The 69882-nt window shown below is 51.6% G+C and overlaps 2 protein-coding genes and 1 pseudogene across 6 annotated transcripts in view; 1 reads left to right on the top strand and 2 right to left on the bottom strand.

Annotated features, from left to right (window-relative positions):
• Positions 1–15791, bottom strand: part of Raver1 (ribonucleoprotein, PTB binding 1) — a 17330-nt gene extending 1539 nt beyond the window's left edge. Inside the window, exons 1-12 of the mRNA XM_028872434.2 lie at positions 15536–15791; positions 13924–13990; positions 9790–10259; positions 5362–5553; positions 5152–5281; positions 4851–4945; positions 4286–4373; positions 3790–4001; positions 3395–3703; positions 1150–1224; positions 371–514; positions 1–16 (exon numbers count right to left, since the gene is read on the bottom strand). The exon at positions 1–16 is cut by the window's left edge and continues 68 nt beyond it. Coding sequence (XP_028728267.1) covers positions 1–16; positions 371–514; positions 1150–1224; positions 3395–3703; positions 3790–4001; positions 4286–4373; positions 4851–4945; positions 5152–5281; positions 5362–5553; positions 9790–10259; positions 13924–13990; positions 15536–15754 — 2017 coding nt within the window. The 5' untranslated portion in view covers positions 15755–15791. The remainder of the gene's footprint in view (positions 17–370; positions 515–1149; positions 1225–3394; positions 3704–3789; positions 4002–4285; positions 4374–4850; positions 4946–5151; positions 5282–5361; positions 5554–9789; positions 10260–13923; positions 13991–15535) is intronic.
• Positions 15792–20718: 4927 nt separating this feature from the next.
• On the top strand, positions 20719–22096 carry LOC114695288 (annotated as a pseudogene).
• A 9884-nt stretch (positions 22097–31980) lies between these two features.
• Tyk2 (tyrosine kinase 2) lies at positions 31981–64576 on the bottom strand. Of its 5 annotated transcripts, none has more exons than XM_028872438.2 (26): positions 64471–64576; positions 64027–64191; positions 61970–62127; positions 59672–59885; positions 57183–57306; positions 56429–56576; positions 55762–55925; positions 48066–48432; positions 46881–47081; positions 46641–46798; positions 43548–43656; positions 43245–43440; positions 43052–43155; positions 42672–42848; positions 42492–42579; positions 41421–41548; positions 39130–39265; positions 38890–39044; positions 38298–38448; positions 37992–38089; positions 37391–37583; positions 36964–37082; positions 36209–36381; positions 35862–35979; positions 33204–33314; positions 31981–33121 (listed from the first exon to the last, which is right to left on the bottom strand). In XM_028872438.2, the coding sequence occupies exons 4-26, from the start codon at positions 59877–59879 to the stop codon at positions 32987–32989; spliced, it is 3561 nt and encodes a 1186-aa protein (XP_028728271.1). In that variant the 5' UTR covers positions 59880–59885; positions 61970–62127; positions 64027–64191; positions 64471–64576; the 3' UTR covers positions 31981–32986. The 5 variants fall into 5 exon arrangements, with proteins under 5 accessions (XP_028728271.1, XP_028728270.1, XP_028728272.1 ...); XM_028872437.2 differs by having other exon boundaries at positions 59672–59882; XM_028872439.2 differs by lacking the exon at positions 64027–64191 and having other exon boundaries at positions 59672–59882; positions 64471–64573.
• Between the last annotated feature and the right edge of the window lie 5306 nt (positions 64577–69882).

Genomic DNA, 69882 nt, shown 5'->3' with positions numbered 1-69882 from the left:
GGGAGGAACCAACGGCCTGTGGAAACGAGAGAGTTGGGCAAGTCACCCCTGGAGGGAATCTTGAGAGTCCAATTCTAGCCTTGTGCCTGTCACCCGGAGCTATGAGGCCCGGTGGTAACTGAACTGTCTCTCCTGTGTCTGTCCTCTGGGAATAAGACCACCTCCATTTAGGGAACTTGAGATGAAGGCAAGCTCAACAGTGTTGATGCTCCAACACACGGCAGGAAACCAGAGTGGGCCAGGCCACTCTAGCATGAGCAAGACGAGCCCTGCCACCAAGGGAGCCATATCTGAGGCACCCTGGATGACAAAGCCCTCCAGACAGACATGGATACACAGGGCCCAGTCCTGGGTGGGGCAGGCTCCTCACCTTGTTGAGGTGGCTCTGCTTGAGGCCAGCCTGTAGGCCACTGGTGAAGTAGGAGGTGGGTGAACCGGAATAAAAATGAGAGAGGGGTCCCCCACTGCCTCCACCACTCCGAGGCTCACTGAAGTTGCTAGGTGGGGGGGACATCTGCAGAGAAAAGTTCAGCCCAGTGAGGAAGATAATGGTACAAACCTTCCCCAACCATGACTCAGCTTGGTCATGGTGATCTTCTGGGGACCTCTGGGACCCACAGTCATTTCATCAAACTCAGGATGGACCATAGGATGAGCCGTGCGGCTCAGGCAGAGAGCCTGAGCCCAGTGACCTTCACTTCAAGAGACCTGTGTGTGTGGCCATGGGGTAAGCTCCCAGGGGACCACCCACGGCCTCCAGGGGGAGAAATAAATGCTTGAGCCTAGAAATTTGAATTGGGTAACACAAGAAGATTGCCTCACAAGTTTGTGGAAGCCGGGCAGTGGTGGCACACACCTTTAATCCCAGCACTCTGGAGGCAGAGACGGGTGGATCTCTGAGTTTGCGGCTAACCTGGTCTACAGAGCAGATCCAGGACAGCCACAGCTACACAGAGAGACTCTGACTCAAAAACAAAACAAAACAAAAACAAAAATAAAAACAAAAACCAAACAAAGAAAACCGTTTGTGGAGTTCAGTTCTGAAGAGATGGCACTTCTTGTTACCCAGCTGGTGCTGACTGCCATATCCACTTTGGCACACAGCCAGTCCGATATTTAGGCAGCAGAACATGGTGTCCTGGCTCTTACCTTGTGTCGGCTGGGTCCATGAGGCCCTAGGGCTGGCTCCCGAGGGTGGGAGAAGAGCCGTCGAGGTCCCACATCCTAAATTAAAGGGGCAAAAAGCATGGGGGGGTTGGTGTTTGCCAAGCTTGCCCTGGGTTAGTTCACAGTCAACACCAGGGCCTCATGAGCACATGTGACCCTGCAGGGCTGCAGTGAGCGGGCACAGCTGAGGCCAGAGCAGGGGAAGGAAGGCCCTGTCCCAGACAGAGGCAGCTGGGCCTGCCTGGGCTCCAGGGATGGGTGCTGGGAAATACTAGGTGTCATGCTCAAAATGGGAAAGACACAGACAGACAAGATGCTGAGAGCCCTTTCTCCAGGGAGAAAGCATGCCTTGGGACTTAGGCTAAGCTAAGTACCTGCCCAGCGAGCAGGTATGAAAGGCTGGCTTCCATCCCCAGTACCATAGACTGGGAGTGATGGTAAAGCCCGCGAGTCCAGCTGAGTCATTCTCAGTTACACAGTGAACTGAGGCCAGCCTGGGCTACAAGAGGCCTTGTCTCAAAAGTCAACATGGACTAAAGTCTGAAAGAGACAGGCATGGACAGGAGACTTAAGGAAAGGGAGCATGTTGGCCACAAGCTCCTGACTGCCCGCCCCGCCTGATGCTAGAGAAAAGACAGGTGGCTGAGCCGCCTTTGACAGAAGTGCCTGGAACCGGGAGTGTTTCTGACTGAGCTGCCTTGGATTTTGGAATGCCACATAAAGAAGGAGAAATTGAGGGGGGGCGGGGGGGGGTTCCTAAGTCCAATGAGAAAGTCATCAGCGTCTCAGGTACAATTCACACACATTTTTTTTTTTTTTTTTTTGGTTTTTCGAGACAGGGTTTCTTTGTGTAGCTTTGCGCCTTTCCTTGAACTCACTTGGTAGTCAGGCTGGCTCGAACTCACAGAGATCCGCCTGCCTCTGCCTTCCGAGTGCTGGGATTAAAGGCGTGCGCCACCACCGCCCGGCCCAATTCACACACATTTTATACTATTAAAAATTTTTTTGTTGTTTTTGTTTTTTTGAGACAGGGTTTCTGTGTGTCCCAGCAAGTTCTAGCTGTCCCAGAACTTGCTCTGTAGACCAGGCTGGCCTCAAATTCAGAGATCTACCTGCCTCTGCCTCCCAAGTGCTGCATTAAAGGTGTGAGCCACCATTAGCTGGCAGGAAGTTTTAATTACACTTTTTGTGCCTGTGTGTACCCAAGTGTAGGTGAGGGGACAACTCGAGGGAGTAGGTCCTCCCCCTCTGCCACGTGGGACCGACCAGCAACAGAACTCAGGCCTTCAGGATTGAGATAAGCATCTTCGACAGCTGAGAATCTCACCAGCCCACACCTTTCATTTTCTGTTTTGGAGGGTCTCGTGTAACCAGGGCCAGCTTTGAACTCCGGCTCATCCTGCCTCCACCTCCCAGCACTGGCACAGCACCCAGGTCACAGTGTGTGCCTGCTTTGTCCTGTGCCCACCACACAAGTTCCCCACCTGCACGAGGATGACCCTGGGTGCTGTTTCTCAGGTGCCGTCCACCTTATTTATTCTCTGTAGTTTTGGGCCTGTCTGCTCGTGTGTTTGCGTGCGTGTGCGTGTGCGTGTGTGTGTGTGTGTGTGTGTGTAGGACAAAGGATGGCATCCAGGGTCTTTCTCCACCTTGTTCACCGAAGTGAGGTTTCTCACAGTGTCCAAGAGCTTGCCAATTCCATTTATCTACCTAGTCAGCTCCCTCCAGAAATAAATCGTCTCCAGCTCATACTTCCTGGGATTACAGGTACACTGCCATACCTGCCCAGCTTTTACCCTGGTTCTGAGGACCCAAACCCCAGTCCTTCACACTTCACATACTGAACCATTGACCGGCCCAGCCCTGTCCACCTTTTTGGAGACAAAGCATCACTATGCAGCTATGGTTCACATGGAATTTGCTATGTAGACCAGGCTGGCCTCGAACTCAGAGCCATCTTCCCACCTCACAGCAAACCCAGTAGACAGGATCTCTTCATTGGCCTGGAGTTTACCTATTAGACTACATCTCCTGCCTGTCTCTGCCTCTTCAGAATAGGGCCACAAGCACGCCAGCCCTCCTGGCTTGATCTATGGATTCTGAGAAAGACTCAGATCCTCCTGCCTCTGACCGAGCTATCTCCATTGGATGTTTGGAGCAGGGGAGCTCAGCCGGCATGGTTTGTAGATGGACAGGCAGAATACAGGGCAGCCCGGTCGGTACTCACCGAGGGGTAATCAAAGCCATAGCTGTCAGGCAGCCCTGGCTCAGGGGGCAGGCGGTTGCTGGCAATGGGGCTGAGCAGGCGGGACTTCATCTGGAAGGCTTTGCTGCCACTGCTGCCACCACTGCTTCCCCCAGGAACTGCAGGACTGGGCAAAGGGGGCTCCGCCGGGCGGCGGCCTCTCCCAGAGCCTCCTCCCCAGCCCCGGGTCTCCTTGCCTGCCAGGTTGCTGGATGGAAGCAGGCTGTGTAGGTTCAGGTAGGGGTTCAGGGGGATGCGGTAGTCCTTCGGAGGCTCCCCCAACAGTGAGACCTGTAACAGGAGGGTTGGTTTTGCTAAGGCCCTGGGCAGAGGGAACCTCAAAGGGAGGGGAGGCTGGAAACAGGGTGGCACCTTACCCCAGGGGGCGTTGGCAGGGGCCCACTGTCCTTCGGGAGGCCTCTAAGACTGGAGCCTCGGAGCCCCACAGGGGCTGGGGGTGGAGTGAGCTGGGATGCTGGGGGACCCAGACCCATGGGCTCCCGGTCACCCCCAGAAGGGCCCAGCAGTGGTGGTAATAAGGGTTGTGGCTTCCCTCGGCGGGGCGGCAGTTCCGGGGCCAGGCCCCCCCCTAAAGAGAGAAGGAAGGTGTCAGCTAAGGGCCCAGAGCTGAAGAGCCACTCTACCCATGGTCCTGGGACAAGGGACAATAACCCTGTGCCCTAGAGGCAGTTAGTGACCCAAGGTCTCTTTGAGCATCAGCATTCTAAGATACTCCCAGCTGCCCCATGAGGTGGGCACCAAAGCAACAGGAGAATGACCCAAATGACCCAGAGAATGACCCAAGGCTAAACAGAATTCACTGGGGAAGGAAGGGCAGCAGGACAGAGGTGGGGTGGCAGGGTCCAACTTTACCTGCAGACAGCTCCCCAAGGAGGGAGTTGGCAGGCTGGGCGCCGGCCTGGAGGGTACCCAGAGGTGAATCTCCCAGGATCCCAGGCTTCTAGAACAGAGTACAGTCAGCTGGAGGTGGGAACTGTGTGGTCTGGGCAGCAGACATAGGTGGGCCACCCACAGTCCCGGCAGTCACAATGCCCAGCACCAACCCCCAAGTTAATCACAGGCAGACACACACATGGAGCCTCCCAGCACCTTTGACCCCCACCCATGACCTACTCATGTGGCCTATGGGTTCCTGAACGCCAAGCCCTGTCCTGTACATTGGGGATCCTATGGGCAATACTTTCCACCACTGTCACACATACACAGTGACAGTCCTTGGCACCCAGGCCCTTGCCCGTCACAGAACAATGCTGACCAAGGGTAACTACATCCCAACTGCACAAGGTCGGGCTTTCTTAGCCATATTCACTTTGGGAATCGCTATGGATGCCCTGGTCACCAGAGCAGAGAAATCTAATTCTGACACAAGGGTCAGAACAGGTGCCTGTTGGGGCGGCCCCCATTGTGAGGCTCTTACCTTTTGGCTCTGGCTCTGCAGGGCTAACTGCAGCAGTGCAGTGGAGAGGGCAGGCCCACTGAGCAGAGGCATGGCAGGAGGCGCACCCAGGAGGCCTGGAAGAGACATGGATATGTGTGCGTTGTGACAAACCACCACCCACACAACCCCCAGTTCTCGGAAGAACTGAGATGGGTGGGTCTGAAGGGTCCAGAAAGGAAGGGTGGGTCTCTTTAGGGAGCTCCATCCTCATGCCACAGCCACCAACGTGGGAGGCGTGGCTTTTGAACGACACCCTACAATCCCGTGTGGCCCACCTTACCCTGCTTGCCACTGGCGCCTCCGTGCAGCAGAGGGTTGAGGAGCAGCTGGAGGGAGGCGGATGGGCCCAGGTTGTTCAACAGCTGCAGGATGTTTGGCTCAGGCAGGAGTCCCTTGCCTCTGTTGAGAGCCTGAGGAGAGGAGCAGAGGAAGGCTCAGGGCAGAGGTCACAAAGGGGAGACACTGGTGTCTAGGGCGCACCCCTACTCACCGTGGCCTGGGCAGCAATGAGTGCGGCCAGCATGCTCCGGCCAGGGGGACCTGGAGCACAGAAGGACACGCGGAGGTGACTGCCACCCAGGGCCAGGCCATCTGCCCGCTGCTGCGCAGCCTCTGCCATCTCCGCTGTCTCGTACTCCAGCACCGCGAAGCCCTTCAGCTGCCCATCCTGGCCACATGCCAGCTGTGGGAGAGGAACCTGTCAGCACCAGGCCAGCAACCGCAAAGACCCCAACCACCGCAGTGAGCCGCCGCTGGAGAGGACGACTACTTGCTACGCACTGTTCCCGGCCCTGTGCCCATCATCTGGTCACTAAATCTGTGTAGAGGCTATAGAAGGCCCGAGAAGGTCAGTGTGCAAAGGCCACGTGGTGAGCCAGAGGGCAGACAGGACCCACCTCAACTGAAGCCACTGCTTTGGTAATCCTGCTGCCATGCTGGGAACAAATTCTGACAGGAACATCAGGAGGTAAGGGATGGTTTGCAGTGTGTCCTGAACTCATACACTGGGCTATAGATACTGTGGTAGGTGACTGACTTGGGAGGAGGCACCTAGGCCTGCCAGGCAGCCAGGGCCCCCAGGATGGCTAGTCAGAGCTGCTACTGCCGGGTGGATGTGGAGGTCATGGTGCCAGTACAGAGAGGCACAAGTCACAGGCAGGGCTGGCTCATTTGACCAGCTTCCTCAGCAGCAGCCCCTCCCTATCTGAAAGCTCAACTAGGTGTGTTCCAGCAGCGAGACTGGATGGCAGCCACATGGTCCAATGCTGCCCATACTCTATTACTGTATTCTAAAATTTTTACTAGACAGGGCCTCACTGTCTTGCTCTGGCTAGTCTGGAACTCATACACCAACACAGCCTCGAACTCACAGGTACCTGCCTACCTCTGCCTCTTGAGTGCTAGATATATGCCACCACACCCAGCCCTCCAAGAAAATAGGTTTTTGGCTGTGTGTGTGTGTGTGTGTGTGTGTGTGTGTGTGTTTTGCACATACAGAGGAAGACAAGTGTTCTCTAGTCAGTCTCCACTCCTTTGAGGCAGGCTCTCTCCCTGAGCCTGGGGCTCACATTTTCTCCGCTAAGCTAGAAGTCAGCAAGTAATCTTCCTGTCTCCATCTTCAGTGCTGGGTTTATACAGTGAGACACTATTCTGAAAGACACTGTCTTAAAGAACGAGAAAAGGAGTAAGGGAGGAAAAAAAGACGGGAGGGCGAAGGCTAGGTATGCTGGTAACCACAGCACTCTGTAACACAGAGGCAAGAAGGCCTGGACAACATAGCAGATTTCCTTTTCTTTTTCTTCTTTTCTTTCTTTTTTTTTTTTTGTTTTTTGTTTTTTGAGACAGGATTTCTCTGTGTAGCTTTGCGCCTTTCCTGGAACTCACTTGGTAGCCCAGGCTGGCCTCGAACTCACAGAGATCCACCTGGCTCTGCCTCCCGAGTGCTGGGATTAAAGGCGTGCGCCACCACCGCCTAGCTGACATAGCAGATTTCAAAATAGCCTTGGCTACATCATGAAAACTTGTCTCAAAAGAAGTAAAATATCAGCCCTTGCTCTGCCAAAAAGAAAATAGAAGTTACCAGGCGGTAGTGGTGCACACCTTTAATCCCAGCACTCAGGAGGCAGAGGCAGGTAGATCTCTAAGTTTGAGGCCAGCCTGGTCTACAGCGCTAGTTCTAGGACAGCCATGGCTGTCACACAGTGAAACCCTGTCTTGGGGAAAAAAAAAAAGTTCCCAGGCCCACGGAGAATGCAGGCAGGGAAAGCAATGAGGATCTAGCACAGAATCAGGCACAACAAACATGGGATGTGTCCTCAAGCTGCGCTCTCAGCCCAGGAAGACTGTTGCTGAGTCTATTTCCATAGCAACTCACCTGCCTGTGAGCCCAGGCAGGTGGGGCCCTCACCTTGTTTTCTTACTTTTGTTAAAGACAGGGGTCTCACTATCTAGCCCAAGCTGCCCTTGAACTCCCACAGATCTTTCTGCCTCTACTTTTGCAGTGCTAGGATTTAAAGGTGTGTATCACAAGCCTGACTCCAGCACTCACTCAGGTGGTCAGGTGGATCTCTGTGAGTTCATGGCTAGTCTGGTCTACATCATGAGTTCCTGGACAGTCAGAGCTATGTACAGACCCTGTTTTTTAAAAAAAGACAAAGAAAGAAAAGAAAGGTGTGTATCATTATGCTCAGTGCTTTATTACTTGAAAAAAATTAAATTATATTTGATTTATTTTGTGTGTGTGAGTTCACGTATGTCATGGGACATGTGAAAGTCAACGGACAACTTGAGAGAAATGGTTCTCTTTCTACCATGTAGGGCTCAGGAATCAAACTCATGTCATCAGGCTTGTCCTTACCTACTGAGCTGGGATGAATCCAGGACCTTGCACAGGATGGGCAGCTAAGCCATGCCCCCAGCCCCTCACATTCTAGGTAGGCTCTCTACCCGTGAACCACACCCACGGCTCCTAACTGTGCTTATCTTATAAACCAACAGAGACAGAGGCAAAGGAGTCACAATGTGAACAGGACCACATGAGTTCTGAACAGGGAGATGGAGACCCAGACCATGAACTGTCTCTGACCCTCAAGGCCATGTTCTTTCTATTCAGGGCACCAGAACACAACTGCAGACTCAACCCTGCTCAGTAAGCATCTAATGAGGAACTGCCACGTAGCTCTGTGGTAAAGTACTTGCTGGGCAAGGTCCTGAGTTCCATTCAGCACTGGCTAAATAAATAAATAAATACATGGGACCATAAGAATGAAGGAGCACCAGGCAGCGGTGGTGCACGCCTTTAGAAGATCTCTGTGAGTTCGAGGCCTGCCTGGTCTCCAGAGCAAGATCCAGGACAGGCATTGAAACCAGAGAAACCCTGTCTCGAAACACCCCCCCCTCCAATAGAATGAAGGCACAAGCTTTTATAATCATCACTCTAATGGCCGGTGAGAGGCTCAGTAGGCAAAGGCTCTTGCTGTTAGCCTCACAAACTGAGTTTGACCCCAGTGCCCACATGGTTGAAGGAGAAATGATGCCTGCAAGCTGTCCTCTGAACACTGTACTGGTTCAGAGGTACTGGACTACTGTACAGGTACTGCAGTATGCACACTTACATGCACACATATACAGAGGCATACAAATAAGTAAGCACATACGTTTTGGGTTTTTTTTTTTTTTAAAGATGCTGTGGTGGCTTGAAAGAAAATGGCCCCCATAGGGAGTGGCACTGTTAGGAGGTGCAGCCTTGTTGGAGTGGTGTGGCCTTGTTGGAGGAAGTGTGTCACTGTAGGAGCAGGTTCTGAGTTCTCCTCTGCTCAAGCTACTCCCAGTGTCACAGTTAACTTCCTGTTGCCTTCTATCAAGATGTAACCAGCACCATGTCTCACTATTATGATGATGGATTAAAACCTCTGAATTCAATGTTGTCCTTTTTAGGAGGTGCTGTGGTCATGCTGGCTCTTCACAGCAACAGACACCTTAAGCGAGACAGACACTTTTTGTTTGTTTTTGTTTTTTGAGACAGGGTTTCTGTGTAGCTTTGTGCCTTTCCTGGAACTCACTCTGTAGACCAGGCTGGCCTCGAACTCACAGAGATCCGCCTGCCTCTGCCTCCCGAGTGCTGGTATTTAAAGGCGTGCGCCACCACTGTCTGTCGAGACAGACACTTTTAATACTTGGCTTCTCTAGGCTAAGCACTTGGTGCACGCCTTTAATCCCAGCACTCAGGAGGCAAAGGCAGGCAGATCTGAGTTCCAGGCCATCCAGGGTTATGAAATGAGATCCTGTCTAGAAAATGGGTCAGGGAGGACAGGAGAGAGAGCAAGGTACAGACAAAGGGATTTGCTGAGGATATAGAGGCTGGAATCCATCTAAGCCCTAGCTTGGTGCTGGGAGCCCACAGAGGCTCAAGAAGCCTTTGATGAGGGCTGGGGCTGAGCAAGTAGAGAGAGTACTTACCTAGAATGCAGGAAGCCCTAGGGAATTCAAACCCCTACACCCCATAATTTTAGCGTGCTAGAGCATGCCCTACTTGAGAAATAGAACCAGGAGGATCTGGAATTCAAGCTCATCCTCATGTATATACCAAGTTCAGGGTTAGTCTGTGCTACATGAGACGCTATCTCAAAAAACAAAATAATGAACAAACACACTTGAGTCAGGTGGAGTGTCTCCCTACCCATAATTCTAGCAATTATGAGGTTTAGGCAAGAGAAGGCTAGCCTGGGCTACATGGTGTAAGTAATGAGCATATGAATGATGAGGATATGAGGACCCCCTGCCTACTTACAATGGATGAGCTGAGGATTGGCATTCAGGCCTTTGGAATACATCTGAGCTCTCAAACACCATACCCCAGAACCTCTCCCAAGAGTCTCATTCAAAACAGTGGCGCTGCTTCAAAGGGCCCAGGACCTACCTGACAGAAGGTGGGGGTGTAGACGGCTGACAGTGCCCGGCGCAAGGCATCCACATCGCTGAAGCCGGGTGGCAGGTGGTCCACACAGAGACACCGGGAGTGCAACAAGGCAGGGGTCAGCTGCCCAGCATCTGTCCAGTGCACGTACAGTGTGCGTGGGCCCAGCGGCTTCCCCAGCAAATCAGACTTGGCCCTGGCAGCCGAGTCTTTCTTCATGTACTCTGCAAAGCCATAGCCCTTAGAGTGGCCTGTTCGCTCACTGTACACTAGGAAGCAGCGCTCCAGGCTGCCAAATGGCCGCACCAGCTCCTCAAACTGTGCCTGTGTCAGGCTGGGTGGCAGGTTGGCCACACACAACAGAGCATCGGTAGGCTGCAACTGAACTGACAGCTCGCGCTCTCGAAGGTGGCTCTGGTGGAAGGCGTTGATGGCAGCTTCAGCCTGCTCCCCATTCAGCAGGGTCACAAAAGCTGTAAGGTACAAGAGGACGGGGGTCAGAGTGGACTTGTGATCCTATCCTGGGCCCTCTAAACCAAGTGTGATGGCCAAACCAGAACACGAACTGCCACTGGCAAGCAAACGAGCCACCGGGAGCTTGGATTTCCAGTCCCTTCCCTGACGTCTCCCCACAGCAGTTCATAATCCTGAGCCGTCACTCACTGTACACATGGCTCTGCCCAGTGTGTCACTCGGGCGACACTGAAGTTAATGGTTAAGCAGGTGGTCACTAGAGCTCACGCTTAAGCCCCAAGCTTTTGGTTTGTTTGTTTTCAAGACATGGTTTCTGGCAGCCCTGGAATTCTTTTTGTAGAGACCACAGAGATTTCTGCCTCTGCCTCTGAGTGCTAGGATTAAAGGTGTGGGCCACCACTGCCAGCCTTTTTTTTTTTTAATTGTATTTTATGTGCATGCTTGCCTGCATGTATGTCTGTGTACTGCCTATGTGCCTGCTGCCTGTGGAGGTCAGAAGAGGGTACCAGATCCCCTGGAACTAGAGTTACAGATGTTTGTGAACCATCATGTGGGTGCTGGGCATTGAACCTAGGTCCTCTGGAAGAGCAATCAGTGCTCTTAACCACTGAGCCATCTCTCCAGCCCCAAGCCCAAAGTTCTTAAAGGTTCTGGCACCTCAACTTTCTCATCTGTCAAATGGAACAGATTAACCCTCACATCTACCATTTTTGGTGGAGAATAAACAAGCCCAGATCAGCAGCCCAAGAGCCAGCCTGTGGGTAGGAAGGGAATGGTAGCACATGTCTGTGATCCCAGCATTTGTAAGACTGGGGACAGAGTTCAAAGTCATCCTGGGCTATCTAGTGAGATTCTGTCCTAAAAAACCAAGGGCTGGGACCAGTAGCATAGCTTAGCTGGCAGAGGGCTTGCCTAGCATGTATGATGCCTTAGGGTCCGTCTATAGGTCAGGTGTGGTAGAACATACCAGTGACCTCACCACATCCAAGACTGAAGCAGGACGATCAGAAAGTCAAGGTCACCTTGGCTACATAGTGAGTTGAGGCCACCTTGGCTACATAACACACTATCTCAAAAACACCAATCGAAGGCTGGCCATGTAGTTCAGCATTAAGAGTATTCATCTTTGGCACGACAAAATAACAATGATAAAGAAAGAAATACCAGGACTAAGAATGTACCTCGACATTAGAGCACTTTTCTAGCATGTGCGAGGCTCGAATTTTAAGCTCCAGTATCACACACATACAGAGCACTCATAAAATCAAGTAAAAATTAAAAATACAAAAGGGTGGAGGACCAGATGGCTCAGCACGTAGAGGCCTTGCTACCAAACCTGATAACCTAAGTTCAATCCTCAGGGACATGGTGGAATATGAGAAAAAGACTCCTGCAAGTTGTCCTCAGACCTAAATGCATGCCAACACGCACGCACGCACGCACGCACGCACGCGCACTAAAAAGATACAACAAAATCATCCGAGACAGTTGGTTTTCAGAGGCGCGGTCCGCCCGCCAGCTTCCTCACTCAGAACCCATCTTAGGGCCTCAGGAAACTTTGTTCAGAGATCCTAAGCAGGTGGCCCAGCCTGTGTCCTCTTCAACTCCCATCACAGCAATTGGTGTGGCCTCCCCGACCCTGCCAGATACGCCCTGCCTGCCTGAACCCTGCCCCTTGACCTGAACCTGACCTCCACTCAGTCCCCCATGGCTTTTGATTCCATAACCCCACTTTGCCTCTTCAGTTTTGAAGGTCTCATGTATCCCAGGCTGTCCTCAAAGGCATTCTGTAGCCAAGGAGCCTGAACCTCTGATCCTCTCCCTCCAGAGTCAGAGAACAACTCTCAAGTGTCAGCTCTCTGCTTTACCACATAGGGGCCCACCCAGCACGAGATGTTCAGAGAAGGTTCTAGCTGCTCTTCACACCTGGTACAATACTGGAAAGCACAGACATTCATTGACGGCCTCACACAAGAAGCCAACGTCTTATCCATGGGCACAGACTTGACCATTCCATGTGTGGGCAAATGTGCCAGCCTCAGCCTACAATGACAGAGGAGGGTGGCCCATGGGCTTGGGTTATGAGGGGACAGGTAAGAACAGTGGTGGAGCTGAGCACAGTGACAACATGCCTTGTATGGCCAGTGCTTTGAAAGTGGAGGCAGGAGGATGTCTTGATGTTCAAGGTCATCCTCACTCAAATAGTAAGTTTGACTCTAGTCTGGTTTATGAGACCTGATTAAAATAAAGCCAAAAGTCAAAAACCAAAATGGGGCTGAAGAGATGACTCAGCTCTTAAGAGCAGTAGTTGCTCTTGCAAGGACCTGGGTTTGGTTCCTAGCACCCACATGGCAGCTCACACCTTCTATAACTCTGTCTCCCCAGAATCTCGTGCTCTCTTCTGACCTCCGTAGGCACCAAGCTTGCAAATGGTACACAGACAAAACACCCATACACATTAAATAAAGATAACTAAAACTTACAAAAAAGGACAGGGTTTTTTTTGTTTTTTGTGTTTTTTTCTCCCCAGAGACAGGGTTTCTCCGTGTAGCTTTCCGCCTTTTCCTGGAACTCACTTGGTAGTCCAGGCTGGCCTCGAACTCACAGAGATCAGCCTGGCTCTGCCTCCCGAGTGCTGGTATTTAAAGGCGTGCACCACCACCGCCCAGCGACCTTTTTTAATTTGGTATTTGAGACAGGGTTTCTCTGTGTAGCTCTGCTGCCCTGGATCTCCCTCTGTAGACCAGGCTGGCCTTGAACTCACAGAGATCCATCTGCACCTGCCTCCCAAGTGCTGGGATTAAGGCATATGCCAGGCGGTGACTTTTAATCGTAGCATTCAGGAGGTAGAGGAATGTGGATCTCTGTTAGTTCAAGGTCAGCCTGGTCTGCAGAGTGAGATCCAGGACAGCCAGGGCTACACAGAGAAACCCTGTCTCGAAAAACCAAAGGAAAACAAAACAAAAACCCCAAAGCAGCAGTAGAAGCTAAAGAAGAATTGCTACCAGCTTCAGGATAGCTGGGGCTACATCAGGAACTCCAGGACCACCTGGGCAAAAAAGGACCACAGAGTCAAAAAAAAAAAAAGAAAGGAAAGAGGAGAGAAGGCCGGGTAAAGGAGCCTGCTGCCATGCCTAACAACCTGAGTTCTAGTCCCAGACTCCCATGTGTAGGTGCGTACTCTCATATGCACCTCTAATCCAATCCAGTCTTCCTAGTCTAAGATGGGAGAACTGCCTGTGACGGAGACAAGAGATGCTGTCTCAGTAAGGTGGACAGAGCTGACTTAGACAGCTGTCCTCTACCTTCCACACTTGTTGCTCATACTCACACTCAAGACACACAAAATAAACAAGCTAGCATGGTGGTACACGCCTCTAATCCCAGCACTCAAGAAACAAAGGCAGGAAGGTGGTGGATCTCTGTGATTTCAAGGCCAACCTGATCTACATAGTGAGTTACAGGCCAGGAAGAGCTATATTCACTATACAGCCCTATCTCAAAAAATGAAGAAATGAACAGCCAGAACGAGGATCAGATAACAGCTCCTGTTGAGTGCACCCTCTAGGACAATATAGGACCCACAGCTCAGGAGTACAAATGCTCAGCCAGGTCCCTCCTGTCACCATTGGGGACTGTCATCCTCGCCCATGGCCCACAAACCTGTCCCTTTGTATTTGTCCACGAAACAGTACTTGAGTTCGTAGTCGCTCAGGAGATCATGTACTTCCTGCAAAGACACAATCAGAAGCCAGGAGTCACTGGCCAGGCCCGCCATACAAGTAGATAAACCAACATCTCCATTTTACTGTAACAACTATCTTCTACCCAAGGCTGTGCAGGGCAAGGTTGTAGATTACATGCTAGGAACACCAATAACTCAAATCAAATGCCTTCAAGGAGGTTGCCCGACCTGTCTGATGCTCTATGTAAGGGTCCAACAATTTTACAGCTAATTACTTAGCTATTTTGTGCACAAGGAACTGAGGCTGTAAGAGGTGAACTACACAAATTGTTAGGCCAACTCAGGGCATGCTACCCAGGGCACCCAATCAGGGACTCCATGCACTTAAGGACTACACACCGTGTGGCTGATTGCACAGCCACCCCAAACTCCTCATAGTGACAGGGCTGCTGTTAATGAATGCCGGCTGCCAAGGCAAGTTGCCCGGCCTGTTTCCATCTGATGACCCACGTATGAGCCCACTGAGACAGGACTGGCAGTTCCAGATATGCACTAGACCATGCACACAGGTTTCTATTCCACGCCTGTCCCCATATCATGCTCCCCAACACCTCTGGGGCTTCAGTAGCCATGTGCACATGCCACATAGTAGTAGGTACTAGGGTGAGCCAGTAAGCAGAGACCCTTTTGTTTTGTTCGGATGAGACAGGGTTTCTCTGTGTAGCCCTGGCTGTCCTAGAGTTCACTCTGTAGACCATGCTGGCCTCGAACTCAAGATATCCGCCTGGCTCTGCCTCCCGAGTGCTGGGATTAAAGGCGTGCGCCACCAGCGCCCGGCTATATGAGCAGAGATTCTTAGCAGCGAGCAGAAAGGGCCTACCCCACCACCACCGGGCAGGGCAACATAGATACCACTTTCTTAGGTTCAAAGAGCACTGCACGCCCTGCTCCATGCAGGTCCCCAAGAGAAGGGCACTCCCAGCAGACAAGATTAGCCATAGGAAAGTGCCACAGAATACACAATCCCACCCTCAGCCCACCCCCGGCCCGTTCACGTCGAAGGGAGACTTCATTTTCTCAAGTCAATTCTAGTAGGCCTTTGGAGGGATGCAGCTCCAACTTCCGGGTCTACTTCTTAAAGGTGTTGATTCATCTTTGATAAGAAAGGCCATACTCGAATCCTGAAACTTGAAGATTTGAGCTCCCGCCACCCCACGGCAGAAGAGGGAAAGCACTCTCTGAGTATGCTTGGGCCAGTTGGAGTCTCTATTTCAATCAATCCATTCACAATCCCCCGGAACACCTCAACGGGGCCACAGCTGCACACCCCCTGAACTACCTGCCCCCTTCAACCACTTGGTCTCGCCCAAGCCCGTGGTCGCCCCTAGCAACGTTGGCCCGTAGTCCAGAGGTGGTTTTTTGGCCCTTCGTGACCATGCCGTTTCCACGTCTTTCTTAATGTCCCCCGAACCCGGGAGAGGATGCGGCACCGGGCAAAGTCCGCACACACAGCAGCGTTGGTATTGCCTGGTCTCCCCCCGCGCACGCGCACCGTGGTATTTCCCGCCACGCTCTCACCCCCCCCCATACCTGGTTGGTCACGTCCCCCGGGAGGCCTCGGATCAGTATCTTGCGGCGGTTACGGAACTGGCGCTCAGTATGTTCCAGGCGTTTCCGGATCTCTTCCGGATCGAGCGGCGGCAGCTCTTGTTCAGGCGCCCGGCGATCGGCGGTCTCGGGAGTCTCCGCTTCGGCCTCCGCCTCCGGGCTGAGCGGCGGCCGGTGAGTAACGGACACGTCGGCCGCCATCTTGGGAGACCCGGCGCCTTCTGGGACCAGCGAGCTCAGGGCGGAGCGACATAGAGCGGCAAGGAGGGCGCGCGTCCTGATTGGTTGGGGGAAGTCCCGCCTCTTTCCCGGCCCACTTCAGCCTATTGGCTGGAGCGAGCGCAGCCCCCTGGCCCTGACTCTCGGCCATTGAGTAGAAGGGCGGAGCTGCTGCGGGGAGCCCGTGCTCGGTAGTGACGAAAACCCAGTCTATCCGCAGCACACCTGGAATCTCAGCCTTTGGGAGGTCTGTTATTAGTTAGCAAGTGCTAACCAATAATAATTAGTATTATAATGTGCTTTCTCAAACATTTTCTGAATTCACTTACTGAAATAAACTGTTGGGTTTTTTGTTGTTTGTTTGTTTTTTGTTTTTCTGTTAGAAAAAGAAATCAAACCACAGGCCATGGAGTTTGAGGGTTTTATTGATGGGGAACTTGATACAGCCCAATCACCCATCAATCTTGCCCTAAGATTCCCCCAGCTCAGGGCAACTTCCAGGGCTGTGTCTTCAGACTGCAGTGGCTTGAGAGGCACAGAGGTCCTTGTGTTTCTCAAGTGGTAGCTGCCACTCTGGTTCTGCATCCTGAAGACAGACAGTAAGGCCACTGCAATGGTCACCACCCGTTGGGGCATGATCAGCCCTATGATGATGCTGACCAACTCAGAGCCCTGATCTGCACAGAGAAACCCAAGTAAATATGTGTGTCCTGGGCTCCTGTAAACCTGCCCCTGCAGACCTTGCAGGATCCCTTCTTACCCTGAATTCAATCGTTATGAGAAAGCTGTCCCTGCCCCTTGCCTTGGGCTGGCACTGATAGGTGCTGTTGTGGCGTAGGTTGACTCGGAATGGGGTCCTGATGGGTGGCACCTCAGGCCTAGGGCCCTCATGTTGGGGCTTTGGAGCTGCATTGCCCTGGGCCTGGCACTTGAAGAGGTGAATGTAAGTCTCTTGAGGTGCAAGTGGCCAGGCCTTCCCTGCCCCTAGACTACTCTAGTGGCCAAACCCAACCCCTTGTGGTGTGTGAATGGCCAGGCCCCACACCCAGTCAGCCAAGCTCTGCCCTACAAAGAAAGCTCAACATCAGGCCACAAAATCCCACTAATCATGGGGGGGGGGGGGGGGGACACGGACAAAAAAACCCTATATAAGCTAGTCTCCTATTCAGTTCTTTCCTGAGCAGAGGCAGCCACCCTCCTGTGCTTTTCCAGTAAATCTCTTGTGTGAGGTTTGTTATGCTGTGTGTGTGACTTTGTGGTATTCCTTGGGTCCTGACTGCCAGGATGCCTTTTCCCCTCAGAGCTGTAACACAGTAGGTAGTCCTGTCTTTCCACACAAAGCACTGGGGACAGACATTTAGCACAGTCAGTCCTGGAGCCATCTGTACAACCACCATGTGATCAGACAATCCAGAACTCCCCAGAAGGAGAGTGGGCAAGGGAAAAGTCAGGGCTCCCCAGCCAGGGCAGAGGGAGGAGGGCTAAAAGGTCTGAATAATCAGCTCACACAGGACATGCAGATAGACAGTGGTGCCCCTGTGCTAAGTCACCCATCCACCTCCAGAGTGGCATTTCAGAAGTCAAGCCCATCGTCCCTCTTGGTGGCCTTGCCAGCTTCCCAGAAGAAGGGACAGGATCACCTTCCACCATGACCAGGGCTTGGAGCCCATATTTGCAAGTCCCACTGACTGTGGACAGCTCTGTGGTACTGGTCCAGCCCAGCCTTAGAACAGGGAAGACATGGCCCAGGAACAGACTGACCCTATGACCTTCCCAGACTCAAGCCACACCTTCATTATGGCCTGGCCCACCTGCCCTTGGTGCAGCTCAGTCTCTGCCCTTGTGGGGCCCCACCTGTGGAGCCCTGTCCCATTCTTTTTTTTTTTTTTTTTAACATTAGTTGTATTGATTTATTAATTCATGATATTATGTCCTGATACTACTGTCCATTTGTGGGGCTTTTCCATCACACAAAACAGAGATTTTGTACTTAGGAAATTATTGCTCTATATTCCTTTCTTCTCTGTCTTGAGATAACGTCTAATCTTTCTGTCTCTGTGAATTTGTATATTCTATATATTTCACGTAATACAATTTTATAGTGTTTGTCCTTTTTCCGGATGTAAAAACATTTTATGTACAACTGCAGGAGAAATAATACTCAGCTAGCCTGAACATAAACTCCTGTCCCATTCTTACTGTCATGTTCTCCCAGGCTTCCACACTTCCACATCTACGGCTCACATTACAGACCATCTGTTTGACACCCTCTGGTTCTGGCCAGCTGGGGATGGCTCTGGCTGGAGCGTGTCCCGGTGGCTTTAGACTGTAGTATTGGCATCTTGACCCCCAACATCATTTGGACTGGCCTCAGAAGTCAGGAACAACCCATCCAGGAAGCAGTCCACCAGCCTCCACGCCCCTGCCTCTAAGACTGGGGGGCTTAGGAGGTATGGAGAGTTCACTGGCCAGACTAGGGATACGGAGTCAACTCAACCAGGGTCCTCCTCAGCATAGATTCTTTTATCCTGCACCATGCACACCTGCCTCACACCTGCATCACACCTGTAGTGCCTTGACAAGGACCTTCTCACTCGTGGCCACACTCATTCTCCACTCATCTCTAGAGTCCTGCCCAATGGCATGCATCTATCTTCTCAGCTCGGATACCCAGTGTGGTGGCTCAGTTCAAACCCCTTCCCTTCCTGGAAGTTTTCGGCTGTCTGAGGACTGAGGTCTTCTGGTACAGCCCAGCCCTGTGGCTGGAGGTCCTGCTCCGTACGGCAGGAGAAACTGGCCCCGTGGTCGCTTCTGCTCTAACACTGTGGCTGCGACCTCTGTAAGGTTCCCTCATCTCCCATGAGCTGTCAGGTCAACTCTTCCTCCCCACGGAGTACGGCCATGTTGAGGTGGTCCCAAGGCTCCACACCCACAACCTGGCAGTGTGGTGTAAGGTTTCTGCCCATGGGCTGTGAGAGGAATGGGGGGTGGGCAGCTCAACACGCTCAGGAACCCTGCCGAAAAGGGCAGGTACAGTCCGGGGACGCCTACCATAAGAACTGGGAGGAGACAGGATATACCAGCTGAAGAACTGTTAGAAGAGAAAAAGAACTAATTGGGCCTGTTTTTACACCCTATCACAGGCATGCCACCAAGCCATGGCCCAGCCTCTCACCGGGAGATTCGAGACAAGGACTCTAACATGGAGTCTAGCTCATAGCCCCTTCTTCCCTGGGGGATTCTAGGCAGGCCCTCTTACTGCTCGGCTGTATCCTCAGCCCCTTTCTGCTTATTCTAGAAACATTCAGTGGACAAAGGGGAATTTCCTTTGGTTCCTGCACCAGGCACTAAGATAAAAGATATTTAGGGCGGTGGTGGTGCACGCCTTTAATCCCAGCAGTTGGGAGACAGAGGCAGGTGGATCTCTGTGAGTTCGAGGCCAGCCTGGTCTACAAAGCGAGTTCCAGGAAAGGCGCAAAGCTACACAGAGCAACCTTGTCTAAAAAAAACAAAACAAAACAAAACAAAAGGTATTTAGTTTCCAAGGACATTACAGTGGGGGGAAAGTTGACCATTTATGGTCTCATCGTCCATTAAGAAACAAAAAACAGGCCAGCCTGGTCTAAAGAGTGAGTTCCAGAACAGCCAGGGCTACACAGTGAAACTCTGTGGTGATATTTTAATTATGCTGAAATGAGATTTTATTTGTATATTAATAAATAAAGTTTGCCTGGAGATCAGAGGCCATAGCAAGCCAGGAAGAGAAGTCAGGCATTAGTAGCTCACGCCCTTAAACCGATCACATGGCAGGCAGAGTCTCTGTGTGGTCAAGGACACAGCCAAGGGTGGTGACATGAGCCTTTAATCCCAGTACTAACCATAGAGACCTGGAGGTCTGTACAGACAGGCAGTGACAAGGAAGTCATGTGGCTGGGCTTAGAGCCAATGAGAAGGCAGAACAGGAAAGCAATAAAAACACAAGTCACACAGGAAGAAGCTCTCTCTGGGGAAGCAGTGGCTGTGAGGTGGTAAGATAAGGCAGTCGTGGCTCTCTGATCTCTTTGGCTATTACCTCTGTATTTGGCTCTGTGTTTCTTATTGGCTAAGACTGTTTAGAAATTCCCCAAAAAACACACAAAAAAGCAAGCATTTGTCTCTACATATGCTGTGCACCGCTCTACGCTGTTCGTGTGTCAACCATCTTCAGACAGCTCGTGAAACCTAATTGTTTTTTCCCTTTACAGATGGGGAAACATAGACCAGTGAAGAGAAATGTTTTTCCCAAAGACACACAGCCAGAGCTGGGAGAGCCCAAGTTAGAGTATGTGTCTCTAGCACACAAGAGGCAGAGGCAAGAGGATCACCAGTTCTAGGCTAGCCTGGGCTACATGACAACAAGAATACAGCTCAGTTGTCAGAGTGCTTGCTTAGGACTCATGAAGAGCTGGATTCCATCCCAGTACCTGTTAAACCAGACATGGCGGTGTACATCTGTCATCCCAGCACTCAGGAGGTAGAGCAGGGCTGGAGAGATGGCTCAGTGTGAAGAGCGTGGGTCCTCTTCCAGAGCACCTGAGTGTGATTCCCAACACTCACATGACAACTCATAACTGTATGGAAATCCAGTTCTGGGGGACCCAATGCTCTCTGTGGCCTCTGTGGGCACCAGGCTTACGTGTCATGCACAGACTTGCACACAGCCAATACATATAAAATTTAAAAAAAGAAGTGAGAAGCAAGCCAGGAAGCAGCACCTGTCCATGGCCTCTGCATCAGCCCCTGCCTCAGGGTTCCTGCCCTGTTTGAGTTGCTGTCCTGACTTCCGTCAGTGGTGAACAGCAATGTGGAAGTCTACCTGGCCCTCCAGTCTGTCCGCAATCCCCTTCAGGTCCCTGAGGAATACATGAAGCCATATGACTTCATCCAAGATAAGTACAGACGGGGTTATGCAGGCGCCCCTCATGAATGAAGCAGTGGGAAACATCACGGCAGCCTTGAAAAAGCCACGGGCTCTGGAACAACTGTGTTCATCTTCTCCACAGACAATGGTGGGCAGACTCTGTCTGGGGGCAACAACTGGCCACTTCGAGGAAGGAAATGGACCCTGTGGGAAGGAAGTGGACCCTGGGAAGGAAATGGAACCTGTGGGAAGGAAATGGACCCTTGGAAGGAAATGGACCCTGTGGGAAGGAAGAAGCATCTGTGGAGGGAGCTTTGCGGCGAGCCCCTTGCTGAAACAAAAAGGTGTGGAGACCCGGAGCTCATCCACTTCTCAGATTGGCTCAACGCTGGCGAATCTGGCCGGGGAAGCACCAGCGGTACCAAGCGTCTGGATGGCTTCGACGTGTGGAGGACCATCAGTGAAGGAAGCCCACCCCTCCCCGAGTGGAGCCGCTGCACAGCATTGGTCGGACTTTTTTGACAGCTCGCCGTGTCCTGGCAGGAGCAGCCGCCGCAGAGAATGACTCTTTTCCTTCAGAGTATTCCGCCCTTAACACGTCGGTCCGCGCTGTCCACGCTGGGGTTAGAGTATTCCGCCCTTAACACGATCCGCCCACGCTGGGGTTAGACTATTCGCCCTTAACACGTCAGTCCGCGCTCTCCACGCTGGGGTTAGAGTATTCCGCCCTTAACACGTCCGTCCACGCTGGGGTTAGACTATTCCGTCCTTAACACGTCTGCACCTTGCTGTCCACACTGGGGTTAGACACAGAGCCGGGAACTCCTCACGGGCCACCCAGGCTGTGGTTACTGGTTCCCGCCTCCATCTCAATCCAGCGTTTCTGAGATAACCTTCGCTGGACTCATCGACCAAGACACTCTGGCTGTTTGACATCAATCAGGACCCTGAAGAAAAAAACGACCTGTCCCAGGAGCACCCCACATCGTCCTGAAGCTCCTTTCCGGCCTGCAGTACTACCACAAGCACTCTGCCTTCCTACTTCCCACCCTTGGACCCCGCTGTGATCCCAAGGATGCCGGTGTGTGGAGCCTCTGAATGTAGGGTCTCAGGGGAGGCTGGAGCACGTGTGTGCACGCTAGACCTTGGGCCTTACTCTGCTGGCTGCTTTCTTTTTTAAAAAAGCCCCAGCGCCTTCACCTGGCCCTCAGGCTACATAACCCACCGAAAGAGCCCAGTTTCAACCCACAGTACATTTCAAAAGCCAGTAAAATCCAGATGGACAGATCCTGATGTTGGCTGGTGTTAGTGTCTGGAGGCCAGGGTGACTGGGTTCTTCCTGCTTCCTAAACTGCTGACGCTGGGAACTGGACATAGAAGGCTATCCCTGAGTCCTGGAGGCCAGAGCAGCTGGCTCTCTTTGCCTCACAGTCAGTCACTAGAACTCATTAGAACTCCCTCTGCTAATAACCAGTTTTATTGGCAAAATGCACGTAACAAAGGCAGGGGGCAGATGATTTCTAGTGGTTCTGAGGGCTCCCTGTCTGTGAGGTCTTGTTCAAGCTTTCCACATCCATGACCTGCCGGCTCACCCTCACTCACTCACCTCACTGTGGAGAATAAAGCCCATGGCAGTAAACCAGCATGCAGGAATGTCTGTGCCTTGGTTTTGGTTTGCACAACAACTAAACGTGCTTTTATTCTATCCCCCCCACACTGTTGCTCATTCTGTCTAGACTTCTGCTACCTTGGCTTGTGTGGCCCTACCCCTGTCATGCCTTTGGACGTCACTGTCCTGTCCCTGAGGTCACTTCCCCTCTACTGCAAGCATTCTGAGCTCTGGGATAGTCCCGAGCCCTGCCCAGAGAAGGTGGACTGGTCATTCTGTGGCCATGCTCAGGGGAGTTGGGGGTCTGTAGCGTCTGCTAAGGAGGTTTATTCTAGTTGCATGGAATCCAGCCAGATTGTGGCTGGGTCTCCCAGTACGCCATGATCAATACTGCATTCTCAAGCAGTGGGAAGAAAGGCCAGGAAAGCACCTTTGTCCCGAGGTGATAGGTGGGGCAGTTTGAGAAAGGGAGTGGCCAATGTCTAGTGGGTAGGCCTTAGTAAAGCAGAGGAGGCAGCATCCTTATTCCTCTCATTCCGTGTCTCACGCCTCGTACTGGGGTTCCGGGTGGAAGAATGAGGATACACTAGTTGACCTTCAACCCTTTCTCAGGCCCTCTTATATCCTGCCAATGTGACTCCATCCAGATTAGCTGCAGAGTGTCAAGCCCAGATAGATGCCAAAACGGTGCTCCTCATCAGCACCGCTGCCTTGTTCTCGGCTTACACCAATGCCTGCTACAGGGTCTGGGACATAATAGGAACCAGTAGATTTTTGAAATGAATGAATTAACCAAATAAACAGCAAATACTCACCATGAATGATACTAGTCCAGTGAGCTGACTATAAGGGCAATATAACTGTCCTCCAGCCCTTGCTCATCTGTCCTTAAGCTGTCCCCTCTGCCCTGGTGGGAGCACGACCCACATATCGGGACAGTCACTGGCCCTGCATGGCAGGGCTGTGATGTCCTCTCCAGAGGGACAAAAGAGAATTCTTTTTCCTAGGAATTCTCCTTTGCCAGCAATCTCATTCCCATTCCTCATTGAGCACTAGAAATTAAAACCACCAAATAGGATACAGGTCCTTGTGTACAGCCATCTTCCGTTCAGTAGCAGTATTTCCTGGTCATTGATATTCAGTACTTTGTGATAAGACTTTTGTGAGAAAATGGTGCTAAAGCTAGTGACTTTTTGTTGTTGTTGTTTTTTGAGACAGGGTTTCTCTGTAGCTTTGGAGCCCACCCTGGACTAGCTCTGTAGCTCAGGCTGGCCTGGAACTCAGAGATCCACCTGCCTCTGCCTCCCGAGTGCTGGGATTACAGGCGTGCGCCACCACCGCCCAGCAGCTAATGACATTTTTTACCAACCTTTACTCGACGCACATGCTGGCCATGGGGCCCCTCTCTCTCCAGAGCCCATGGCAGAGTCTGAGTGACGAGAGTCTGGACGTCCCTCCTGTCCCACAGCTGGGGGTGGCCATTGGGATTCTGAGACCGAAGGTTACACGACATAACACCTATTGGAATTTTCCTGATTATTCTCTGAGCAGCTACCTTTAATCCTTTGACTGTGGGCTATCCTTGGAATGTTAACGTACGACTGGATTAAAGCAGATTCCGGAAAGTAATGTTAAAAAATGAATGGAGAGTCCGTTTAATAAAACAAAGGGAATGACACAGGTCTCAGGGTCGGTCTCCTTGGATTTCATGTTTCATACACAAAGGAAAGATGAGAGGCCTCGCTTTAGGAATATTAATGTTAGTTCTTGGCAAATGTGTTTACCACTGAAGGAGGATTTGTTTATTCACTTGCGAAATCGTTTCCTTTGGTTACCACATGACTGCTCCAGATTTGAGGGACAAAATAAAATTAATCTTAAAAAAAAAAAGTGGAGCAGGCAGCCACATGGCTGAGTAGGTAAAGGCACGTGCCGCCAACCTGGGGACAGGAGGGCAATGCTGTGGACCCAACCCACGTGGACCCACAGGAGAGGACTGACTCGCACAGGCTGTCCTCTGACCGTCCCTTACAACATCTCACACACAAATAAATGTGATTTAAAATGGGGGCGGGGAGTTGGGAGGTGAGGGATCCAACATCATCCTTCCCACCACACGGTGAACTCAATGGCTGCTTGGGCTCCGTAAGACTTTGTCTCAAAAATGGGGTGGTGGTGGGAGAATGGGGATGGAGGGAGGCACAGAGACGTAAGTGTCCTGACAGGAACACACATGAATACAGGCACATAAACACACTGCACATGCAGACCTTCATGAGACCCCCACACAGCCACCTATGTGGACACACAAGGAAGGACACACAGACATGGACACATGGAGGGCACGAAGTCACACTTATATACTACACGACCTATCAAGGGCATTTCAGATTGGTCACCTGTGTCCAGTGTGTGACCAGTGTGTCCTGATGTTTGCTATTCTTTTTTTTTTTTAAATTCCTTGGGATGAGGTCATGCTATGCTACCCTGGCTTTGGATAGCTGGCCTCAAGCAATCCTGCTACTTTCACTTCCCTGGGAGCAGGGCCTATAGGTAATACCACTACATCTAGCTTTCTATTCTTGCCTTCTGTTGTGAGCCTAACCTTTAATGGCGAGGCATTCCTCCAGCCCCTATTCTCTTATCTGTTTACTATATTACTTTTTTATTTTTTGGTTTTTTGAGATAGGGTTTCTCTGTCTAGCCCTGGCTGTCCTGGAACTCACTCTGTAGACCAGGCTGGCCTCAAACTCAGAGATCCACCTGTCTCTGCCTCCCAAGTGCTGGGATTAAAGGTGTGCGCCACCACACCTGGCTACATATTATTTTATTTTTGAGACAGGGTCTCACTGTGTATCCCTGACTGGCCTAGAACCCACTATGGAGATGAGGTTGGTCTCAAACTCACAGAGATCCACCTGCCTCTGTCTTTTGAGTGCTGGGATTAGGAGGATGCAGCACCACACTCAGTTTACATTTTTTTTTTTTATTCCATTGACTTATTGATTGTGTAAGTGTGGGTGGGAGAAGAGCATAAGTGAACATCAAAGGCAAACTTGCAGAATTCGATTCTCTCCTTCCACCATGTGGAGCCTGGGGATCGAGCTCAGGTTGTCAGGCTTGGCTGCAAGCAACCTCACCTGCTGAGCTATCTCACTGACCCACAAGTTGTGGAGGTCTCTGCAAACACCAGAGCTGGCAGAGTAACGATCCATGATCTGCATGAAGCAAGAAGGAAGTCCGGTTCGCCACACTTCATAGCCAGTGTTGGTTTGAACTTCCAGAACCTGACACTGGCAGTGTATTTTAGGCACAATTTGGAAAAGTTTCCAGGTGTAACATAATCCTGTGTGCAGAAGGAGGCACAATTACAGCGAAATTCTTCTCAAAGTTCATGTCACTTCTTCCATGAAGATGGGTTCTAGAGACCGGCTCCATGTGTTACCTTAAGGGCCGTCTTAGTTAAGGTTTTCATTGCTGTGAAGAGACAGGAGCATGCAGGCAGGCAAGGTGCTGGAAAAGGAGCTGAGAGTTCTATATCCTTGATCCACAGGCAACAGGAAGTGAACCGAGACACTACCCACTTCCTCCAACAAGGCCATACCTATTCCAACAGAGCCACCACACCTCTCCCAATTAATGTTCCACTCTCTTTGTGGACCTCGGTGGCCATTTTGCTTTCAAACCACCCCAAATGGGCTTCATGAGGCGAGGACATCTCAGCAGTGTGGTTCTTAGTGTCATACTGAGCTAATTACTGCCAGCTGCATTCCCAGCTTCCTGGATGTTCTGCGAAGCTGCTCTTGGGGAGCCAGCACTCAAGGCACACGCCTGTTCTTACAGATGCATAAGCACAAAGATCAATGATCTATCCACTCCCAAACCAGGCCATCAAATTAGTCTACAACTTCCTAGTATATCCCTATGCAACTCTTCATGTCTGCAGGGCAGAAATAGATGGTTGAGCTAACTCAAGTAATACTGCTCCAGCACAAAGTTATACGTTCTTTTTTTTTTTTTTTTTTTTTTTTCCCCTGGAGACAGGATTTCTTCTGTGGAGCTTTAGAGCCTGTTCCTGGAACTCACTCTGTAGACCAAGCTGTCTGGGAACTCACAGAGATCTGCCTGCCTCTGCCTCCTGAGTGCTGGGATTAAAGGCGTGCGCCACCATCGCCCCGCACATCTTTGAAAATGCAACCCTACGTGTTTAACATTCCTGGGTCCCCTCGTGCTATCTGTGAGCACAAGAACCTTTGTGCTCCCAACAACAAATGGTTCTATCTTGGAAATGCTCAGGAGCTCTGGACTGAACCCTAAGAAACCAGCATGAGGGGCAGAGGAAGACCTCATCTGTTAAAACCAGAGATTTGGGGACTGGGCCTGGAGCTCAGTGGTAGAGCGGGTTCTAGCATGGGCAAAGTCCCTGGGTTACAGTCCCAGCCCTAAAAACAAAAGTGGCTGTTAGGCTGGGGAGGTGGCTCAGTCTATAAAGCACTCGGCATACAGGCAGAGGGACTTGAATTCAGACCCCAGAATCCATGTAAAGTACACACATGCCTGTGTGGCCCCAGGAAAACTAATTTTGCAGCTGCTGCCCCAGAATCCTGTTGAGATGCAGTCTGTCTGTCCGTGTCTCTCACACAGGCCGGGTTTGAGCTCTGGGTCAGCGCTCTAGTCCATCCATCCCTCTAAATTCAGAATCCCTTTACCCTGTAAACCTTGGTCACTTCCTGGCAGCACAGGGTGGACCCTCACGGAATGTCCAGCTGCCTCCACCCACTGTACATGGTGATGCTCCAGGTATTGGCCATTTTGGTGGCATTGCAGTGTCCAGAGCATAATATTTGACTGTCGCTGGTCACCGTATGCAGTTGGAAAGCTGCCTAGTTTGGGTTCTAGCCAATGGGCTCCTTTGATAGAGACATGTCCAAGGCAATAAGCTGAGGGTCCGACAGTCCACACTGTAGTTCACCAAGAGTGACCTTCTCACAGGAAGCACAGGGTGCTGAGCTTCCAGCCAGAGCAGGAACTTTTTTTTTTTTTTTTTTTTGAGACAGGGTTTCTCTTTGTAGCTTTGGAACCTGTCCTGGATCTCGCTGTGTAGCCCAGGCTGGCCTCGAACTCATAGAGATCCGCCTGCCTTTGCCTCTGCCTCTGCCTCCCAAGTGCTGGATTAAAAGCGTGCAGAGCAGAACTCTTAACCTCTGCACCTCTGGGGGAAAAGTTCTGTAGTGTTCTGGTGCTGGGACCCAACCTGCAAGAGGCCCCACCTCATGCTAGGATTTTCAGATTCCCTGCCTGCTCTGCACGGTGGACCTGGCTCAGCAGGAGAGATCAGTGAGGGGCTGGGGCAGCTCAGGAGGCCGAGATAGATTCTGATGCAGCCTCTGAGAGAAGGTGAGTCAGCTGGATTCAATGGTGTGCGCCTTCTTCAGTCTTAGCACTTGGGAGGCAGAGGCAAATTCTCTGTGAGCTTGAGGTCAGTCTGGTGTACATAGAGCCAGGACTCCAGAGTAAGGCTCTGTCTCAAAAATAAAATGAGAGAGGGGAGGGAGGGAAGAGAATACTTGAGGAGGGGGGTTCTGGAAGAGGAGGAGAGGCTGGGAAGGGAGTTTGGCTAAGTGAGCCAGGCACGATTCTGGCGGAGGACACTGCAGCAGCAGAGGGTGGGTGTGCAGAGGCAATTGGGAGAAAGAGAAGTTCAGGGGAACAGACTCCACAAGCCAAGTGGGGGGCTAGGGAGCTAGCTTTCTCCTGGGGAGCCCCTCGTCAGACCTGAGTTACTGGGAGGCTTCTGCAGTGGCCAGAGTTGCAGGATGTGGGAGGTTCTGCTTTCTCCAACCCGAGCCCCAGCCCTGCCCAGGGGAACTGCTCTCACTTCGGGACAGCAGAGAGCAGACCAGCAACCGGAGGGGTGTCCTGGGGGCTAGGCTGTGAGAGGAAGGTTCCCTGTCAGCTGCCCGCAGGTCAGTGGGACAGGAGGAAGCAGGAGGAGAAAGGGCCAGGGTTGTGTCTTGTTTTGGAGACCCCAGGATTAGGGCCAGGGATGCCTGGATTAGATGAGGACCAGATGCTGGACAGGGGCCTCAGTTGTGGTTATGTCCAAATGTGCCTACAGGAAGTGCTGACAGGAGAGGCAGATGCCTTGGTTCTTAGAATTGAGACGGCACGGCACGGCACGGAGGCGGAGAGTGCGTGCGTGCATGCACGTGTGTGTGTGTGTGTGTGTGTGTGTGTGTGTGCGTGTGTGTGTGCGTGTGTTACATCTTCCAGCACAGCTTAGGCATAGTCGTGACTTCTGGACCCAGACAGGAAGTTAACAGGAAGCTGCCGCACTGACCTCAGGGACACAGGCCGTTCCTTTTGCTTTTACTTTGAACTTACAACGTAAAAAAGCTGGTCTCAAACTCACAGCTGTCTTCCTGCCTCCGCTTCCTGGGTGCTGGGTTATACGCAGGTACCACCATGCCTGGGTTCTTTCTTGTTGCTTTTTTCTTTCTTTCTTTTCTTTTCTTTCTTTCTTTTATTTGGTTTTTCAAGACAGGGTTTCTCTGTGTAGCTTTGCGCCTTTCCTGGAACTCGCTCTGTAGCCCAGGCTGGCCTCGAACTCACAGAGATCCACCTGCCTCTGCCTCCCGAGTGCTGGGATTAAAGGCGTGCGCCACCACCGCCTGTCACCTCTGCTTTCTAAATGCTGGGATGAAAGATGTGTACCACCACCACCCAGCTTCTTTTTTCATTTCTTACGACAAGGTACCATGCACAGCTGGGCAGTGGTGGAGCACACCTTTAATCCCAGCACTCTGGAGGCAGAGTCAGGTGGATCACTGTGAGTTTGAGACCAGCCTGGGCTACAGAGTGAGTTCCAGGCAAGGCACAAAGCTACACAGAAAAACCCTGTCTTGAAAGGAAAAAAAAAAAAAGAGGGAAAAAAACCACCACCAACAAAAAGAACTTGCTATCATCCTGTGACCTCAGCCTCTTCAGGGCTGAGCTTACAGGTATGAATGACTGGCATTTTTGGTTTTTAAGATTTAATTGTTTGGGGGCTGGAGAGATGGCTCAGAGATTAAGAACAATGGCTGCTCTTCCAGAGGTCCTGAGTTCAATTCCCAGCAACCACATGGTGGCTCACAACCATCTGTTATGAGATCTGCCACCCTCTTCTATATACATAATAAATCAATAAATAAATAAATAAATCTTTTAAAAAAAGATTCAATTGTTTATATATGTCTGTGTGTGGGTATGTGCACATGAGTGCAGGTGCCCAAGGAGGTCCGATCCTCTGGAGCTAAAGTCTCAGCTGGCTGACAGCCACAAGGCATGGGTGCTGGGAACTGATCTCGGATCCTCTTGAAGAACAGTACACACTTTTAAGCTATCTCTAATGCCCTATGACAGGCCTTCTTATTTTCTTTTTTCATTCTGATCTCTTTGTGTTGACTGCATTGGGGTTGAATGCACGGGCTCCAGGCTGAGTCAACAGGTATAGACAGCGCCCCCAAGGGTGGTTAAACACTGTCTCACACAGGTGGGCCATGCTCAGAGCCCATCAGTGGAAGATTCTAGGGGAACTCTATTGATGAGCCATGTCTCCAGCTCCTTCTGTTCACCCACTCTCCTGACCCTCGTTAACTAGCCCAGGCAGATGGTCTCTGCTCCAGAGAAGGGCCCAAGGGTCCAGGTGGGCATTCCCTTCCCCCACCATCTCAGGCTTCTTGGGGCTTTATGAGTCTCTAATTGAGAGAGACGTCGGAGCCCTTTGCTTCCTTGAGGTAACTGTTGGCTCACCTGTAGCACCCCCACTCCGAGTACCTCCTCAATCAGAGGCAGGCGGATCTCTGTGAGTTCGAGGCCAGCCTGGTCTAATAGTGAGTTCCAGGATCGTGAGGGCTCCACAGAGGGACCTTGTCTTTCAAGGACTGCCCAACATTGTCACAGAAAGCACTGCAGCACGTGCATGCACACATCACACACACACACACACACACACACACCACACACACATCACACATACACACATCACACACACACACACATACACACATCACACACACACACATACCACACGCACACATCACACATACATCACACACACACATCACACACACACATCACACACACACACATCACACACAACATCACACACACACACACACACACATCACACACACACACACACACATACACACACACACACACACACACACACACACACACACGCACGCACGCACGCACGCACACATCCAGATTAAAGAGTAACAACAGAGGGCCGGAGTGCTGGCTCTGAAGTTAAGAAAGAGCACTGGCTGTTCTTCCTGAAAATGGGGTAAGAATCCCCGCACCCACAAGGCTGCTCACAACTGTCTGGAACTCCAGTTCCAGGGGGTCTGATGCCCTTTTCCAGCCTCATCAGGCATAAGGTATTTGCGTGGTACACTTACATATATGCAGGCAAAACTCTCTCTCATACACATAATAAAAATAAATAAACCTTTAAAAACCTCTTGAAGGAGCCAGGCTGCGATGGCCCACGCCTTTAATCCCAGCACTCGGGAGGCAGAGGTAGGCGGATCTCTGTGAGTGCAAGGCCAGCATGGTCTACAGAGCAAGTTTCAGGACAGCCAGGGATACAGAGAGAAACCCTGTCTCCAAAAACAAAACAAACAAACAAACAAAACCTCTTGAAGGTAAAACCAAGCAAGTCTTGGGTGCTCCCTTTGGAAGGAACCCTGCCCAGAAAGAGGTGAATCAGATGCATGAGTGTTGGGTCATGGTTGGTGGGCACAAGAATGCAGTTTAACTGACCCGCAGCTGGCCTGCGGTACACCTGATGCACACCCTAGTTTCAACAACAAATATGTTGCAATGGAAAAAAAGAAACTAGTGGAACCAAGAACCAGAAGGACTCCGAGAAGGTGAGGGGAGCGGCTCGGATCAGTGGCATGAGCGTGTCCCAAGCTTGTGGCAACGATCCTTCATGCCCCCAGAACACAGCAGACAGGTAAATACACCAGTCTTAAGGACACTGCCCTGCACTGATGCAATGGTCATTTTTTTTAGGCAAGGCTTTCTCTCTCTCTCTCTCTCTCTCTCTCTCTCTCTCTCTCTCTCTCTCTCTCTCTCTTACAGATCCACCTGCCTCTGCCTTCCGAGTGTTGGGATTAAAGGCACAACCACTATTCCCAGCTCTTAAATTTGTAAACCAGACTATATATGACTGGGCCTGGTAGCATGAACTTGTCTTTGGAGGCACTGAGGGAGTAGGGCAGCAAATTCAACATACTTGGTAGGATCTGTACTGACACGGTGCGGTCTGACCCCCTCCGTGGCATCAACACAGCCCACAGCCCATCACGGCCTTAAAGTGATTGTGCTACCATGCCCATAAAGTCCTTAGAGCTCCTTCCTGAGGGGCTGGAGTCAGGGCTCGGTGGTTGGCAGTGCTGGCTGCCCTTCCAGAAGACCCGGGTTCAAGTCTCAGCACCCACATGGCAGCTCACAACTGTCTATATAACTCCTGTTCCAGGAGGTCTGACACCATCACACAGATATACATGCACGCAGAATACCAATGTACACAAGATACAAATAAATAATTAAAAAAAAATAGAAATCCTTCTTGGGAAGGCGGTTATTTCCCTGCCTTTCACAAACGCATCTGATCATACAACCTCTTCACCGAAAACAACAGAATAGTAATAAACATAAACATTTATTAAACACTTATCTATGTCTCTTTCCTAAGCAATTTAAACACAACTCATCAGCGCTCTTTATCAGTCCTATGAGGTAGAAAGCCTGACCATCCCCATAGTTGAGACATAAGGCCCAGAGAGGTCAAGACATTTACCTGAGGTCACACAGGAAGGAAAGGGTAAAATTGGCAGAGTCCTATGTATGTGACAAATGGCTCTCCTGTGTTGTATGCAAATGTATGTGCAGGTGTGTGTGCATATGTGTTTGTGCAGAGGTCAGGGGACAACTTTGGCTACTCTTTCTGAGGCACTGTTCCACCGTGTTGTTTGGAGGCAGGGACTCTCAGTGGCCTGAGTCTCACTGAACTGACTAGGCTGCTGGCCAGCGGGCCCCCAGTGCTGGGACAACAAGCATGTCCCACCCAAGCAGCTAACGTGGGTTCTGGGGATTGAACTCACATCTTCATGCTTGCAAGGCAAGCACATTTGTAAGCACTTCACGGACTGAGCGATCGCCCCGGCCTCCAACAAGCAGTTATTGAGTGCCTTCTGTATACCAGGAACTGATCTAGCTGGTGGCTTAAGTTGCGAGGGAAGGAACCCAGGTCTCCCCGCTGCTAAGCACGGGCTTTGCCAGTCACACCCCAGCTGGGCTGGTGGTTGAGGGCTGATCAGAAGTGTCGCAGCTTCTCCTAAAGTCTCGCTCTGTCTGCACACCTGGCTGAAGATGGACCCCAAATCCCCCGGGCCTCCAGCAAAGCAAACAGGTTCTTCCCAGCTCATGAAGACGATGGGTCTCCACTGTGAAAAGATGGACGGACCCAAAATGAAAGACTCAAGGATCCACTTGGCCCTTCTGCATGTCCAGCGTCTGCTCAGGTCACAGCCAGGCTCACGATCAAGGAAAGAAAGTTGTTAGTTCACAGACAGGTTTCCGGGCAAGAGTAAGGTGCAGGGCATGTGGAGGCTTCTCTGTGGGGACCTTCCCCTGACGCCCCTGAACATCAGCACACGCTGAACACTGAGGGCACTTGGCCTTGGTACTTCTCCTGGGCTGTCTTGAGGATGGGCACAAGGTTCTGGAAGGTGGGCCGGAAAGAGGCCTCTGCCTCCCAGCAGTTCTTCATGAGGAGATAGATCTGGGGGTGGGGGGAGAACGGGCTGTGAGACCATTCACCCTGTGTCATGAGGGTGGGACGGGGAACCCGTAGAGGGACTCACCTCACAGGGACACCTGTCAGGCCGAGGCAGCCTCTCTCCGCGTTCCAGCAACTCTGTGAGCCTCAGCACGGTCATCTGGCCCTGGGTGACGCCGATGAGTTCGATGAATTTCTAAGGCACAATTGACAGCATCTATTTGTACAAGCCGTGAACCCATGCTTCTCAGTTGTGTGCCTCTGTGTGTGTGTGTGTGTGTGTGTATGTGCGCGCGCGTGTGTGTGTACACGGAGTGCGCTCAGGCAAGGGGAGGCCAGAGGATGATGAAGGTGTCCTGCTCTGTCCCTCTCTGTCTTAGTCCTTTGAGACAGGGTCTTCCACTGAATCTGAAGACAGTCTGGTGGCCAGCAAGCCAGAGAACTCTGTGTCTGCCTCTCACAGTTCTGGGGTCATAGGTTGCATACTCTACAGACAGGCCCAGAACCCCATTTCATGTGGGAGCATTCATGTCTGCATGTGTGTGGGCACATGTGTGTAGGGTATGTGCCCTAGCACATACATTAATATGAGACAGGAGGTTGAAGTCAGGAATCATTATGATAGCGCTCATCTTCCACCTTATCCACTGAGGCAGGGTCTCTCAATCAAACCCAGAGCTCCCTGATATGACTAGTCTGGTTAGGCAGTGTGCTCTAGGGATCCCATCTCTGCCTTCCCCAGCTGGATTTAAAGCAGGGCCACCACGCCCACCTGACAGTCCAGTGAGTTCTGGGGATCCAGACTTCTGTCCTCATGCTTGCAAGGCAAGTGCTTAACTGCTGAGCCTGTCCCCAGCTCCCACACTCTTTCAAGACAGGGTCTTAGGTGTCCCAGGCTGGCCTTGAACTCCTGATCCTCCTGCCTCCACCTCCAGTGCTGGGATGACAGGCAAGCCCCACCATGCCCGTTTTAGCTGGGCTAGGGGAACCCAGGGCTTCATACACGCATGCCAGGCTAGTGTCCCACCAACTGAGTCACAGATCCAGCCCCTTAAAGTCTGTTTCTTGAGACAATGATCTTGCTATGTTGTTCAGGCTGCCCTTTGCCGCTTAGGCTCAAGGGATCCTTCGGCCCTGCTCTGAGTAGCCGAGGAGAAATGCTATCTTTGGGGCTAATCCAATATTCTCCTGGTTTCTCCCCCCAGTTCATGGCTAACCAATCACTGTGGTCCACAGCTCTTCAGTGATTTGACAGACAGATAGACTAGTTGGGCCCATCAGAAAAAGGCACAGAAATTTAGAGCAGGAAGAGAAGATCCCTTGGTCTCTGTGGCCGAGGAGTGTCAGGGGATAGCAGGACAAGGGTCACTGTGTACAGAGCAGACAGCCTGAGACACCACCACAGTGAACGCGGGATGGAGCTGGAGACACTCCTGACAACACCTGAGGCCACACTCTCGTGGAGTCTGCAAATAGCACAACAAATACCAGGGTTTTGCCTGTGTGCATTTTGAGTATTTCCATTTAAAACTCCCCTGCAGGGGGAGATGGCCCAGTGGTTAAGAGTATGTGTTGCTCTTGCAGAGAACCGGGTTTAATTCCCAGCACCCACAGGACAGCTCACAACAGGCTGGAACTGAAGTTCCAGATCTGACGCCCTCTTCTGGCCTCCCTGGCACTGCACAGACATACAAATATGCAAAACACCCATACACATAAAATAGAAACGACCAGCTCTGCAGCGCCAGCAGAGGCTGAGGTAAGAAGGCTGAGATCTAGGGCGGCCTGAGTTCCAAAAGGAGCCCCTATCAAGAGAGCTGGGGGGGGGGGCAAAGGGACTTCCCACCAAGCCTGAGTTCCCACGACAGGAGTTGACGAGACCTCCTGCTAGCTCTCTGACCTCCAGGTGTCCCCAACACAATGTGCTCCTCCCCAGTAAGTAAACATAACGTCATTTTAAGAAACATTAAAACGGGCTGGCGAGATTGCTGACCTGACAGAGGAGCTTGCTGCCAAGTCTGTCCCCCTGAGTTCAACCCTGAGGGCCACGCAGGGGGAGAATAGACCCCTGTAGGTTGGTCCTCTGACTTCTGTCAGGGCCAAAAGAAACCCTGGACAAAGGGCTAACTGTGGTGCCTATTAGACACCACAGTGCACGCTGGCTCCCAGCTGGGGGTGGTGGTGTCCCTGTTACAGAGTCCACACCGGTATCCGGCTCTTCTCCCCCATATGCTTCCCTTCCCGGCCTCATTCCTGTGTAGCCCTGGCATTTTGGCCATGCGCTCTCTCTCCTCTTTGCTCCTGACCCCCATGGCCCAGTTCAGTCTACTGGCCATGTTTAGTCCACTGCCTTCTCTCCCTGCTCTGAACTCTGCCAGATGCCTCTGGCTTGCCCCATGCAGACAATAAAAACCTTCCCCTCAACCACACCCTAGAGCGGTCATGTCCTCCCTTTATCCATTTGGTACTGAAAACCCCATTCACACAACCTCCACGTGTGTGCTGTGGCATGTGGGTGCACACCACAACACACAATAAATAGGTGAAAAGAACCACAAACAAACTCCCCGGGAACGAGACAGTTCCCCACACTGCTGGGCAACACTTTTGCCCAGCAGACAAGACTGGGCTAAACAGGCTGGTGGAGAGCCTGCCAGTGTTGAAGGGCTGAACTCTAAATGCCTGCTTTTCTAGAAAAGCCTCCTAGCAAACACAAGGGTAGAGTGGGGTAGCTGTCGCTCACCGTGGGGGGGCTCTGACTGGAGTCACAGTACGTCAGCAGCTCATACAGGGTCACCCCGAAGGACCAGACATCTGATGCATAGTAAAACTTGCATTCCTTCAGGCATTCTGGGGCATACCTGGAGAGAGAGGAGCCTCAGCACTGGCTGGCTGGACTTGCGGTTCACATCCAGTCAAAGGACCCCTGAGATTCCAGGTGGGACCTAACCCTCCAGGGCACAGCCCGAGGGGTTTCAGACCTACTAAGCCAAGCCAAACTGGACTACAGGGCTTTAGTCCCGCCCCTTCCGCCCCTAGGCCCCGCCCAGCTCCCCTCGGCCTCCCAGGGTCTCCTCCGCTCCTGGTCACCAGAACACCGGGCTGTCCCCGTCCTCGCGCACGCGGTAGTACTCGTGGCCTTCGGGCACTGCCTTGGCTAGGCCAAAGTCTCCGATCTTGACCAGCCTGTCGTTGTCCAGAAACACGTTGCGCGCAGCCAGGTCTCGGTGAATGTAGCGCTGCCCGTGTAGGTAGGCCATGCCCTGGGGTGGGGCAGGGCGAGTCAGGCTCAGCCCCGGCCTGAGCAAGCAAAAGAAGGAGCCAGAGCAAGGCTTGGGGCCGTGCCAGCAAAGCTAGATAGCGGGGTGTCTGGAGGGACGGGGTCAGGCACAGGAGGGTGGGTCCAGGGATGTGCAAACCTCTAAGGGCTAGGAGTGGGGCTTTCGGGACGAGCCAGGGCGGCGCGCCAGGAAGGGGCGGGGCTCGGTGGGCGGGGCCAGCGGAGCTGGGCGGGTCTGGGAATGTTCAAACCTCCAAACCTCTACAGGGTTTGGGGTGGGGCCTGCAGCTTCTAGGCCAGGCAAGGGAGGCTGAATAGGGGGCGGGTCAGCTGGGGGGCGGTGGTGGGAGGAGTCAAGAAAAGATGGGTGGGTCTAGTCATAAGGAAACTAGGGACTAGGGGTGAGGCTTATGGGGGTGTGGCCAGGTGACGGGACACAAAACAGCTGAGAGGAGTCCAGTCCAAGGACAAGAGCAAGAGCAAGAGCACGGACGGGGATAGACCCCTCCAGGACCAGCAGAAGCAGAGGTGGTCCTCTCTGGAAGGAGGGGCGGGGCCGTCCTACCTCGCAGATCTGCTGGGCGAACATCAGGAGCTGTGCCAGCCCGACGCTGTGCCGCGGCAGGTAGTCCCGGAGGCTGCCCAGGGGGACGTATTCCATGACCAGCTGTACAGACTTCTCTCCTGTCAGAAAGAGACCACAGGGGATGGACGCTGAAGGAGGGTTGGAGTCCCTGGATCCTGGAGCTCTGAGCATTACACAGATCGCTCTCAGGGTGGGGAGACAAGACCCGTGTACACTCCGTCAGGTCCATGGACGAGAACCATTCCTGTGCTAGGAAGGTGAGGGGGTGGGGCTCCTGTTCATCCGGGCCCCAGTAGGCAACACCCCCAACTGAGAAGGCTGCCCAGCCACACCCCCACGGAGGCGGAATGATTCTAACTGGTCAGGATGGTTGGGTCCCCGCACCCACACACCAGGCCCGGCACACCTTGGTCCTCACAGCAGCCTTTGTACTTGACGATGTGTTCATGGTACAGGGTCCGGAGGATCTCGATCTCCCGCTGCCAGCCCGAGCGGAGCTGGGGACCACATCCCTCCTTAAGGGCCTTCACAGCCACCATCTCGCCGGTGCCATCATTGGTTGGGTCATAGCAGTACAGGCTGACCTTGCCAAAGTGGCCCTGGCAGAAGTGGGCAGGAGGGTCAGACCAGGCTGTAGAGCCTGCTGGGCCCTATTACCTCCCTTCTTCCAAAGCTGAAGACGCTCCCATTTCTCAAAACTATACTTTTTTTTTGAGAGAGAGAATACACTATGAAGCACAGGCTGGCTTGGAACTTGATATACAGACCAGACTGCCTCAAACTCAGAGATCCGCCTGCCTCTGCCTCCTGAGTGTCAGTATTAAAGGCGTGCCTATCATGACTGGTCCTCAGACTTCTTTCAGACATATCCCAGCCCTCCAGGCTCCATCCCGAATCTCCACCCCCCAACCCCCCCCAGTCCCCACCTGTTCTCCCTCCAGATCTCCAAACCCCACCCCAGCCATTCACTCCCCCCCACCCCCCCCGCTCCCCAGCCCAGCCCTCACCTCGCCCAAATCCCGGATCTTTTTCAAATAACGCTTGTGGAAAACAGTGGGGTCTGATGCTGGTGAGTCTGAGTTCACAGCCGAGATGCCCACTAGATCTGGAAGAGCCAAGGCCTTCATCAGACCTGGGTCTTTCTCCAAACAGTATCACATGACTGGTCCCTGCTCCCCAGCATCCCTCCCACCTGGACACCCTTAGGTGAGTCAGAAGCTACCATGCACCATGCCGGTGCAGGGCCTTCGGTTGTACAGTGCCTGCACTGGCCGGGACCCCAGCTGTGCCCCAACCCCAGGGCCCTGGCTCACTCTGTGGCTGCAGCCTAGTGAGGTCCCGCAGAATGGTGCGGAATGACGGCCGCTGTGCTGGTTCGTAGGTCAGGCACTGGCGGGTGAGTGTGGCAAGCTCCGGGCAGGAGGGCTCGGGCAGCTGGTGCTGCTTTGTGTAGAATCGTTCTTTCTGCGGGGGTGATGACCCCAGAGAGTGAGCACCCTACTCTACCCACATCTTCCCCGAGACCCAGCCAAGCAGCATGGCTGGCTCAGACCAGTACCTGGTCTTTTTATGCCCATTTTACAGAGAAGGTAGCTGAAGCCTGGTAAAGACTACAGCGTCAGGAATTAGAACCAAGTCCAGCTGGCTCTGCAAAGTCAGTGCAGGTCTACCAAGCCATCCCCAGCACCCTGGCGTCCTTCTACCGGCCTTTCCTCCCTGCCCTCAGCTCGGCTCCCTTAATGCCCCCGGACCTTTGCAAAAGCTTGTTTGGAATCAAGGCTGCTCTTCCTGGCCGGGCTCATGAGCAAAATTATGCACTCAATGAAACGTTCTTTAGGAAACCGTTTGAGCCACGTAGATGGACCAGGGAACCCTTCAGAGTCCATAAAAATCCTTAAGACATACCTCAGAGGGGCAACGACCCTGCAGGGGTGCCTCCCCATCAAAGCAGATCTCAAGGAGGGTGGCACCAAAGCCCCACATGTCCGTGGCAGTACCCAAGCTACTGGCCTCTCCAGACAGGCACTCAGGAGCTGTCCATGGGATGCGCTCCACCCGCTCTAGAGAGCACGGGTCACAGGTCAGCAGGAAATGGAAAGGGCAGGGGAAGGCCATCCCCTTGCCCAGCCCTACCCCAGAACTCACCCTCCCTGGAGAGGGCACCTTGGCCCACGCCAGGATCACTTAGCTTGATGAAGGGGCTAGTACCCTCCTCCAGCCCCAGCCGGGCCAGCAGGACGTTCCGGCCACATACATTCCCGTGAACCAGATTCTTGTCCTCCTGGGTGGCAGAGGAAGAGAAAGTGAATGACTCCTGGGGGTGGATTGGATTCCGCGCACCACCCCATCCCATAAGGCACCTCCTGACAGGGATGGCCGTGTGAAAATGACATTGTCAAACTATTGGGATAACAATACTACGTCATCAGTACCAGGCAACACTGGGAGCTGAGTGGGTAGCCAAGGTTCTTGGTCAGGAACAAAAATCGAGAAAGACCCCACTGTAGTTCCCAAATGTCCCTGCCTCAGGGACTTTGCACAGGCTGTTCCTACACACACACACACACACACACACACACACACACACACACACCTGAAAATGACCTTCCCAAGATTTCCTCACAGCAACTTTGCTCTTCTCTGTCATGTAAGGCCAGACCCCGTCCACCTGTTTCAAATTCTGCCTCATCCCCAAGTTCTAACTGTGCCTTACTCCACTTCAACTTCTCTGGCCCTCAGTTCTTTCTGTATTGTATGTGTGTTATGTGCTCCTGGGGGTGCATGCTGCGGAGGTCAGGGATGGACGCCAGGTGTCCTCCTCAATTGCTCCTCCCCTTATCTTTGAGACAGGGTCTCACACTGAATCTGGAGCTCACCGATTGGGTAGGCCAGCCAGGCAGTGAGGTCCAGGGGCCTCCTGTCTTTGCCTCCCCAGTGCTGGGGTCACAGACATCTGGCTTTTTATTCAAGTCTTCATGGCTGTACAGCAAGCATTTCCCACCATCTCCCAGAGTCCCCTGCTCAGTTCTCACTGCTTCCTAATATATCATGTTACTGCTTTAAGTACAGTAGCCCTCTCTAAACACAGGCCATTTTCAGAAACTGAAGTTAGGGTCGGGCGGTGGTGTGCTCACGCCTTTAATCCCAGTACTCGGGAGGCAGAGGCAGGCGGATCTCTGTGAGTTCGAGGCCAGCCTGGGCTACAGAGTGAGTTCCAGGGAAGGTGCAAAGCTACACAGGGAAACCTGGTCTCGAAAAACCAAAAAAAACTGAAGTTAGGTGTCAGGCATAACAATGTCAGTCGGCCATCTCAAGAGGCAGAGGTAGGAGGATGAGGAGCCAGTCTTGGTTACAATATGCATTTGAGACCAGCCTGGGCTACGTGAGACCGACTTGCAGCATGTGCTTATAATCCCGGTGCTGGGGAGGTAGAGATGGGAGCATACTGGGGCTCACTAGTTAGTCTAGTTACACGAGCGAGTTCTGGGTTTGGTGAGAGTCCCTGCCTCAAGAAGAGCAACAGATGAAGACATCTCAGTTCTTGCATAGGCACGTGCATGTGAGCACACATGTGAGCACGCATGTGTGCAGTCATGCATACACATACACACACACACACACACACACACACACACACACACACACCAAAAATTTACAACTTAGCAGAGGATGGCCCTGCCTCCAGATCCTCCTGCCTCCACCTCCCCAGTACTGAGACTGCAAGCATATATCACACCCCGTTTATACGGCGCTAGGCCTGGAACCCAGGGCTTTGTGCATGTTAGGCAAGTGCTCTACCAACTGAGCTATAGCTCTAGCCCCTTTTTCTTTTCTTTCTTTCTTTTTTTTTTTTTTTTTTTTTCTCGAGACAGGGCTCCTCTGTGTAGCTTTGGGCCTTTCCTGGAACTCACGCTGTAGCCCAGGCTGGCCTCGAACTCACAAAGATCCACCTGGCTCTGCCTCCCGAGTGCTGGGATTAAAGGCGTGCGCCACCACCGCCCAGCTCCTAGCCCCTTTTTCAATGCTTGTGACAGGGTGACAGGGTGTGGTGTGGCCAGGCTAGCCTCAAACTCGCTGTAGAGCTGAGAATGACTGAATTCCAGACCCCCTGCCACAGCGCCTGAGTGCTGTGATGACAGGTATGTGTCACATGCCTGGATTCACTGTACCCCATTTTCTATGGGAAACTTGACACCCACAGATAGGGCTCTTGATGATCCTTCAAGGTACCAAGGAATGGTTACACAAACGAGAGAGCAGACCTGGAAACAGCGTGATCAGAACAGCAATGGCTGAGGTGTATCAGAGGCCAAGCGTGTCGACAGTGCTCCTGGGAGTCACAGTTCGGAACTGCAGCTTGGTGTGGCCTCCCACACTGATGCCCACGCCACACTACCCCCCAGTCACTGATGCCGTACCCCCTCGGGGCCACGCACCAGGTAGCTGAGGGCGCTGGCCAGCTGCTGAGCCACGACCATCTTCCAGGTCATGGGCACTCGGCCCCTCTGTCGCCGTAACCACACATCCAGGGGACCGTGTTCTACGAACTCTGTCACAATGATATCTGCAAAGACATCGCTGCTAGAGGGGCAGCCACCTGCCTCTGCCTGGGGATCCAGGACGGAGGGTGGGGCTGAGCGGGGTGGGGGGGTTCTTTAAGAACAGAAGAGAGCGGGGACAGGGATGGATGGGGGGTCTAGGCATAGAGCAAGCATCCAAGCAGAGGCCAAGGTGGAGTGCAGGAAGAGGAGAGGGGGTGGGAGGGGATGGGCTGAGATGAGCCGCGGGCCAGGCGCAGGCTGGGAAGCAGAATCGGGGCACCCAGGGGCAGTGCAGGTCACACCAGGGGAGCCTGTACAAGAAGCTTGGAGGGACAGGCAGGGAGGGGGCAGAGGTGTGCTGAAGGGCTTAGAGTATGCATGAAGGATGCAAAAGGAATTATGGGAAGAATCAGACAGGGTCAGCCATCAGGGTCTGGATCAAGGAGACAGGGCAGAGCAGGTGTAGCGAGGGGTCAGGGGAGGGTCAACGTGCAGTGAGTGTTCAGAGGGCTGCTATGTGGTGAGGGGTGGGCACATCCTGCAGACCCAGGGCTTGTCTGATCTCAGGACTTCGGGAGAGACTGATGGTCAAATGAGTGTGGCTCAGAGGCAGAGCCACTGCCTAGAACCCCGCAGTGAGAACCTGGAGGTATGACTCAACGATAGAGCCCCTGCCTGGGATACCATAGTGAGGAGCTGGGGGCATCGGCATCGCTCAGGGGTCGAGTGTTTGCCCCACAAGCTGACAGCCTGGGCTCCATCCCCAGTACTACCAAAAGGGGGGGGGTGAGGAGTCAGGACACAGGCCCGGGAGGGGGATGGAGGGTGGACTGGGGGGTGAGGAGTCAGGACACAGGCCCGGGAGGGGGATGGAGGGTGGACTGGGGGGTGAGGAGTCAGGACACAGGCCCGGGAGGGGGATGGAGGGTGGACTGCAAACCCAGTCGGGTGTTGGGGTGAACTCACTCTCTGAGCCACGGACGCAGACACCGTGCAGGAAAGCCAGGTGCATGTGTGACACCTGGCTCATGAGGCTAGCTGTTTCGTAGAAGGCCTGTGGGGACAGGGCAGGGCAGGCTCCTGCAAACCCCCTCTCCCTCCCAGTCCTGCTCTCCAGACACCCCAGGGCCAGCCTTGCACGCTTACCAAGGCAATGTTATGGTGACTGGGATCCAGGACTTTAAGCACCACTCGAAGCTGCTGTCCACTGCCCCCACCAGGCTCAGGGGGACAGTCGTTGTCCACTTTGCCTTCGTCAGGGCCTCCCACTCTTAGAAGGCCCTCGTAAACATTGGTCCTTGTGCCTTGACCCAAGTGGGACAGCTGTAAGAAGTGGTACTGAATGCAGCGGCAGGTGACGGCAGGCCCCATGGCCACGCCCCCGGGGCCACTCAGGTGACGCCACGCCCCCCGGGGCCACTCAGGTGACGCCGCGCCCCATGACCACGCCCCCATGGCCATTCAGGTGACGCCACGCCCCCAATGGCCACGCCCCTAGGGCCACATGCCTTGCCCAGAATACCCACCTGAGTGATCTCGTCCTGGTGAACCCTGTGGAAGCTGAGCTGGCTCAGGTTAAGAGGCTGGGTGTGGGCACTAGACCCGCGCATGATCACGAGGTTGGAGATTTCTAGGCACAGGAGTAGACACTGCCCTCGTGGGCTGGCTTCAGAGCACACCGTGTCATCCCCACCCTGTGCCTCTCACTACCCTACTCACCTCCTGGCCGGGGCAGGCAACAGTGGTGCAAGGGGAAGCAGTCGTCACCGGCCCGAAGCGAGCAGCCCTGCAAGGCGAGCCGGAGGTCCCCCACGCTGTCGAAGGACCGGCCCCAGCCGTCCAGCGCGAAGGCTCCGGGTTGCTGCGTGATGGGGAACTTTCGGAGGCGCAGGCCCTTCGGGCCACGGCTGGGAGCCTGGGGGGTGGGGAAGAGGAGACGTAAGGGGGGGGGGCGCGGGCAGGGCTTAGATCCAGCCCACGAAGGGCGCATCTCCCTACCCCTGCACCCAGCTCCAGACCCACCGGGTTTCGATGGGCCACGGTGAGGATCAGGCGGTGAAGGTGGCTGGTGCTCCACTGAATCAGGAAGAGGCCATCCTCTGGCCACAGCTTGGCTTGCACAAATGGATCCCTGGGAGAGGAAGAGAGCAGGGGGACACCATCAGCCTCTTGCAGTCACTGTGGGATCCACGCCAAAGAGCCCTGGAGACCTGCCCAGAGATACACACACCAGCAACTCCAGCTCCCAGGGGGCTGAGGTCACAGGATCATTGAAAGTTCAGGTCTAGCCTGGGCTACATAGTACGACCATGTCTCAAGAGAAAGTGGAGGGAATGGGGGACCTCAGAAAATGAGGTTCAGATCTCTCGCACCCATGTGGGAATCTGGGGGGGCCAGGGCGGCAGCTCAGCTAGTCCAGCCAATCAGTGAGCTCCAGTTCCAGTGAGAGACCCTCACCAAAAAATAAGGTGCAGGGGCGATGGAGATGGCTCAGCGGCGGCAAACAGTGCCTGCTGTTCCTGTGGAGGACCAGGGGCTGATTCTCAGCACCCGTACCCCACACCACCTCTGACTCCAGCTCCAGGGTGTCCCATGCCTCATCTGGCCTCCGTGGGCACCCACATACATGTGCCATACACTCACAGAGATACACATATATACATATGAAAAATGAAAAGAATCAATGGAGAGCGACTGAGGAAGACACCCAAGGCCACCCTCTGGCTCCCTGCATGCCCACACATACAAATAAAACAGGGAAAGCTGGGCGGTGGTGGCGCACGCCTCTAATCCCAGCACTCAGGAGGCAGAGCCAGGTGGATCTCTGTGAGTTCAAGGCAGCCTGGTCTACAGAGCGAGATCCAGGAAAGGCACCAAAGCTACACAGAGAAGAAAACCCTGTCTCAAAAAAACCAAAAACCAAAAAATCCTTCAGAGAGCCTGTAAGATGGCCAAAGGCACTTGCTGTAAGCCCGATGACCCACATGGCAGGAGAACTGACTCCTGGAGGTTGTCCTCTGACCTCGCACATACACTATGGCATGTCCTCCCCCAATAAAAAACGTGTAAAAAACCTCAGAACTACCGACAGTAAGTCCACACATACATGTACACACACGCGTGATCACTGACATAGAGAGATACATGTAAGGACAGTCACAAGTACCACTGGCAAAGTGACAGATGCTCAGACAGGACAACAGCGGCTGACCGGGTCACACGTGTCACACGGGTCACCCAGACACAGCCACAAGGGACGGGACTACTTCCAGTACAGAGATAGTCACGTGCCCCCAAAACACAGATCATGGATGCAGTTCATCACCCTGCGTCACAGGGCCATGTGGGGACACCACTTCCATGTGCTCTGTCCCCTCTGAGGCTCCTGTCCTGTACCCAATGACGGGCTGGAGAGCTGGCTCAGAGGTTAGGAGTGCTGTGCTGCTCTTCCAGAGGACCCAGGTTTGATTCCCAGCACCCAGAAGGGGGCTCACAACTGTCTGTGACTCCCAGTCACTGTGAGCACCGGATACTCACATGGTGCAGACATGTATGCAGGCAAAAAACCAAACCAAACAAACAGAAAACAGACACATAAAATTAAATTACAAAAAAAAAACTAATAAAAGAAAAAAGGTAGATATAAACCAGGTGTGGCAACATATGCCTCTAGTCCCAGCCATGGGAGGTGGAGGCAGGAAGCCAGGGAGTTCAAGGTCATCCTCAGCTGTATAGAATTCAAGCCTAGTCGGGCTAAATCAAACACACTGTCTCAAAAGTCGAAACAAGGGGCCATTGAGATGACTCGGGTACAGAAGCTAGCTGCCCAGTCTGACGACCTGAGTTTGATCCCCAGCACCAAGATGGTGGGAGAGAAGGGACTCCTGTCAAGTATCCCGTGACCACTACTCATGGGCTGGCTGTCCTGGTGCACACCACCACATCCGGCCCAAGCAATGCTGGGGACCGAACCGAGGGCTTCATACACTAGCAACGCTCAGTTTCCTGCAGCTGAGCCATAGCCAGAGACTAGACTGTGTTTGCTGTATCCGTGCGTGCATGCGTGCGTGCGTGCGTGCGTGCGTGAGCATGGTTGTGCACGGCACTGTACGCATGTCAGAGGACAACCTCGGCCGTCAGTCCTCACCTTCCGCCCTGTCAGAGGCAGGGACCTGTTGCCGGCCACCATATACACGGGGCATCACGAGCCTCCAGGGATTCCATCTCTACTGTGGCTCTGTGGGAGTGCTGGGCCTCCACACACAAGCGACTCAGCCATGTGCCTTCTAGGGGTCCAACTCCGACCCTCACAGCAGAGGGCCGGCACTTTATCCACTCAGTCATTTCCCCAGTCCCCGAGACATCCGTACGATTTAATTTTGAAGGCTGGAGAGGTGGCTCAGACGGAAGAGGGGCTTACTGCTCTTCTGGAGGACTCAAGTTCGGTTCCCAGCACCCACACTGAGTGGCTCACAACCATCTGTACTGTCTGCTGCAGGAGGATCCGACACCCCTGGCCTCTTTGGGCACCTGCACTCAAGTACGCAGACATCCGCACACACATAATTTAAAATAATAAAAAATAAATCTTTAAAATTTAATTTTGAGCTGGGCAGTGGTGTCATATGTCTTTAATCCCAGCACTCAGGAGGCAGAGGCAGGCAGATCTCTGAGTTCGAGGCCAGCCTGGTCTACAGAGTGAGTTCCAGGACAGCCAGAGCTACACAGAGAAACCCTATCTCGAAAAACCAACAAAATTTGATTTTGAGATAGGGTCTCACTACGTAGCCCCAGCTGACCTGCTTGGATTAAGTTGTACACCACCACAGCTAACCTCTTTTCTTAAGTATCCAGACTAAGCTATTTTATTACAGTAATGAAAAATGGACTAGTATGAGGGCCTTGATATCCCGGAGGTGGCAGCAGCAACAACAAAGATGGGGACTGAAGGGAGTCACACAGAGGCCAGACTGAGACGCAAACACCGTGGCACACTCGTGTGGCCCACAGCTAGATTGGTGTGACAGCAGGCGCACAGACACACACGAGGTAGAACGCAGGAACTCAGCTTCCGGCAGTGCCAGCCCCTGCCACCCTCGGGCCACCATCACTCACATCAGGGGCCCGTGGATGCCATTCTGGATGCTAGTCAAGAGCCTGGGGGGTGCCACCTCATGGCACAGGTAGTGGCTGGAGTCAGCGGTCAAGCGGAAATAACCATCCACCAGGGCCACAAAGGACAGGGCCTCGGCCCGGGAGCGGAGGCACAGCAACTGTGGGCCGGGGGACACGGTCAGGGAGCCCGGCAGGACAGACCCCGGCCTCCTCCGCCAGCCTGGTGCCCAGGGACCCCACCAAGCACTTGTTGTCCTGCAGGTGGATGTGCACGTGACATTCCTTTAGCACCACGTGGGAAATGTCCTGGAAGTCACAGAAGTAGGTCCAGGGTGCTTGCCCGGGGCTCTTAGCCAGCTGCTCTCCAGGCTCAGGGTCCTTGGCTTTCTTCCCAGACCGGTTGCCTTGGGGATTCCCTCTGTTGTTACCTCTCTCAGATTCCTAAAAAAACAAGCCAGGGGGTGGGGAGGGGGCCAGGGAACAGAGCAGGGCATGGATAGTTTAATGTCCCCTCAAAGGACAGAAGGAAACTGGGCTCAAGCTTCTAACTCCCAAAGTCAGAAAGCTACAGGAAGATCACCACGAATTCCAGGCCAGCCTGGGCTACACAGCTGAGTTCCAGGCCAGCCTGGGCTACACAGCTGAGTTCTGGGTCAGCTGGAATTATAGTACAGACTAGAATACTAACTCAAAAAATAAAAATAAGCTGAGCAGTAGTGGTGCACACCTTTACTCTGAGCACTTAGGAGGCAGAGGCAGGCAGATCTCTATGAGTTCGAGGCCAGCCTGGGCTACAGAGCGAGTTCTAGGACAGCCAGGGCTACACAGAGAAACCCTGTCTCGATAGATAGATAGATGATAGATAGATAGATAGATAGACAGACAGACAGACAGGTAGATAGATAGATAATAAAAAAAATAAAGAACCCTCAGCCAGGTGGTGGTGGCGGCAGGGGCGGCGGCGGTGGCGGCAGCGGCGGCGGTGGTGGCGCACACCTTTAATCCCAGCACTTGGGAGGCAGAGGCAGGCAGATCTCTGTGAGTTCTAGGCCAGCCTGGTCCACCAAGTGAGTTCCAGGACAGCCAGGGCTATACAGAGAACCCTCTTCCAAAAAACAAAACAAAAAATAAATAAAAATAAAAACCCCCTCAAGGGCCAGGGAGACGGCTCCACAGCTAACGGTGCCCGATGACCTGAGCTCCAGAGCCCACATGGTGGAAGGAGAGAAACCACTTCCCCAAGTTGTCGCCTGATCTGCACATGCACACCCTAGCACGCCCCTGCCCATCTCCCACAAAAAAATGGAGGGGTGAAAAATCAAAGGAAGAACATAAACAGGATAGATGGGCAAGCCTCCAAAGCCAGGTGAGGACAGGGCTCACTTGGGCCGCCCTGAGGAGCCCACAGCTAAGGTGAGTGCTCACCTGCATCTGCAGTGGATGCCACTGGATACCTCCGGTGCCTGTCACCAGTACCTCGTGGGTGGGAAGCCTGGTGGCCAGCTCTGGGCTTGGGTCCCCAGTACTTTGCCCACTGTTCTGCATGTAGCAGGGGTCCCTCTCAGGCTGGTCCAGTACCTCCAGATGACACACCGGAATGTGCTCTGAGCCAAATCGAGGAGCCAGCCGCTCCAGGGTGGCCAAGTACTTAACCATCACAACCTGCTGCGAGAGGTGGCCAGGCTGAAAGGCCCGCAGGAATCGCTGGAAGACTCTGCGGAGGCGCAGGCGCGTGAGCGCATTGTGCTGGCGGATGTGCTGGCGGAAGGAGCGAGGGATGCAGTTCTTAAAGCTGTAAAGAGGAGGCGGAGACATGTCAGAGCCTGTGCAGCCAGACAGGCTGGGTGACCTGGGGTCAGTGGCTTAACCTCTCTGCTGCCTATGCACAAGGCTTATGTCATGAACGTGGAAATAAAGAACTCAATTCATATGACTGTGGCTTCTGCCCTTAATCCCAGCACTACACAGTGAAATTCTGTCTCGAAAATTTTTATTTTATTTTTATTCCTTGTGTGTGAGTGTTCTCACAGGTGGTTGTGAGCCACCATGTGGGTGTTGGGAACTGAACTTAGGTCCCCTATAAGAGCAGCCAGTGCTCATGAGCACTCAGCCATTTTTCCAGCCCCTTACCTTAGTTTTTATATTACATAATTTACGCCAGGCTGGCTTGGAGCTCACTGCATAGCCCAGACTGACCTCAAACTTGAAGTAATCTTCCTGGTTCTACCTCTTGAGTCCAAAAATTACAGGTGCATGCCACCACATCTGGTTCTAATTTTTCTTAAATTTATTTATTTATATTTTATGTACATTGGTGTTTTGTTTGCATATGTCTGCATGAGTTGCAGACAATTGTGAGCTGCCATGTGGGTGCTGGGAATTGAACCCAGGTGCTCTAGAAGAACAGAAAATGCCCCTAACCTCTGAGCTATCTCTCCAGGCCCTAACCCTAATTTTCGTCTTGTGTTTTGGGACAGGGTCTCATGTAGCCTGCTGTGGGATAATGCTTTTGTACACTGGTTTAATAAAACATTAGTTGGCCAGTAGCTAGGCAGGAAGTATAGGCGGGATAAGCAGACAAGGAGAATTCTGGGAAGAGGAAGGCTGAGTCCGGAGACGCCAGCCCACTGTCCAGAGAACAGCATGTAATGGCACACGCATAAAGCCACAGAGCACGTGGTGACATATAGATTAACAGAAATTGGCTGAGTTTAAGTGCAAGAGCTAGTTAGTAGCCGGGTGGTGGTGGCGCACGCCTTTAATCCCAGCACTCGGGAGGCAGAACCAAGTGGATCTCTGTGAGTTCGAGGCCAGCCTAGGCTACCAAGTGAGTTCCAGGAGAGGCGCAAAGCTACACAGAGAAACCTTGTCTTGAAAAACAAACAAACAAACAAACAAACAAACAAAAGAGCTAGTCAGTAGTTAGCCTGAGCTAATGGCTGAACAGTTTTAATTAATATAAGCCTCTGTGTGTTTACTTGTGTTAGGATTCTGCCCTTACTCCAGCTGCATGTCCACACATGCGCAATTCAGGATTTAAGCAAAAGGTCTTGCATCTTATGTCATCGGCGTGCCCTGGCGACTACAGACACAGACCCCATCCTCTCTCTCTCTGTGCTCTTTCTCTGCTCTCCACCCCCCCTCCAGGCCTGGCTCTCCTCTCTCCCTTCCCCCCTTTTCCCTCCTAATAAAGCTCTGAAAACTAACACTGGGTTCTGTTGTGACCGTTACCTTTCCACACGGTAACCTGTGCTGCTTGCCACAACCAGCCCTGCCACCAGCGCTATTGACCATCCTTTCAACTTGGGGGATGCGAGTGGGAGAGGTTTGTCCTGACTGCCGGCAGACTGGGACACAGGAAAACTTCCAACTACAGTAGCCCTGACTTGCCTTGAACTCTTGTGTTGCTAACCTTGAACTCCATCCTCCTGCCTCTACCTCCCAGGTGTTCATCAACCAGACCAACTACTATTAGCTAATCTTTGGAGGGGACTAGTTCTTACATTGTAGCCCAGGCTAGTCTAGAACTTTCAATTCTCCTGTCTCAGCACACTGGTAGCTGTGACTACAGGTCCTTGTCACATGCCTGGCCAGAGACAGACCCTGAGCTTCCAGAAACTGCCTAGGACTTGATATTTGAGCCCTATAGTGCCTTCCAGGAGTCTATATCCTGCACCCCAGGGAAGCCCACTCTGTAGGCTTGGGTTTTATAGGGTTTTCTCTTTTCCGTATGCGCATGCGTGGGGGAATCCACAAAAAGCGGGTCACAGACTCCTCTCCCTCTTCCTCCCTCTCCTTGCACGACCATTTCCACAGGCCTAAGCACATCTTCCCTTGGTAAACTCTTACGGTGGGCTTTGTTGTACCTCGTGGCTTTTCTCACACGGTAAACAGCGCTGCTTCATAACTAACATTGATGCGAGACGAAGCAGGCCCTCCCAGCGCTCTGCGACCGAGACCCCGTACGGAGGTTTGTTCGATCTACGACTGCCCACTTTTTCATTTGCCAGGCTGCTGGACCGCTTCACAACACTGGCTGCTCTGATTGGTGATTTCCCCTTTCCAATCTCTAGCCATTTCCCATGACTGCAGCCTGAGATATATTTCTTGCTGTGGGACCCACGGGGGGAGGGAGGGATGTTCTCACCCTTCTATCTTAATGAAATGTTGCTGATCCTCACTTGATCTTGGGGACGCCTGAGATTTTAGTCTTGGATCATGCTTTTTTTTTTTTTAGTTTTTTCCCTCTGCCGCAGCCATGGGAAATGAGGCTTCCTCCTATTACTGCCATTCCTCCTCTGAGAAATGCCTTAACTATCCCTTAGATAACGATAAAAATGGCCACAAAATGGCTCCTTGCATCCTGATATTTCACGAGAATTATCTAACTCCTGCCAGTGAATGGGGAAATGAAAAGTTATCTTATCCCCAAGCTTTGTTTACCTAAGCTTTTTCCTTCTTCCTTGATTCCTTCTCTCCTGCCCACGTGCTCCTGGACATGCAACCTGAACCTGAGGAATCTCTGACTTCAATAAACCTTTAGCCCCCTCTACCTCTCCGATATCGGGCCGCTCCAACCGCCCGACTCTGGCTCCCACTTTCACTCCTCCTGACACTTGTTCTCGAGCTGCCCTGAGGAGCACAGACGAGTTTGGGATCAGGCCAGGATTCATGCAGACGAGGTTCATCAGACTAATGCTGCCCATCCATCAGGGGCTGAGGCAGTTCCCTATCAGGACCCACATTGGGATTACAATATCCCGGGTGGTTCTCTAGCTAGGGATCGATTTATAACCTGCCTCCTGGCAGATCTTCGTAGGGCTGCCCTCAAACCAGTAAACTATGAAAAGCTAAAAAACATAATTCAAGATAAGGAATAAAATCCTTCTCATGTCTCCCAGATCTTCTCCCGACATCAAGGGCTAAACTTAAGCATCTGGAGAGAGGGTCTCCGGCTCCACAGGCAGAAGTCTTGGCGGTGGCATTTAAGGTGTACCATGGGAGAGATGAGAAAGCCCATAAACAGAACTGCCAAATGCTGGCACATGCTATCCGACCGGCCGCCCAAAGGCCTTCAGGTCCCTGTTTTAAATGTGATAGAGAAGTCCATTGAGCTCATGCCTGTTGATACAAATATAAACTACTTTTATATTCCTGTTTAAGATAATTTGTATATTGATAAAAATACAGAACTATATTTGTTCTAATGTACATATATTTCTACTCTTATTTGAAATATTTGTATATTGATGCAAATGTAAATTTATATCTGTCATACTACTGTATGTATGTTCTATTTCTGTTTAGGATATTCTGTATATTGATATATATTTAAGAATATTATCATATTGCATATTGCACTATATATTCCTACCTCTGTTATAAATATCTTGTGTAGCCGGGTGGGCGGCACACGCCTTTAATCCCAGCACTCGGGAGGCAGAGCCAGGCAGATCTCTGTGAGTTCCAGGCCAGCCTGGGCTACCAAGTGAGTTCCAGGAAAGGCGCAAAGCTACACAGAGAAACCCTGTCTCGAAAAAACAAAAACAAAAACAAAAACAAAAAAAGCAATCTCTTGTGTATTGCCACAATTTTGAAGTCATCGTTCTTTACCATACATTTGATTATAGACTGTTTACCTTGTTTACATGAAGCCTTAGTCCTTAGGTTATTTCGGTAGGTAAGACTTATAGATTTATAGTCACCTATGCTTGTCATCTCTATAGTTACGTTAGTTAGGTTATCCAGATTTACAGATACATAGGTCAGATGGACAGGTAATCTTCAAACACTTCATGGACCTAGAGAATATGGCATTTAAAGAACTTAGAATTCTGTTGACGTGAGACACAATTGCTCCGGGCAGCACCAATTTGATCCTGAGAGAATGTTGGGATTCTGAGACATTTCCATTTGGAAGTTTGTCTTCTTGGCACAAAATGGCCTACTGGGCAAAGAACTGCCCTTGCCTCGACTGCTGACAGTACAAACACAATGCTGTCCTTTCTGGACAAGCGGGACACAAGGAAAGCAACCATTGTACTCTGCCAAGACAGGGTAAGATGGTCTTTCAGAATTCCTGCTTCTGAGAATGGTCTGTCAGATACTCTAGGCCTGTAGCCAATTTGAATGCACCAACAATGCTGAGAAACATTAGGTGACTGTCCAGGCTGCCAGCTGTCTCTGTCTACTCTTGCAAGATTCCCAAAAGTTGCTTACATTCATCTACCATTTCTCAGGTACCATTATATACCTTCTCAGGTCTTTGATGGGATTGAAGACTAGCAGTTATAGTTACAACTTTATATATATATATAAAATATCTTAGATAGAACATATTAAGTATTAGATTCAGGTTCTTTAGGATAGGACACCTTTTGGAATGATCTTTGTAACATACCATTTACCTATGGTCCAGACTTCTCTGGATTTTAATATGTGTTTCTTGCTTGATATTGTTCGCATTGGTTGTAGTTCCATCTTATCTAGGTCATTATCCCTCATTACTCCTGGACAATATTTTATAAGCATTCTTTTGTATATAATCTTGTATTAGGTTAGAACCTTCTTATTTAGACAAAAGGAGGAGATGCAGTGGGTAGCCATTCCAGCTTTGATCTGGAAGTTCCAACCCCCATTGAGGCTTCAGTAACTGTCACGCATACAAGGCGGGGCCAAGAGAGGACCCTGAAGACCTGAGATCTGGATGCGCTGCCTGCTCTTGGTTCCCGGACCCTGGACACTAGAGGTAGACCAAATAGAGTTCTCCAGAGAACACTGCCGGACTGCACTACGTCTTCCCCAGACCCTGTAGCCTATCCTTTATTTGTGAGTTACCCCACAAAATAAACCTCCCTTTAAACTACCTGGAGTGGCCTTAATAATTTCACCAATACATGCCGACCCTGCCCCACGCGGGCCACCATCTGGGCCTTGTCTGAAGTGCCACCGAGAGGGACACTGGTCAGCTGACTGCCTCGCTGCACCTCGTGGCATGGGGACATCAAACAGAGACCACCCTCCAGCTGTTTTCCTAGGCTTGGCCGTGGGTGAGGATTGAAGGTGCCATCTCTCACAGGGAACCCAGGGTAGCCAGTACAGTATCAGGCTGATCCATTTCCTTTCTTTTGGACACCAGAGCCACTTACTCAGTCCTGAGGGAGTTTTGGGGTCACACCTCTCCTTCTCATCTCCCTATTGTTGGGGAAGGGGGACAGCCTTACCTACCTCACCAGACCCCACCACTTAATTGTATTTTCAGGAGTAACCCTCTCACCCACACATTTTCAGTTGTGCCAACCTGCCCTGTGCCCCTAATGGGACGAGATTTTCTAGCTAAGGGAGGAGCTTTGATTTCATTTGCTCCCCCATGTGCCTCACTCCAGACTCATCAGCTTCAGGACACTCTCCTGTCTCTACTGACCACATTCTGCTTCATCAGCTTCCCTCTGTCTCTAATAACATATTCAAATCTCTAATTAACTACTCAGCTAACTGTTACAGGACCACCGCAGAGCCAGAGGCCAACGACCACCAAGTATACCTAGGCAGTAAGGAATAGTAACAGTCCAGAGGTATTTACACCCCCAGACTCAAAAGGGTCTGGACTCTGCTAAACTACTAAAGAAAACAGGTGCCTTGAGGTTTGTCTTAGATAAGGCTGATCTCAGGTAAAAATTGAAAGCATGTTTCAAATTTCTCTCTCTCTAACACTAATCAATATAGCAGAGTACTAAACATTATAATATCATGGCTACCAGTTCAAGATTTTAAATTCCCCATGTCTGCTTCTTAATTTGTTTAAAAATTCTTCCCAGCTCCAGAGCCAGCTTGAATCCTCCTGGACGGGTCGTATCCACTTCAGCAGCACCTTGTCAGACCCAAGCAGCCACAGAGGCCTAAGCAGCAGAAGGTGTTCCCAAAACAGCAGAGAACAATCCACTACCTCAGGACATCTGACTACCCCAAAAACCCCCTTCCCTACTCCCAAGAGTTAACCGATGCCCACCGAGTCAGCAGGAAGCAGTTTCAGGGGACAAGATGCCCCCATTCCTGTTGACCCACCATTTTTTATAAGCAAAGAGTCTGGAATGTTGGAATTCCTGGCCACTCCCCCAGCTACATGACCGCACATGCGCTGTCCAGTAGCCAAGCAAGAGGCTTAGTCATCCCAGGGCCTTATGTCCTATGTAATCCATGCACTTCATGGTCACGTAATTTGCACGCAGTGTGATCACGTAATCGATGCACATGCGTGGCATAGCTATGTAAGCCCATATGCGCATATGTGAGGGATTCCACAAAAAGCAGGTCACAGACTCCTCACCCTCTTCCTCTCTCTCCTTGCCTGACCATTTCCACAGGCCTAAGCACATCTTCCCTTAGTAAACTCTTACGGTGGGCTTTGTTGTACCTCGTGGCTTTTCTCACATAGTAAACAGCGCCACTTAATAACTAACCCTGAATCCACCTTTCTTTCTTTCTTTCTTTTTTTTTTTTTTTTTGATTTTTCGAGACAGGGCTTCTCTGTGTAGCTTTGTGCCTTTCCTGGAACTCACTTGGTAGCCCAGGCTGGCCTGGAACTCACAGAGATTCGCCTGGCTCTGCCTCCCGAGTGCTGGGATTAAAGGCGTGCGCCACCAACGCCCGGCTGAATCCACCTTTCTACTCAACTTTTCTACATTGCATGTTTGTATTTCTTTTTTTCATTAAGACTCTATTATTATTATTATTATTATTATTATTATTATTATTTTATGTGCATGCTGTGTGTGTGTGCAGGCGTGTGTGCGCGCGCCAGTGAAAGCCAAAGCGGGTTTTGGAGCCTCTGGGGCTGGCGTCTGGGACAGTAGTGAGTTGCCAGATGGACGCGCTGGCAGCGGAACTCAGGTCCTCTGCAGTCAGGTCTGCTGAGTCATCTCAGCCCCAGGTTCGCATTTCCTTTAGCTCCCAGACTGCTTTACAAGATGAGAGCTCCCAATACTTAGAGCTAGTATGAGTACACAATAGGTGATCAATAAGCGTGCTGGACAAATGAGGGCAACATGAAAGGTCCACCCTGGGTCCCCGGGTGTGGGGACCCCACCCGCTTACTCCCAGTCCTCACTCCACGTCCACTCACCTGACCTCTCTGGCCACCTCTTCCAGGGGGACGCCACGGCAGAGGGCGAGGTGGCAGAGATGCAGGAAGGCCATGCCCAGGCTCTCGTTCTTAAAGTGGTGGATCTCTTCCTCACTGGACAGGTCCCGCAGAGACACCACGTCGTTCAGGAACTCGTGTTTCCCCTGAGGGGTAGAGGGATGAACAGAGAAGGGTGTGGGGAGCGTTTTGCTTTGTTGCCAACAAACTGTAGTTCTCACTTCTAGGCACCTTGTGGGGGAGGGAGAGATAAGAATGTTCCTAGGAAGCTCAAATACACATCACATACACCACCTCCTCAGGATCTTGAGACCATGGCAGGTATTACTAATCAAATACAGCACTCATTCACCCCAAATTCTTTTGGTAAAGACAGCTAAAAGACCCCAGCTACACTCAGGAGGCAGAGCCAGGCGGATCTCTGAGTTCAAGGCCAGCCTGGGCTACCAAGTGAGTTCCAGGAAAGGTGCAAAGCTACACAGAGAAACCTTGTCTCGAAAAACCAAAAAAAAAAAAAAAAAAAAAAAAAAAAGACCCCAGCTAGGATGAGCAGAAATGTATTAGCTGAAGTGGAGTGGGAAGCGGAAGGGAGTCCTTAACTGGCCCTATGTTCCCCCAAATAATCTAGACTTCCCATCTCTGCTCACACCTGCTCAAAGAGGTATTCAAAGGAGGCAGAGTCCAAAAGCTGCACAGCCTGCTCTGCACGTTCCGAGGAAGTCTCTGTCCCTGGGAAACCACATCGGTACACAGCTGGCTCCTGGGGATTCATGCCATGCCAGTTCCGGAAGTAAAACCTGCAGGAAGGGTATGGGTAAGCAGAGCCAGGGAGGAGGCTCAGCGGGGTGTGTGTGTGTGTGTGTGTGTGTGTGTGTGTGTGTGTGTGTGGTGTGTGTGTGGTGGGGGGGGGGGGGGGGGGGGGGGGGGGGGGGGGGGGGGGGGGGGGTGGTGTGTGTGTGGGGTGTGTGTGTGTGTGTGTGTGTGTGTGTGGTGTGTGTGTGTGTGTGTGGTGTGTGTGTGTTGTGGTGTGTGTGTGTGTGGTGTGGTGTGTGTGTGTGGGGTGTGTGTGTGTGTGGTGTGTGTGTGTGGGGGGGGGGGGGGGGGGGGGGGGGGGGGGGGGGGGGGGGGGGGGGTGTGTGTGTGTGTGTGTGTGTGGTGTGTGTGTGGTGTGTGTGTGTGTGTGTGTGTGGTGTGTGTGTGTGTGTGTGTGTGTGTGTGTGTTGTGTGGGGGAGTGTGTACCTGCCAAGCCTGAGGACCTGTGTTTGATCTGAGAGACCATGGCATATATAGTGGATATATCGAATTTCCTTCCACACATGGGCACTGGTGTACACACACACACACACACACACACACACACACACACACACACACACGCTCCTTCCAAGAGGCCTTCACTCACCTCATTCGGAAATATAGCCTTAGGTTCACATCTCGGGATGTATCTAGGACGTGGTTTGGGGGCAGCCAGGCCTTGGCCTGCGCATCATAGAGGGCAAAGAGATTCAAGCAGGGTGGAGTGATACCTGGAACATGGCGGGATGAAGTCAGAAGCCACATCATCTGCAGACCTGAGCTCTGAGGATCCTGCAACCCACTGCCTCCTGTCACATACCCTCCTGTCTATAAAATGCCAAAAACTGATATACACACAAGGCAGTTCAGTATTTTCACCATCCCAAGGCTTCCCAGAACTACATTTCCCAGATTCCTTTGCAACTAGGACAGAAACATTGGACTAAATGGCACAGGATCCCAGAACTCTGGAGGCTAAGGCAGAACAAGGTCATTATCTGCTACATATCAGTTGGAGGCCAGCCTGAGCTACATGAAACCCTGTCTCAAAAACAAAACAAAGCAGGCTCAGCATGGTGGCACATCCCAGCTCTCAGGAGGCAGAGGCAGGAGGATCTCTGAGTCCCAGGCCAGCCTGGTCTGTGAAGTGAGTTTTACGACAGCCAGGGCTACACTGAGCAACCCTGTCTCAACATACAAATAAACAACAGCCGGGTGGGGTGGGTTGGGGGTGGGGGTGGTGGTGGTGGTGGTGGCGGTGGTGGCGGCGGCGGTGGCACATGTCTTTAATCCCAGCACTCGGGAGGCAAAGCCAAGCGGATCTCTGTGAGTTCAAGGCCAACCTGGTCTACAGAGCGAGTTCCTGGACAGGCACCAAAACTACGCAGAGAAACCCTGTCTGGAAAAACCAAAACTAAACAAACAAACAAACAAACAAACAAAAAACCCAACAAAAACAAAGGTTTCAACCTGTCAGATAAACATAAATTGCTCTCCAAAGTTACTACAAGTAGCTTCACTACAGGCTTGATCAAATAAGGCACCTTGCTACGAAACAGCTTTCTAATATGCCAACCGCTCTGCTCAAGTCTTCCATGGCTCCCTGCCCATTGAGCAATCCCAACCCCTTCAGTATTGAGTCCCTAGGACCTGGCTTCTGCCTCTGGTGCTTGATTTTAATTCCTCTGATTTGAGATAGGCTGCTCAGAGCCCAGGCCTTGAACTTCTTTCTCTGCTTCCGGCCTCCACTTCCCAGAGAACTGGGAGGACAGTTTTGCACCATGAGGCCTGATTCTGGGGTGCTGGGGTGGAAGCTACGGTTCTGTGTGCTGGGTAAGTGTTCAACCAGCCGAGTGACAAGCTCAGCCCCGAGTTCCAACTTTTACTTCCTTTTCCCAGTTCTCAGAACCCGCACCCCAGTCAGCCTGAAGGTTTTTTGGTCCCTCGAACAGGGCTATCCCCTCGATCTGTGTGGAGGCCATTTTCCCTAGAGAGTTCAGGTCCCATGGCTCACATCACACAACAGGAAGCAGGGCCGTGAGAGACGCCACAGTCCGGCTGCCACACATTCCCTGTGACGGTGTAAACATGTCCTAACACTCACAAGTTGAAATGGTTTTTTTTTGTTGTTTTTTTTTTTTTTTGTTTTTGAGACAGGCTTTCTCTGTGTAGCTTTGCGCCTTTCCTGGGTCTCACTTTGTAGCCCTGGCTGGCCTCGAACTCACAGAGATCCGCCTGCCTCTGCCTCCCGAGTGCTGGGATTAAAGGTGTGCACCACCACCGCCTGGCACAAATTGAAATCTTAATCATCACAAGTAACGTGTTCATGGAATTTAAGGGCAGAACTTTTGACATGTGATTAGGACTAAAAAGGTTATGGAGGTGGGGCCTAACGACAGCATTAGTGCCTTTATTGTGGGGGGTACAGAGGACAGAAATTAGAACTTTGCACAAACTGGGCAGGTTCTACTGATCCACACCCTAACCCCTCACTGGGGGGTTCTTTTTTTTAAAAAAAAAAAGATTTATTTATTTATTTTTTCGTTTTTTGATACAGGGTTTCTCTGTATAATTTTGCCCCTTTCCTGGAACTTGCTTTGGAGACCAGGCTGGCCTCGAACTCACAGAGATCCACCTGTCTCTTTTATTTTATGTGCACCGGTGTTTCACCTGCATGGATGAGGTCTGTGTGAAGGTACAGACTGCCAGAAAGTGGAGTTACGGACAGTTGTGCGCTGCCATGTGGCTGCTGGGAATTGAACCCAGACTCTCTGGGAGGACAGCCAGTGCTCTAAACCACTGAGCTGGGGATTTCTAGGCAGGAGCTCTACCTCTGAGCCTCAGACTTATTTTATGAGACAGGGTCTTCATGTGTAGTTAGTTTGGCCTGGACCTTGTGATCCTCCTGCCTCAGCTTCCCAAGTTCTGGGATCACAGACAGCCCTGGCTCAGCACTCTTTTCCTTTCCTGCTGCCCCTCTAGAATAACCATCCCCCATTGGCCCTGGCTTGAGCTGGCAGTCAGGACTCATTCCTTTTTGTCCAGTGACTGTGAACCATACCATCAGGCACCCCCACCCTGGGGCTCTACACTCACCGACTTTATGTGCAATGTGGATACAGATGTCCTCCGCCGTCAGAGATGCCTGGCTGAAGGTGACCCAGGGCTCCCCGCCGTCCGGCCCAGCCCAGTGCAGCAGCACCATCAAGCTGCCTGTGGGCACCAGGGGCTGAGCGTTTCTGCCATTGGCCGAGCTGTCTTCCGGGGTGGCTCTCCGCCGACACAGAGGCATGTTCGTTACCATTCACTGCTGGTTAAGGACAGGCCGTCAGCTCTGGGCCCAGAGGCCTCTTAGCTCCTCAGCCTTAAAATCACCCAGGCTGAAGTCCAAAGAAAGAGTTGGGTCTTGCCTTCCCTCAACCTCAGTTTACACACTTGTTGGATCGCTGGTTTTAGTGATAGCAAAGCCATCTTATATTTTTGTTTCACTTAGTTTATTTAGACAGTCTCATGTAACCCAGGCTTGCTTCCAACTCACTACTGTACTTTTTCTTAAAGATTTGTACGTGTGTGTGCGCGCGCCCACATGTGTGGGTGCCCACAGAAGACATCAACTCCCATGGAACTGGAGTTACAGGCAGCCATGAGTCACTAGACATGGGTGCTGGGAACTGAACTCTAGTTCTCCGGAAGAGTAGCAAGTACTCATCCTCTGACTTTGAACCATCTAACTAGGCCACATTTTTTTTCTTTTTTAAAAACAATTCTTGCTTGGGAAACAGAGGCTGGTGTATCTCTGAATTCAAGACCATCTGGCCTACAAGATGAATTCCAGGACAGCCAGGGCTACATAAAGAAACCCTGTCTCAAACAAACACACAAACCCAATTCTCAGACAGCCCAGGCTGGCCTCAAACTTACCATGTAGCCCAGGATGGTCTTGAAGCTCTGATCCTAATGTTTGAATCTCAAATGCTAGGATCACAGGTGTGCAACTGTTTCTTTGACTTTTTAATGTCTTTTTCTTTTTTTTTTGAGACAGGGTCTCACTGTATAGCCTGGTGTTGGCCTGGAACTCACTATGTACAACAGGCTGGCCTTGAACTCACAGAGATTTACTTACTTCTGCCTCCAGAGTACTGATATTAAAGATGTACATCAGCCCAGAATGTTGGAGCATGCCTTAAATCCCAGCACTTGGGAGACAGAGGCAGGCAGATCTCTGTGAGCTTGAGGCCAGCCTGGTCTACAGAGATAGCTCCAGGACAGTCAGGGCTACACAGAGAAACCCTGTCTCTAAAAACCAAAAATGAATGAATGAATAAATAAATAATTAAAAAAAAAAAAAAGGTGTGTGTCACCTACCACCCAGGAAGTCTTATTTAGTCTGAAACAAGATCTCAATATGCTTTTTCCAAACCTGTTTTCAATATCTACATTCAAGCAATCCACCTGCCTCAGCCTTCCAAGTAACCAGAACTACAGCCGTACAGTAGTGCCAGCAGACTGAACCTGCCTGTCTTGTTTTTGGGAGGGCAATGAGGTTCACAAGCTCCATCTATCTAGCTCATGCCAGCCTTGTGCTCCAAACCCTCCTGCCTACTAAAACTGCAAACACAAGTTGCCACACCCTGCCTTCTCCTCAATAAACAACCTTGCAACAGTCTGAACAGCCACCCTGAGGTCCACGTTGAGGAGAACCCTTGCCTACTATCCCCACACTTCAAAGGGAGGCAGAAGGATCAGGAGTTAAAGGCTATCCTCAGATACCTAAGGTGGTAGAGACCAGCCAGGGATACATAAGATCCTGTCTTGAATAAATAAGGGCCTGGGAGACGGCTCAGCGGGCAAAGGCACTTGCCTGAGCTCTATCGCTGGCAACCACACGATAGAAGGGAGAAAAACTGACCCCCAAAAGTTGTCCTCTGAGCTACACGTGTTCCACATATCCTTATAAAAGCAGCATAATGGGACTGGAGAGACGGCTCAGTGGTTGAGAGCACTGGCTGCTCATCCAGAGGACACAGGTTCAATTCCCAGCACCCATATGGCAGCTCACAGCTGTCTGTGACTCTAGTTCCAGGGGATCTGACACCCTCACACAGACATACACTCAGGCAAAACATCAATGCACATAAAATAAAAATTAAAAAAAAAAGAACCACCCTAACAACACTAAATAAAAATAAAATAAAATAAATTTAAGCCAAGCATGGAGGTGAATGTCATTAACCCCAGAACTCTGTGAGTTTGAAGCCAGCTTGCTCTAAGAAGTTCCAAGCTAGCCAGGGTTACACAGTGAGATTCTGTCTCAATCAACTGTCAATCAACCAACCAATCAGTTTCTGCTCTGAACAAAGCTCCCAGAAGGCAGGCAGGTTTGATGCAACAGACCTGGTGGTGCGTCCTGGAGCTTTCTGTGTGACCTCAGGCCATGCACTCAACCTCTCTGGTCCTCCATTTCCCCGAGGGAATCCGAGATGCTGAGACGGTTGCTACGGAAAGATGTTCCAACCTGGTTCTGCATGGTACTGGGTGAGCAGGAACCCGAACTAGGCAGGAAAAACAACAACCAAATATGACCCAAGGAGAATCCACTGGGGTGGAGGTAAGAGCAGAGCAGCATGTGTCCTGCACGCAGGCTCCAGGCTTCATCCCAGGACCACCAAAAGAGCAGTACTTCACTGTGGGGCCAGCGAGATGGCTCAGCAGGTAAAGGGGCTTGTGGCCAAACTTGACAACCCAGGTCCAATCCCTTCACATCCTGAAGAGAGTCAACGGCTCTGCTGTCCTCTGACCTCCATGTGCACATACATGCGTGCACACTCAAACACAGGTAAAGACATGCAACCTAATTAAATCATAACAAGCTTCACCATCATGATTTTTCTTTCCATCCCCAAGATCCACCCCAACAGGTGACCAGGGCCGCTCCGACTCCCCTTGGGGGGATACTCACCTTGGCTGCCACATTTCAGGGACAAGATTCCACAATTAAAAAAAAAATTCTGGGGAGGGGGGCAGGAAGGGGGACAACAAGGGAATCTGTGGCTGTTATGTAGAACTGAATGGTATTGTAAAATAAAATATAATTAAATTAAAAAAAAAAAAATTCTGGCCGGGCAGTGGTGGTGGTGCACGCCTTTAATCTCAGCACTCGGGAGGCAGAGGCAGGCAGATCTCCGTGAGTTCGAGACCAGCCTGGTCTACAGAGCGAGATCCAGGAAAGGCGCAAAGCTACACAGAGAAACCCTGTCTCAAAAAAACAAAAACAACAACAACAACAAAAATTCTGTGAGCATGGTGCATGTGTGTGTGCATGGTGTGTGCATGTGTGTACAGGCATATATGTACATAGTATATGTATGTGTGCATGGCGTATATGTGTGTACATACTGTATGCATGTGTGTGCTGGCATATGCATGTATGTACATGAAGTATAAGTGTACATTGATAGTGTATGGATATGTGCAGGTATATGAGTGTGAGAGTGTGTGTAGGCGTATATGTGCATGGTATATGCATATGTGTGCATGGTATATGGATGTGTGCATAGTGTATACAGGCATATATGTGCATGGTATACGCATGTGCATACATGCATAATGTATGCATGTGTGTGCACCTAAGTGTGAAAGTCTGTTCCCTGTGTGCACATATGGAGACCAGAAGTGTACATCAGGCCCTTCCTCTGTTACTTTCCACCTATTTTTTAAACGTGTGTGAATGTTTTGCATGTATGTCTGTGCTGTACCTCATGCGTGCCTGGTACTGATGGAGGCCAGAAGAGGGTGTCGGGTTCCCTGGAACTGGAGTTATATACATGGTTGTGAGCTGCCACGTGGGTGCTGGGAACCAAATCTGGGTCTTCTGGAAGACCAGCCAGTGCTCTGAGCCCTGAGGCCTCTCTCCTGAGACAGTCTTACTGAACCTAGGGTCACTGTTTTGGCTGGGCTGTCCTGGGAGCCCCGAGGACCCTCCTGTCTCTATCCCCTAGTGCTGGGGTGACCTGTGGCTGCTGCCACGCTCCACTTTGAGTGCTGGGACTCAAACTCCGGTCCTTATGTTTGCAGGCACTTTACCAACTGAGGCATATCCATTCATCCTTTATTTATTTTATATTGGTCTAACTGTGTAGTCCAGGCTATCTTGGAATTCACACTTTCCTCCAACTCATGGTGATCCTTCTGCCTCAGTCTTTTAAGTACAGGAATGATGCACTATATTCAGTATTTTACATATATGTGTGTGTGTGTGTGTATATATATATATATTTATATATATATATTTATATATATGTATACTTATTTTTTTCTTCTTTTGAGGCAGCGTTTTACTATATAGCATAAGCTAGCCTAGAGCTCACAGAAATCCCCCTGCCTCTGCCTCCCGAGTGTTGAGATGGCAGGCATCTCAGCCTTGAGCCCACCAGCCTTAATGATTATGTTACCGTAAGGGCACCGAAAGTCAGATCTGCCGGAACTTGTCTCCTCTCTGGGCCAGTTCCCTCAAGTGAGCAGGTACCAGTGGTTACTTCAAAGGCTCGCTGGGCAAGTGTCTGGCACACAGTAAGCGTTTAATAGATGCCGACCATAATCGAGTTCAAGACGCCATCCTAGGAACATGGGGCCTTTAGAACTCACTTCCTCTTTCCCAGATCCCGATGATCCCGGCCCAGCTTTGAAGACGAAATCTGGGGTCTCTACTTGCAGAAGCTGCATCTCTCCCCACCCACCGCCCGAAGACCTGCCGACCCATCGGGACCAGGCAGTATCTGCACTGTGCACGCTCAGTGCACAGTGCGGAAGCAGCGGGTGCTCCGGGTCCAACTCCGGGGAAGTGGTGGCGCCCCGCCTCCTCCCTGCCGGCGTCCCAGGGGCGCCCCTGCACTCACCGTTCCAGGGTACTCAGGCTTAGACCCTGGACCCGCCCCACTGCCGCGGAGAGCGGGGCGAGTCCGCCGCTGCCGCCGCGCCGCTGGCCATTGGCCGCCTGCAGCGCGCATGCCCCCTGCCCGCAGCCCGTCCCACCCGCCCACGACCCTACGCTCCTATTGGTCATCGCACAGGAAGGGCGTCGCTCCGAACGGCGGTGGAGGAGGAACGTCTTAGCCGTGATTTGTTGAAGCGGCAAGCGGAACCGATGAGGCCTCTGCGATTGGGCGTGCGAGATGGGGGCGGGAACGTAGACCAGGGCTGGCGGAAGAGTGAGATCTGTGGGCAAAGGACCTGGAACCGGCCTTGCCCGAGCTTCTGCAGGCACACTTCTGGGCTTGGAGACTGCAGTCGCCCAGACTTGAGGCTCCCGGTGTTGTCCCTTCCCATCCAACCTCTCCCACCACCACCCCTTTCTAAACACGGGGCTCATGTAGCCCAAGCACCACCCACATAAGCTTCCTTGAACAGTATTTGGTGAAAAGACTTAGGCTGTGGCTCAGTTGGTAGTGTTTGCCAGTATGCATGAAGTTCTGGGCTCCATCCACAGCACAATTGTAAGTGTGACATATATACCTGTAGTCCCAGCTTTTGAGTGGTAGAGGAAGGCTCAGAAATCCAACATCATGACGGGAGGGTAGGTTGAGAACAATTTAGGCAATAGGAAACCCAGTTTTTAATTTGTCGAGACAGGGTTTCTCTGTGTACCCCTGGCTATGCTCAAACTTAGATTTGCCTGCCTCTGCCTCCGGAGTGCGATTAAAGGTGTGCGCTGAGGAGCCAGGTTTAAAACAAAAGTACAAAAAGTCCTCAACACTTTTCTCCATGAGACCCCAACTTTGACGCTGGTCCTGTCCTTGGTCTGTAGAGTTCCATATTAGCCAAGAGTCCTATTAATCACACCCCAACCCTTATCTCTGGCCAAGACCCTCACTTCCGATGTATGCCGTTGTCCTTCCCTCTAGCAAGGTCTGGAAGGATGGCTCAGCGGCTAAGAGCACTTACTACTTTTCCAGGTGACCCAGGTTCAGTATTTACCACCCACATAGCAGCTCATAAGCATCCATAATTCAAGTCCAGGGGATCCAACCCCCTCTTCTGACATCTGCTGGCACCAAGCACACACATGGTGCACAAACATATATGCAGACAAAACACACATGTTAACTTTTATTTACAAAAGCAACAACAAAAACTGGCATGGTGGCATACGCCTTTATTCCTAGTACTTGGGGAGCAGAAATGGGTGGATCTCTTGGAGTTCAAGGCCAGTTTGGGCAACACAGCAAGGTCTGGCCAGCCTGGGCTACCCAGTGAGACCATGTTGGGGGTGGAGAGAGAGAGAGAGAGAGAGAGAGAGAGAGAGAGAGAGAGAGAGAGAGAGAGAGAGAGAGAGAGAGAGAGAGAAACAGACAGACTCTAACATGGACCAGAGAGTTAGCTCAGCAGGTAAAGGCATTTGTTGCTAAGCCTGAAGACCTGAGTTAATGCCCCAGGTTCCACATAGGGGAAGGAGAAAACTGACTGACTCTTGCAAGGTGTCGTCGTCTGACACCACATTCTGACTTCACACACACACACACACACACACACACACACACACACACACACAGTGTGTAAAGAAATAGGAGCGAATATACAGGGAGCTACATGAGACCTTTTTTTTTTTTTTTAATGTCTGAGTGTTTTTATCTGCATGCATGTAAATGTTCTGTGTGACCTCAGAGGCTAGAAGAGGTCTTCTGATCCTCTGGAACTGGAGTAACAGGTAGTTGTATCTTAGGGTTTCTATTGCTGTGAAGAGACACCATGGCCACAGCACCTCTTATCAAGGAAAACATTTAATTGGGGCAGGCTTACAGTTCAGAGGTGTAGTCCACTATTGTCATGGTGGGACACGGTGGTGTGCAGGCAGACATGGGGCTGGAGAAGGAGCTGAGAGTTCTACATCTTGATCAGTAGGCAACAGGAAGTGAACTGTGTCCCAGATGGGGCATAGCTCGAGCATATAAGACCTCAAAGCCTGCACCCATGATGACACACTTGCTCCAACAAGGCCACACCTCCTAAAAGTGCCACTCCCTATGGACATTCAAACCCTTGAGTCTAATGAGGGCCACATCCATTCAAACCACCACAGCCACCATGTGGGTGCTGGGAATCTAACCCTGGCCCCCTTGGAGAGCAACCAGTGCTGTTAATTGCTGGGCCGTCACTCCAGCCTACTTCTTTTTTTCTTTCTTTTTTAAATTATACACCAATTTTTAAAATTTTATTTGCTTTTATTTTATGTACATTGGTGTTTTGCCTGCAGGTCAGATCTTTGAGTTACAGTGGTTAGCTGCCATATGGGTGCTGGGATTTGAACCCAGGTCCTTTGGGAGAGCAGTCAGTGCCCTTAACCACTGAGCCATCTTTCCAGCCTCCTTTTCTTCTTTTTGTTTGTTTTGTTTTGGTTTTTGTTTTTTTTGAGACAGGGTTTCTCTGTATAGTCCTGGCTGGTCTGGAACTCACTCTGTAGACCAGGCTGGCCTCGAACTCAGAGATCCATACCTTCCTCTGCCTCCCAAGTGTGTGGTGATATTGTGTCCCCCAATATATTGTGCACTTTAATAAACTTATCTGGGGTCAGAGAACAGAACAGCTGCTAGATAGACATAGAGGCCAGAAAATGGTGGCACACACACCTTCAATTCTAGCATTCTGAAGGCAGAGATCTATCTGGATCTCTGCGAGTTCAAAGCCACACTGGAAACATCCAGGTATAGTGACTCACGCCTTTAATCCCAGGAAGTGATGGCAGGAAGCAGAAAAGTATATAAGGCGTGAAAACTAGAAACTAGAATCTCTTTAAGCTTTCAGGCTTTTGAGCAGCAGTTCAGCTGAGATCCATGAGGACTCACTCAGAGGCTTTCAGTCTGAGGAAACAAGACCAGCTGAGGATTTAGTGAGGTGAGGTTGGCTGTGGCTGGTTCTGTCTCTCTGATTGATCTTCCAGCATTCACCCCAATACTGGCCCTGGGTTTGTTTTTATTAACAAGACCTGTTAAGATTCATGTTACATGAGTGCTGGGATTAAAGGCATGCACCACCACAGCCCTGCCTACCCCAGCTGTTTTACAGACACCTGTTGGCTGCTTTTTCTATAATGTAGATTTCAATGTATATTACAGACAACGATAGTATATATAAGCTTCAGAGAGTCAAGAAAGCCTTAAGACTTGGGTTCACCTCCCACAGAGCAGATGGGACTCCAGGTAAGTTCTCCTGCCAATCAACAGCCTACGTCTATTGCCTATCCCCAAGAGGGAGGCTCTAAATGTAGTTTCCTTGAAGTTCTTTAATTTCTGTCCCTGGCCTGTATGTCTTGGCAGAGTTCCCCTTGGCTGGTGGATACCATCCAGAGATCAGCCGCAGACTGCAAACTGCTCCCGAGATGAACCCTGGACTTGATGAAAGCTGATGTGAACCAGTCCAGCCGATGTGACGGCTCCTTGTCTCTTCAGCTGGGTCAGGGAACCAGATGGTTCTGATGAATGCCCCATTGTCCTAATCCCTCCTGGCCTTTGACTAGGATTCCAGCTTTCCTGGGCCCTGACAATGGTGTTCTAATACAGCAGAAGTAGTTACTGAGGACAGTACATCACCCCTTCTCCTCAAAAGGGCTGGAAGGTTAGATCCAAAGGAAATGAGGACAAAATGACGACCTATAATACCTATTGGCAAACCAAGATTATATGGCCTTAAAAATCTGTTCTTTCAGCCAGGCAGTGGTGGTGCACGCCTTTAATCCCAGCACTCGGGAGGCAGAACCAGGTGGATCTCTGTGAGTTCGAGGCCAGCCTGATCCACAAAGCGAGTTCCAGGAAAGGGCATGCGCCACACCTCCTGACAAAGTATCAGAACTCTTCAAAGTCCACCCTTAGATTTGTACTTCCTCCAGCAAGGCCACACCTCCTAAGCCTCCCCCAAACACCTATACCAACTGGGGATCCAGTGTTCAAATGCTCAAGGCTATGGGTGACTTTATCATTCAAACCACCTGAAACGATAAACCAGACTTCAGACTAAAACATACAAGCTTAGAGCTTTTTGTCAGCTTTGGGCTGGAGCCTTGTTCTTTTCTACTGAGCTCTTGTCGTAACTCAGAGGAGGCTCCTTCCTCTCCACCTCTAGTGAGGCTCGAGAGCAAACCTTGAACCCAGAGCCCTGGACTTGCCGGCAAGATCTGCTGCTTACTGACCTAGTAAGTTCACTGGAATTCGCTCATCTCCTTCCTCCCTCTCCCTTTTTCCTTTGGAATTATTATGTTTTTAGATTTTTATGTGTGTATTTTGCTGCTTCTGTGTCTGTGTACCACATGCATGCCTGGTGCTCATGAAGGCCAGAAGGCATTGGGTTCCCTGAAACTGGGGTTATGGATGGTTGTGTACTGTGTGGGTGCTAAGAACCAAATCCAGGTCTTCCGCAAGAGCTCTTGGTATTCTTAATAGCTGAACCATCTCTCCAGCCCCATAGCCAGCTCTTCTTTTCTGAGACATTGTCTTACATAGCTGAGTTTGGCCTGAAAGTCCCTATGTAGCTGAGGATAACTTTGAACTCCTGATCCTCCTGCCTCCACTCCTGTTGAAGTAAGGCTGTGTGTTTGTGTGTGGTGTGTGCATGTATGAGGATGGGAGCTGACAAGTGGTGACATTAGGCTCATAAGTGCTGGGGATGGACCCCGGGGTCTTGTATACACTAGGTAAGCACTTTACCCACCCAGTTCTGGCCACTGCAAGTTTGAGTACCCGTACTACCTTTTTCCTGTTCTAGAATGTCAGAACAAACTACTCTGTCTCCCCACAGGACGGCCACACACCATGTGGGGAGACAGGGTAGTTTGAGCTGGAGGTCCAGGCTGCTGTCCTTCCCTGCTTCTCAAGGGAGGGCTGTCTTCTCCCTGCCCGACCCTCTGTGGTGGTATGAATGAGAAGGGCCCCCACAGGCTCATATATTTGCATCTTGGTCCCCAGTTGCTGAATCTGTTTGGGAAGGATTAGGAGGTGTCAGAGGGTGGGCTTTGAGATCCCAAAGGCCATGCAAGCCATTGCCAGTTAGCTTTCTTTTTGTTACCTCCTGCTTGTATATCAGGACGTAAGTTCCCAGCTGCTGCTCCGGTGGCATGCCTGCCTGCTGCCATGCACCCCTCTATGACGGTCAAGGACTCTAGCCCTCTGAACTGACCCCCAGCATACGTCCTCTTTTATAAATTGCCTTGGTCACAGTGTCTCTTCACAGCAATAAAAGCAACTAGGACAGTCTATTTTGTCACTGCCCCGCCACCAAGGGCTCAGTAGCAGGAAACAAAGCGTGCCAAATTCACGAGCCAG

The sequence above is a fragment of the Peromyscus leucopus genome, chromosome 7 (genome assembly GCF_004664715.2).
Source record: "Peromyscus leucopus breed LL Stock chromosome 7, UCI_PerLeu_2.1, whole genome shotgun sequence".
NCBI lineage: Eukaryota > Metazoa > Chordata > Mammalia > Rodentia > Cricetidae > Peromyscus > Peromyscus leucopus.
Note: the sequence above shows the minus strand (reverse complement) of the source record. Positions and strands in the feature narration are given on the sequence as shown.

Coding starts and splice junctions, on each gene's coding strand:
- Tyk2 (XM_028872438.2), bottom strand. CDS start 59,879: ATGGTAACGAACATGCCTCTGTGTCGGCGGAGAGCCACCCCGGAAGAC. Junction 39,266..41,420: donor CCAGCGCCCTCAGCTACCTG/GTGCGTGGCCCC, acceptor TCTGCCACCCAG/GAGGACAAGAATCTGGTTCA. Junction 33,315..35,861: donor CCAGTCAGAGCCCCCCCACG/GTGAGCGACAGC, acceptor ATTGTGCCTTAG/AAATTCATCGAACTCATCGG.